Below are 72,089 nucleotides of genomic sequence, written 5' to 3' on the forward strand. Positions count from 1 at the left end.
TAGTGATTAATTTAAGTATAATAACACATGCTTTAAAAAATTTAAAATAAAAATGCATATAAATTTGAAGCCATTATTTAGGAACTAGACCAAACACATTAAATAATAAAAAAAGGATACATGAATCTAAAAATTATTTTAAAATCATAATCTCAAAAGGCTCCTTGAAGGATATATTGCCACTGAAACAACTTTGAGTATACAAAATTATGGTAATTTTTTGAAGGTAGTTCCTTGGAGTAGCTTTTCCAGGCTAGAGTGGGTGAATGGTCCAACTATTACCTGCATCCATACAAAAGATGAAGGTGAGACCACCTAATGTGTATTATAGGTGTCAATGAGAGACCTCGTTGTTATCCTGGTCTCACCTACAAAGATTCTAGAAAAACAACCCTAAGGGATTATGTTACTTTTGCTATGGAAAATAGAAATTAAGGTACCAAAACACCCTTTTAAATCATATTCTAGAATTTCTAATAAAGTGTGCTTATCCCAACTAACTAAGTTCCTATAATATGAAGATCATAGCTACTTGATATACCAAAATTTACACATGAAGCCATGTAAGAGAATATCATGAGCATGTATAGCTATCTCATAAACCTTACTCTAAGAGAGACCAACCACATAGAAATGTGGTTAAAAAATATGTAAGTTAGTACTATGTAAAGGCCAACCCAAGTACTAATTGTATGATAACTAGAAAATGTGTAAGTTGATACTATGCAAGGGTCAACCTTTCGGGACCAAAAATAGGACCTAACACTAGCTCTAGGGCTCTAGTCAAAGCCTCCTATGCTCACCAAACCACCCTCATGGCCCCACAGCAAGAGCATCTGGAGACTATATACTAATCTAGTTAAATCATATGTTTGTATTGATTTGTAGTCTAATGATTTTGCCCCTTCCCAATTCCAACAGAGGGAGTATACCACACATACATGTGACTAAAACCTCATTGCACACACATATAGAGCACCCCTCAACCCATCGTTGTGGCTCCTACAACTCTTCTACACCCTAGGGATTGGCCCCAAGATGCACCGTCTCAAACATAAAATACAAGCGTAACATTGTCCACTCTTTCCAAGTTGCATGTTCCATGAGATATTTTTGTTTCCTCACATAAGAGTCCCTAGAGAAAATCATTCTATCCTACAGCTTAGGGATCCTCATATGCTCTCATCGTTGGTAATAGTTTTAGCAATCAATTGGAATGCATCCAAGAGACTTCCTCTTTCTTAATACCATGTATAAGAATGCAAATGCAAGGTGTAATGCCATATAGTGCTCAAACAAATTAACCACAAATCAATCAATGTGTCACGTGAAAAATATTCTCTCAATATGATATCCTTTCTAACGTATCGCTTTGTCCTTAGAAACAACACCAGACTAATCCATGATATTGTCCCTTTAAACTTAAATGAAACGAGTCCTATATGCTTTATTTCAATGCACAAATATCTATGGTTCCTCACGTAAGAGTCCCCAGATATTTTAATCATTGAAATAATCATTGTCCCTTTAAACTTAAATGAAATGAGTTCTATATGCTTTATTTCAATGCACAAATAAATGATTAAAATAAATGAGATATTTCATAGATATTTATTATGCAAGGCATTCTCTATGTTTTGTGATATTTTTCTCCTAAAAACACGCTCTAAATGACCAGTTTAACACACATACGGGTGTAGACTGAGGAAAACCTCATGCTCTATAGCCATTAGATACTCATGAATCTTCCCCTAACTTTTAGTAAATTTTCTCATCCTTAATTTTTTAAAAAAAAATTAATATCCCAAAATCCCATTTTAAGGATTTTAATCATTTATTTTAATAGTGATTATTATTGTTTTAATTTTGAGATCTATGAAGCTTGTGTGGATTGTGATTCAGCATTATATTCAATATAACTCCATAAGAATGCCATTTGAACCATAAAATCCATGAAATTATCATTTTTCTACTAATCTCGCATTGTGATTTTATAGTTTTAACTACCATTACATGAATTATTGAAAATTACTCATTATTCTATGATTCTCAAATTTTGGGGATATTGTAGCATAAATCATCATTTACTTTTAGTCTCACATCTAGAACAGATCTTTCTTAACTTTACAAAATACTTTAACCACCCTTTAAGCATCCTAACGATTTAAAGTAGTTATTTCATTTAGAAATCAATCCCGTATATCTACATTATAAGTAGTGATGTAATATTTTCATGCAATAAAAGTTTATTGGTTAGTTCGAAAGTTAGTGAGTCAAATAATAAGTTAGTAAGATTACTAACTAAAGACTAACTAATGTAAAAGCTAACTAACATTAATAATTAAGGAATTTTATTTAATTAAAAATATATGTCAAAAAAAGAGATTCGTAAATCTGATATTTTTCTCGGATTGATAAGGACCGTAGCCACCCTTCATGTAAGTTACAACGTGAACGAGACTTATGAGCTATATTAATCACTAGTATTAATGTGTATAGTTTGGATGGTCCAAAAATATTAGATTTTGGGAAAAATTAGTATATTTTAGATATTTTAGATATTATCTTAAAAAAAGATATGGAGATTTCTAGAACTAGATGTCATTTAAAAGAAAAGACAAGTGATGTTTTAGTTAGTTTTGGAGATTTTATAAAAAGAAAAATAAAGAAAAGTGATTGGTGAAATCGCGCGCACCACGATCGCAGTCCACAGGCAGTAGATAGCACTTCGGACAAAGAAAAGGAGTGAACTAAGAGCTTCCTAACCAAGTGTCTAGGAGTTTTATCCTCCTTTTGGAGCCAATGGAACCATCAGATTTATGATCTGAGCATCAGATCACTGATCTTTCCAAGATCCCCCTCCACAAAGAGCTCCACTTCTCAACCACAAGCCCTCTTCTCTAATTCACTACAAAAATGAGGCATGGGGAGGCACAAGGGAGCATAAGGAGACCCCAAGAGGCTGTGAGCGAGAGGTAGAGAGAAGGATACTCATCCAATAGATTGTGAGAGAGAGCTTGAGAGAGAGAGAGAGAGAGAGAGAGAGAGAGAGAGAGAGAGAGAGAGAGAGAGAGAGAGAGAGAGAGAGAGAGAGAGAGAGAGAGAGAGAGAAGAGTTACCACAAGAGGCTGCACAATTCCCTCTATCTCAATCCTCAACTTAGCCATCTTCTCCTATACTCTCCCATCTCGAATCTATTCCACCTTCTTAATCTCTTGAGTCTACTTGCGGACAATGGCTCCCAAGCGAAGAATGTCACGTGCGGATGGCAATCCCACAACCAGCAACAAAGTTTCGGGCAAAGGCATCACTGTTAATTAAACTGCGGTTTCGGTTGTAAGTAATGTATTTCCAAATTGATAGATGCTTATTTTGATTCTCATATGAGATACGTTAGGCCACATATTATGATGCACGAGTATAGGTCATCGAAAGGGATAAATTTTATCTCGCGTATTCATAAGATCGAGCTTGCAAAGTGCATTTATTAAGGAAAGTTAATTGCTCCTAGTTGCATATGGCTTATTCGTTGATAGAGCAATTATAAGGAAGAATTAGTTAGGGGTTATGGATGGCATAATCATGACATTAAAAATTGTGCATACAAGAGTTAAGTAAATGTTACATTGAATCGTTCTTTGATCCCAAGGGGAAGAACATATATGCGATGGTAATGTTATCACGACTATTCTTGCATTGTTTAGCAAGAATACAATGGGTTTTTTTGTTGGTTGATCGAACAACATCCTAAATGCTTTTACATTCAAATGGTTTTTAATTGTTGTTTGGATGATTGTTCCAAGTGCTTGTGATTTATGGTAAATGCATGGCAAAGGTCTTTGATGACACATTGCCATGGAGATAAAGGAATGTTTTCCTAGAAAATGATATTAGGGCTGAATGACTTGTTTGTACTTGATTCTTAAAGGATTTAATTAAGGAATGATATTTTGCACGCGTGGATCACCTCCATGATCGCACCCAGGATTAACCCAAAGAGGGCACTTCTCGATTCATGGGCCGAAGGTCGAGAGGTGAAAAGGCCAACCACGGGAATGATGTTTCACTCCTAGAGAGCTTGCGGGTCAGGTGGAGCTCTGGACACTCCTTGCTAGGTCTAGAATGGGGTTGAAGACCTTCGTGGCCCCCAACGTCTCGGCATGTTGGGAGATACTATTCTAGATAAAGGATTGAATTTATGATGCCATGTGATTTGGACCAGTTACTTCTACAGGGCAGAAGGGATACTTTTGTTGGACACAAGGGATATATAATTTCTTCTGTATGGGCGGGAGACAAAGATTAACTTGAAGATAAGTTAAGGAACTTGTTTGAAGTTGTTTGTCAAATAGATTGCTTGCTCTATTTTTGTGTCTGTGCTATAAGTTATGAAAACGAACCATGTTCCCTAAAAGGCTTAATAAATGAAGCTGACTTTAAGTGTCACACATAAATGTGATAGGACCTAATTAGAAAACTAAAGCTACTGAGGGAAGCATGTGGGTGAAAACCCCGACGGGTCCGTCCTACGGTAGGGTGATCCCAGAGAACTGAGAGGCTTCTCACAATATTCTACCTTCATTCGACCTTTAGGTATTGTTAGATTAGAACCCGATTCATACCACTTTAGGGGACCAGAATGGGACTATGCCCTACAGCCAGAGAGGTTGAGCAGCACATCCCTCTCGTTTCCCATTCTCTTTGAACCAAGTGCGGCATGGGTTTGCTTCAGCTTGCGTATCTCTGCATAAAGTAGGATGTCCAAGATCCGATGCTAGAATGTTGTTAGGAGACCTCGGCCACTAAGAGCCCAAATTTCAGGTCAATCCTAGTGGGTTTGGCCGTGAACATTCCATTGCGAGGCAGATTCGAGAAACCCTAGGCGACAAAACTCAGAACATTCCATGGGAGTGCCGGGCAGTGACGCTTAGATTCGTTTCTTGATAGATCGCTAAAAGTGTGCCTGGACAGCTGATGGGGTGGGAACCTTATATTAGAGCCAAACTTTGTAATGATGTGTGATTGATTAATGTATGGTTCATAGACATATCCTAAATAGAATAACCTAAATGGTATGGCTTGATTGCTAGGCACCTCTTGCACCCACAAATGCTGACATGCAAGAGAAGAAATTTCTTCTCAAGCAAATTTAGGCACCCGAGTTTGATGGAGAAGGAATAGACGTCCAAGTTGAGGCGGAGATATGGATTGAATTGATGGATGACTGTTTCTCTGCTTCGATAACTACCTCCATGAATCAAGCAATGATAGCCAAACTTAAGCTAGTTGGTGAGGCTCGGTTATGGTGGAAGCAATGGTGCAAGGATCAAGGTACTTTCGAAGCCACTGTCACTTGGGCCCTGCTAAAAGATGTTGAACACTGACGATACCTTCCAGCAACCTACCAGACTTTGAGGATGAATGAATTTTTCAAGCACAAGCAGCTGGAATTAACCTTGGAATCTTAGTACTCAAAATTTGTGACCCTACTAAAATATGCGCCACCTATGGATATTGCGCATCAAGTATCCAAGTTTTGCCATGGACTAAACACTCCTATGAACCATCGTCTTGAAGCAATGCATCCAACAGACTTGCAAGATGCATTACTTCGAGCAAATCCAATCGTCCAAGAACTTGGATTGGGAAATTGTAGCAAAGACGACTCCCGAGATTTGGGTAAGAGATGCCATACGTGTGGAGATATAGGGCACATCCGTAGGAGATGTCTCTACGATCAATGCTTCCATTGTAATGAGCTAGGACACATCCAAGCAAACTGCCCTGATCTAAGTCCCAGAAGACATTGAGCCTCCAAGAAAATGAAGCTACACAGGTGCAGCCTTCGGATATATAGAGGAATCAGATAAAGATGAAGACCTAGAACCTAAACACCCCTTCAGGATGATTAGAAACCCTAGATATCTTTCAAAAATGTAATACATTTGGTATTGAGAATACCCAATAAATCCTACTCTTATATCTACAGCTAATTTTCATCATATGAGTTGCATCTATTTTGAGCCTAGAACTTGTAAATGATTAGAGATACACTGGCAAGGAATGACAGTTATAAATTGCAATGAATTTTTATTTAGTAATTCCTTCTCAACTAATATATATTGGGTCTTACCAGAATGTTGAAGCTTGGAAGTATTCTTTAGTATTACAAGCAAAGTAAATTGTCCAAGGAGCTCAATCCCAAACTAAGAAGAGGACAATCTGGGAACGTAGTTTCCAAGATAAAGGACCACTCCAATCTGTTAAAAGGATCCTAGGACAATTTGGTCTAAAGAAGAAACTCCTGCCAAGGACATCCAAGAACCTTGTGACTACAACTGATAAAGCTCCGTATTGTTTCTATTGCAGGGAGTTTAGGTCATTTCAAAAGGGAATGTCCAAAGCACCCTAAACACCGATGCTCCGAGTGCCACAACATTGGACATAACTACATCAATTGTCCCAACAGAACTCAAAGAGAACTTGAGCTTACAAGAAATGAAGTTGTACAAGCTCAAGTGATCCAAAATATTCCAGGTGCTTAGGGAAAATCTAGAAGATATCCATGAGATGTAACTATAATAAATTTTTTCTTATAATCAAGACTCGAATATATCAAATACAATAGGTTGTTGTTTCAAAAGACTACATGCATGTGAGTGATCAGAGTAGCGCAGCGAAAGCATGGTAGACCCATAACCCACAGGTTCCAAAATGATACCCCCGGTTTCTCTCGAGATGAGGACATCTCGATTTCTCTAAGGGGAGGAGGATGTAAGATTTCCACGCAATAAAAGTTAGTTGGTTAGTTTGAAAGTTAGTTAGTCAAATAATAAGTTAGTAAGATTACTAACTAAAGACTAACTAATGTAAAAACTAACTAATATTAATAATTAAGGATTTTTATTTAATTAAAAATATATGTTTAAAAAATCGAGAGTCATAAATCCGATATTTTTCTCGGATTAACAAGGACCGTAGCCACCCTTCACGTAAGTTACAACGTGAACGAGTCTTATTAGCTATATTAATCACTAGTATTAATGTGTATAGTTTGGATGGTCCAAAAATATTAGATTTTGGATAAAACTAGTATATTTTAGATATTTTAGATATTATCTTAAAAAAAGATATGGAGATTTCTAGAACTGGATGTCATTTAAAAGAAAAGACAAGTGATGTTTTAGTTAGTTCTAGAGATTTTATAAAAACAAAAATAAAGAAAAGTAACTGGCAAAATCGTGCGCGCCGTGATCGTAGTCTACAGGTGTAAAATATTACACAGTGCAGCGAACAGAATCTGAGAAAGAGATAGAGAGTACACAACAGATAAGAGGAGAATCTGTAAATTCTTTAACTCCAAACAACTGATATAAAGATGGCTCTATCCACCCGTGCGCTTCCACTGTGTGAAGCTTAGATGGCGATCTAGACAGAAGATAGATGAAGAGCTTAAGGCTAGCTGGAACAACAACTCTGACTGGGTGAAAGATGGATGATAGATAGCTATGAAGGGGTTTAGCTATTTATAGCTTCTGAAGGGGGTCATGATGGATGACCTTCCATATGCACTTGTGTCTGTTGACCTTCCATGTGCCCATGTGTTTCTTGACCTTCCATATGCACATGTGCTGTTGACCTTTCATATGCACATGTGTCTGTTGACCTTCCATGTGCCCATGTGTCTATTGACCTTCCATGTGCACCTCCACTAGTTGGCTAGGAAATATTCTAGGGAATATTCCCTTTACCATTGGCTAGGGCCCCTGATAACTCTCTTACCCTGCAACTCGATGCAATGTGCCTCGATTTGCTACCAGCTTAACTACTCTGTCTAACCCAAAGATTAGACCCACAACGGTCACCTTTTTGCCATCCGGTCACATAGACCTCATCTGACATACAAGTCAGGACTCAACCAATGTCCGGGCTCACATATGGCTTCTCCTCATAATGGGGGCCTTACAACTTTGAGCACCATGGATCATTGGTAGCACCTAATGAGGGTGGGGCATTGATCATATTTAACACACCCCCTCAATGTCCACCCATAGGTGAACTATCTCCTCGGCCCAATGCCGAGTCTCTGAAGATGAACTTGAAGCAGATCCTTCGTAAGTGCTTTGGTGAAGATATCTGCTCCATTCTCCTCTGTTGGACAGTAGACCAATTCCACTATCCCATCCTCCATCAAATCATGCACATAGTGATATTGGATATCTATATGTTTGGTGCGTGCATGAAACACTAGATTTTTGGCAATGGCGATGCAACTCTGATTGTCACATCTTAGCATAGTCGGTTCTTCATCCTGCACTCCCATATGCCATAGAATCCTTCTCAACCATACGGCCTCAAATGCAGCAAAACAAGCTGCCTTGTACTCTGCTTCGGTAGAAGACAATGCCATTGTTGGTTGCTTCTTACTAATCCAAGAGAAAATTCCTGAACCCAAAGAGAAACAATAACCAGAAACTAACTTCCTGGAATCAATGTCTCCTACCCAATCTGAGTCACAGTTCCCCACAAGAGAAGTTCTGAAACTGTATGTGATACCATAGTCAAGAGTTTTCTTCAAGTATCTGAGCACCCGCATCCCAACCTTCCAATGACTCTCATGAGGTTTGTTTGAGAACCTGCTCAAAATACCAACAGCAAAACTGATATCCGGTCTGGTGTTACACAAGTAGATCAGACTGCCGGCCAACCTCCTATACCTCCCAATGTCTGCTAGTGCTGATGTATCCTCGACGGATAACTTTGCATTCACCTCCATAGGTGTAGCTATCTCCTTGCACTCGGTCATGCCAAATGCCTTCAAGATCTCCCATGCATACTTCTTCTAAGAGATGAAGATCTTTCCTGGCTCTTGCGAGACTTCAATCCCCAAACAATAGTGCAGCAAGCCCAAGTCTATCATCTCAAACTCAGAACTCAAAGCCTTTCGAGTTTGGTTGATCATATCTTCATAGTCACCTGTAATAAGAAGGTCGTCCACATATAGGACAATCACTACAGACTTTTTACCATCCCTGTAAACATACAAGTTAGCATCTGAGGCACATCTTTTGAAGTTTAGGTTTAAAAAGAACCTATCTATCCGCTGGTACCATGCTCTGGGGGCTTGTTTCAGCCCATACAATGCCTTCTTCAGTTTACACACTTTGTTCTCAGAATGGGGGGCCTCAAACCCTGGTGGTTGAGCCATGTACACCTCCTCCTTGAGGTCACCATTTAAGAACGCTGACTTAACATCCATTTGGTACACTGGCCACTTCTTATGGGCAGCCACTGCAAGTACCGTGCGAATAGTGGTCAGTCTGGCAGTTGGGGCAAATGACTCTTGAAAATCAAACCCTTCAACTTGTGAAAATCCTTGGGCAACCAGTCTATCTTTGTACTTTTCTAAGGTACCATCAGCCTTGTACTTTACCTTCCAGATCCACTTGGTGCCAATAACCTTCCGCTTTGCTGGTCGATCCACTAGCTCCCAAGTGTCATTCTTCATTATCCTATCATACTCCACCTGCATAGCAGCCTTCCATGATGGAACTGCAAGTGCTTCTTCTAAATTAGTTGGCTCCTTTACTTCTCTCATAATCTCAACCATCAAGGCCATATTGACTATGTGAGCAGAAGCCCTCCGTTGCTCCTCTATTCTCTGAGACCTCCTTGGTCCGTCTGCCTTCTCCTCAACAGATGCAGGCATAGGATTATTGTGGTCATAGAGCTGCTTCACCCAGTGCGGCAATGGCTTTTCCGGTGGGGTAATGTCAGGTTGGTGAAATTTTTCCTCATCATCTGAAGATGATGCTTCCTCCTCCTTAAGGATAGGGATAGCTCTCGGGACAGGTTCATAGTGGACTACTTCTTTGCTTGATGATAAAGTGGAAGAACTTGCCTTCTCCTCCTCCACTGTATGCGGCTCCTCCTTGAAAACCACATCACGGTTCGCAATGATCTTCTTTGCCTCTTGGTCATATAATTTGTAAGCCTTCTGCTCATCACTATAACCCAAGAAGATACATTTTCTGCTTTTTGGTTGTAACTTGTTTCTCTTCTCATCTGGAACATGTGCATAACATTCACATCCAAAAATTCTAAAATGTGAGATAGATGGTTTCTTACCTGTGTAAGCCTCATGAGGTGTTTTTCCCTTGAGAGCCTTTGTATAGCTCCGATTTAGAATGTAGACTGTAGTATTAACAGCTTTAGCCCAAAAATGGTTAGGCAATCCCTTGCCCTTTAGCATGCATCTTGCCATCTCCACAATGGTGCGATTCCTGCGTTCCACAACACCGTTCTACTGAGGTGTGTGAGGCGTCGTCAATTGACGCTTGATCCCTTTGCTCTTGCAAAAGCCTTCAAACTCCTTTGAGTTGAACTCACCACCACCATCTGTTCTAAATTCCTTCACACTTTTCCATGTTTCATTCTCAACAAGTATTAGCCATTCTTTAAACTTACCAAAAGCTTGAGCCTTATCACGAAGGAAGTACACCCACATCTTCCTACTGTAGTCGTCGACAATCAACATAAAATAAGAAGATCCCCCCAAGGCCTGTGTAGGCATCTTACCACACAAGTCAACATGCACCAACTCTAGAGGAGCCTGTGCTCTATTCTTGCTTTCTTGTGGAAATGCCTTTCTGTGTTGCTTGCCCATCATACAAGCTTCACATGGTTCCTTCAATTCAGTTATTATAGGTAGGTGAGCAACCATACCTTGCTTTTGCATCTCCTTCAATACTGCAAATCCGATGTGTCCAAATCTTTCATGCCAAAGATTACTTGTGCCCATTCCAGCGGTGGCTATAAGAGCACTTAGTTCATACAGGTTGTTCCTTCTTTCTCCTTTGCCAACAATTGTGCCAGCACTATCAATAATTTCTGCACCTGTCTTCGTGAACCTCACTTCATGACCAAGATCAGTTATGGCGGCAACTGATAAGAGATTTCTCCTGATTTCGGGAACATACAACACATTTGAAAGCTTTTTGACTTCACCATTTGCAGCAACAAAAGAAATAGTACCTGTGCCCGCAGCAGGGCATTTAGCATCATTTCCAACCGTCACATTGATGGATTCTTGTAGAGGCTGCATAGAACTGTATAGACCTTTCTTGTTGGTCATGTGACGGGAGGCCCCACTATCCAACACCCATGAGTTAGTGGTAGATTCTTCTTGCGCCGAGGAGCACACTTCCTCAATAGTCGCCATGAATAATTTCAACTCTGCTTCAACTGTATTGGCTGTCTCTTTCCCTTTACTTTTAAGGGTACCATTCTTTTCATCTGCCTTCTTGACACAACAATTTGCAATTGCATGTCCTTTCTTCTTGCAATAGAAGCACTCTCCTTGAAACTTCTTCTTGCTGCCCTTCTTCTTTTTGTCACCATCATTTTTGGTGGAGGAAACACCTTTGCCTTTTGCATTGGCAGAGAATGCAACATCTCCATTGTTGCTTCCTTCTCGGGCTTTCAACCTCAACTCCTCCTCCATTAATAATGCACAAAACTCCTCAAAATTCAAAGCTTGAGGTCTCACCTGAGTATTAAGGGCAATTACTAGTCCATCAAACTTTTGTGGACAAATCCGAAGACACCTCCGAGCTAGCTCTTCGCTAGTCTTTTGTATCCCAGTGCCAGCCATCTGGTCGCGCAGATTCTTAATCCGAGTGATGAATGCTTCAACCGTCTCTCCTTTAGCAAAATTCTCCGCTGCTAGTTGATTCTCCAAGTTTTGAATCCTTGTTTGGTTTCGTGTTTCATACTAACTCCTTAGTACATTCCAAGCCTCGGACGCTTTGGTTGTATGCTGAATCAAAGTCAAAACATTGTCAGAATAGCTTGTAACTAAGGCACACAATGCATCTGCATTCCTTCGTTTCCAAGCTCGCAGAAGATCTGCATTCGGAGGAATCATCACACTAGGATTTGATGGGTCGAGGGTAGGCTGTGGTTCTGCGTCAGTCCCTAGCATAGTCTCCAGAAGCTCATAAGAATCAAGGATAGTTGTGATTTTGAACTTCCACAAGGTGTAGTTTGTACCATCTAACTTGCCTTCGCTGAAGGTTGGTGGACAAATCCTTAGTGTTTGAATAGCCGTACAGCAACACCACCTCCTATACCGCTTCCGGAAGTTGACATAGTTTCTCTTTGCTGTTGAAGCCTTTGCCTCTTGCATGCTCTCCGATCTCTAGAGCCCCCTGGGCTCTAATACCATGTAAAATATTACACGGCGCAACGAACAGAATCTGAGAAAGAGATAGAGAGTACACAACAGATAAGAGGAGAATCACTAAATTCTTTAACTCCAAACAACTGATACAAAGATGGCTCTGTCCACCCGTGCGCTTCCACTATGTGAAGCTTAGATGGCGATCTAGACAGAAGATAGATGAAGAGCTTAAGGCTAGCTGGAACAACAACTCTGACTGGGTGAAAGATGGATGATAGATAGCTATGAAGGGGTTTAGCTTTTTATAGCTTGTGAAGGGGGTCATGATGGATGACCTTCCATATGCACTTGTGTCTATTGACCTTCCATGTGCCCATGTGTCTGTTGACCTTCCATATGCACATGTGTCTGTTGACCTTTCATATGCACATGTGTATGTTGGCCTTCCATGTGCACCTCCACTAGTTGGCTAGGGAATATTCTAGGGAATATTCCCTTTACCATTGGCTAGGGCCCTTGATAACTCTCTTACCCCGCAACTCGATGCAATGTGCCTCAATTTGCTACCAGCTTAACTACTCTATCTAACCCAAAGATTAGACCCACAACGGTCACCTTTTTGCCATCCGGTCACATAGACCTCATCTGACATACAAGTCAGGACTCAACCAATGTCCGGGCTCACATATGGCTTCTCCTCATAATGGGGGCCTTACAACTTTGAGTACCATGGATCATTGGTAGCACCTAATGAGGGTGGGGCATTGATCATATCTAACAACAGGTAGTACACAACACTTCGAATAGAGAAAAGAAGGAGTGAACTAAGAGCTTTCTAATCAAGTGTCTTGAAGTTTTACCCTCCTTTCGGAGCCAATGGAACCATTAGACTTATGATCTGAGCATCAAATCATTGATCTTTCCAAGATCCCCCTCCACAAAGAGCTCCACTTCTCAGCCAACCACAAGCCCTATTCTCTAATTCACTATAAATATGAGGCATGGGGAGGCACAAGGGAGTATAAGGAGACCCCGAGAGGTTGCGAGTGAGAGGTAGAGAGAAGGATACCCCTCCAAGAGATTGTGAGAGAGAGAGAGAGAGAGAGAGAGAGAGAGAGAGAGAGAGAGAGAGAGAGAGAGAGAGAGAGAGAGAGAGAGAGAGAGAGAGAGAGAGAGAGAGAGAGAGAGAGAGAGAGAGAGAGAGAGAAGAGTTACCCCGAGAGGTTGCACAATTCCCTCTATCTCGATCCTCAACTTAGCCATCTTCTCTTATACTCTCCCATCTCGAATCTATTCCGTCTTCTTAATCTCTTGAGTCTACTTGCAAACGATGGCTTCCAAGCGAAGAATGTCACGTGCGAATGGCAATCCCACAACCAGCAATGAAGCTTTAGGCAAAGGCATCACTGTCAATCCAACTGCGGTTCCGGTCATAAGTAATGTATTTTCAAATTGATAGATGCTTGTTTTGATTCTCTATGAGATACGTTAGGCCCCATACTATGATGCACGAGTATAGGTCATCGAAAGGGATAAATTTTATCTCGCATATTCATAAGATCGAGCTTGCAAAGTGCATTTATTAAGGAAAGTTAATTGCTCCTAGTTGCATATGGCTTATTCGTTGATAGAGCAATTACAAGGAAGAATTAGTTAGGGGTTATGAATGGCATAATCATGACATTAAAAATTGTGTATACAAACAAGAGTTAAGTAAATTTTACATTGAATCGCTCTTTCATCCCAAGGGGAAGAACATATATGCGATGGTAATGTTATCATGACTATTCTTGCATTGTTTGGCAAGAATACAATGGGATTTTTTGTTGGTTGATCAAACAATATCCTAAATGCTTTTACAATCAAATGATTTTTAGTTGTTGTTTGGATGATTGTTCCAAGTGTTTGTGATTTATGGAAAATGCATGGCAAGGATCTTTGATGATACATTGCCATGGGGATAAAGGAATGTTTTCCTAGAAAATGATATTAGGGCTAAATGCCTTGTTTGTGCTTGATTCTTAAAGGATTTAATTCAGGAAGATATTTTGCACGTGTGGATCACCTCCATGATCGCACCTGGATTAACCCAAAGAGGGTACTGCTCGATTCATGGGCCGAAGGTCGAGTGGTGAAAAAGCCAACCACGGGAATGATGTTTCACTCCTAGATAGCTTGCAGGTCAGGTGGAGCTCTGGACACCCCTTGCTAGGTCTAGAATGGAGTCGAAGACCTCCGTGGCCTCCAACATCTCGGCATGTTGGGAGATCCTATTCTAGATAAAGGATTGAATTTGTGGTGCCATGTGATTTGGACCAGTTACTTCTGCAAGGTAGAAGGGATACTTATGTTGGACACAAGGGATACATAATTTCTTCGGTATGGGTGGGAGAGACAAAGATTAACTTGAAGATAAGTTAAGGAACTTGTTTGAACTTATTTGTTAAATAGATTGCTTGCTCTGTTTTCATGTCTGTGCTATAAGTTATGCGAACTAACCATGTTTCCTAAAAGGCTTAATTAATGAATTTGACTTTAAGTGTCACACATAAATTGTCAAGAATCGCGTGATGGAGGGGGTTGCTCAAGGTGCTGTGCCGAACACACACAGAATGCACAAGGAGAAGCTCACTCAAAAGACAAGAAGAGAGATGGAGGCCAAAACGTTTTCTTGCTGATTTCTTCTTTTTCTTCCACACACTTTACAATGTACACAAAGTATAGATAAGATACAACATAAAAGGAAAGTGGCCTACTAAGTCAAACAATGCATAACCGGCGCTATAACTATGCCAGCTGTAAATAGGTGTAACAACCTGAATATAATAAGTAATGAGTCAGTGGCCATGTGAGATGCATAATGACCACTGACGTGCTAAGTGTAGACGTGTGGACCCATCTAACCAGGCGGTCCATCATCAATGTCCGCATGTGTTGAGCTTGTCATCTCAACACTCCCCCTCAAGCTCAACTGCATCTCTGCAACTCCAAGTAAGCTTCGAAACTTTTGAAGCTTCTCTGTACCCAATGCCTTCGTGAAGATGTCAGCTATCTGATCCTGTGTGCTGACATACACCAAGTCAATCTCACCTGCTAGTACCTTCTCTCTCACAAAGTGGTAGTGTACCTAAATATGTTTTGTCCTGGCATGGAACACAGGGTTCCTAGCCAACTGTATATTGCTCATGTTGTCATAATAAATGACAACTGGACCTTCCACCTGGATATCCAAATCAGCCAATAGCTTTTGCAGCCATACTACCTCACATGCTGCAACAGCAGCACCTCTATACTCAGCCTCTGTACTCGACAAAGCAACTGTAGATTGGTTTTTGCTGCTCCATGCAACTGCTGCACTACCAAGAGAGAACATGTATCCACTGGTAGATCTTCTATCAAACATACTACCAGCCCAATCTGCATCTGTGTATCCAAATACCTGTACATCTGTACTTGCCTCATAGAAAAGTTCGTAATGTAATGTGGACTTCACATATCTCAATATGCGTCTGACTGCATCCAAATGTGGCTTTCTAGGTACTTGCATAAACTGACTCACAAGACCAACAGCGTAGCTCAAGTCTGGCCTTGTAATGGTCATGTAGATCAAACTCCCCACTATCCTCCTGAACATAGTAGGGTCTTCTATCTCATCCCCAACATCAGCACTCAGCTTTACATTCTGCTCCAACGGGACTGAAAGTGGTTTTCATGCAGTCATACCATACTTGGACAACATATCCAAGCCATACTGTCTTTGGGACAGCCATATACCATCATCACATCTGATCACCTCAATGCCAAGGAAGTACCTTAGCTCACCTAAATCCTTCATCTCAAACTTCATCTTTAAACAACCCTTGACTTCAACAATCCCACTATCACTATCACCTGTAATAATCAAGTCATCCACATAGATGACTATGATGACCAAACCTGCATCTCCCTTTCTCACATAGAGTGAGTGATCAGCATCAGAAATATAAAAGCCAATATTGACAAGATACTCTCTGATCTTTTCAGACCATGCTCTAGGTGCTTGCTTGAGCCCATAGAGTGCCTTCTTCAACCTGCACACATACGTGGGATGCTCTAAATCTTCATAACCTGCTGGCTGATCCATATACACTTCTTCCTGCAAATCACCATGCAAGAAGGCATTCTTTACATCCATTTGCTGCAACCTCCAACCTTTGGCTGCTGCCAAAGCAATCACACATCTGACAGTTGCCATCCTAGCAACTGGACTGAAGGTTTCATCATAATCTATGCCATATGTCTGGGCATAGCCTTTTGCAACCAGCCTAGCTTTGTACCTGCTAATAGAACCATCTGCATTGTGCTTAATCTTATAAACCCACTTACATCCAATAGCTTTCTTTCCCTTTGGCAATGATACTAGATTCCAAGTCTTATTGGCCTCTAATGCAGCCATCTCCTCATCCATTGCTGCATCCCAATGAGCATGACCAATAGCCTCCTCAAAACATGTGCTCAACTAGTTTCACCATATAAGCATAATGGTGAGCTGCATAACCTTCAAAACCAAATATTTTAACAGGGTATCTCACCCTGCTAGACCTGCGTACCACTGGATCACTCAATGGAGTCTTTGCATTAACATGTGCTCTCTGCACACCTGGAGTCCTCACTGAAGGAATGCCAAGCTCATCATCCAAGCTCTCTGAGCCACTGGAGTCTCCATCAAGAACTGCATCAATGCCTTCTGACACTTTATTCTTTCCTTTGTCTTTACCTGTAGTGCTACTAGATGCACCCGAAGATGTAGAGATACTCCTTAGTCTCCCAGATCAAGGACTACCAGATGATGTCTCTGGTCCGCTAAGAGTTTGTGATTCTTGCTTTTCAGCCTGCACATGCGTGTCATGATCATCATCATCATCCAATGCATCACCACTAGATGCATACCAACTACTCATTTCATCAAAGATGACATCCCTGCTCACTCTGAACTTACATGTGACAGGGTTGTAACAGCGATACCCTTTCTGCTCTAAAGAGTATCCAATAAAGAGACACTTTTCAGCCTTTGGATCCAGTTTCTTCCGCAACTCATCTGGCACATGAACATACGCAATGCAACCAAATACTTTCAAGTGTGAAACATCAGGCTTCTTACCTGTAAAACATTCTTCGGGGGTCATACCATGAACTGCAGCTGTGGGAGTTCTGTTCATAATATAAACAGCAGTATGAACAGCCTCAGACCAAAAATGCTTAAGCATATTCTTTTCAGCCATCAAGGCACGTGCAACTTCTGCAATATGCTTGTTTTTCCTTTCTGCAACCCCATTTTGCTGTGGGGTATACCTGCATGTGAACTATCTCTTTATCCCATGAGACCTCAGAAAATCACTGAACTCATTTGAGAGGTACTCTCCCCCTCCATCTGACCTCAAGCACTTTACTTTCAAGCCTGTTTCTCTTTCAACTGTAGCCTTGAAAGTTCTAAAGTGCTCAAAAGCTTCACTCTTTTCCTTCATAAAATATACCCACAGCTTTCTAGAACAATCATCAATGGATGTGACAAAGTATTAACTACCTCCAAGAGATACATTTTGTGTAGGCCCCCAAATGTCTGTATGCACAACATCAAGGATATTTCTGCTTACATCTCTGTCATGTGAAAAGGGTTGTCTTGCCTGCTTACCAAACTGACATGCTTCACATACCTTCTAAAATTATGCAACTCTAAATGTAGGCAAACCTGTAACCAACCCTTTGGACTGCATTAATTTCAGCCTTTGTACATTTGCATGTCCAATGCGTTTGTGCCAAATTTCAATGTCTGCAACAACACCTTTTCCTTTGGCATACATAGCAGCATTCATAGTAGGAATTCCAGCATCTAGAGTGAACATACGTCCAACTCTACTTCCCTTTGCTACCAACCTGCACTTGTCATTGAAGTCTTCTACAAAGCAACCCTTTGCATTAAATCTGACTTGCAGCCCTTGCTCTACCATTTGACTGACTGACACCAAGTTCTTTGTAATAGATGGCACATGTAATACATCTGAAAGACTCTTTGTCTTACCATCATGCAAGGACAAGGGAACTTTTCCAATGTGTGAAATTGGGTGGCATGAGTCATCACCCGTCTGCACATAACCTGCATTCTGCAAATCCTGCATCTCTCCAAACCATTCTGCATGGCTGGTCATATGATTGGATGCACTTGAATCAACATACCAAACATCTTCATGTGTTCCCTTTCCTGTAACAGCATTCAGCATATGTTGCATAACGAACAAACGTTCATTTTTGTCTTCATTCTGTCGTGAAGACGATACATAGTTTCCTTGCTGCAACTTACCACTGCGGATATCATCTCTCTTAGCATAACATTGGGCTGCAATATGACCTGTTTTGCCACAGTAGTGGCACACAATACTAGAGTTGTTAGAACCTCTGTTCTGCCATCCACCTCTTCCTCTAAAGCTCCCCCTGCCTCTAAAGTTACCACGACCTCCTGAAACCTGCATATCGCCAAATTGCTAATTCAATCTGTTTTGTTGGTTGTCACTACCACGTCTTGTACCACGGCCTCTTGAAGAGAACCTGCCACGTCCCCTATCAGAACTGGAGTAGAAAGCTTGGACCTGTTCACCACTTCTTTCAAATGTCTCACTTTGCATGTTGATCTCTTCAGTGATCATAAGGAAGACCAATTCATCGAAATCTGGAAATGGCTTTCTGACATATACGGAAGTTACAAAAGACTTCCAAGCCTTTTCATTGTTAAGTCCACCCAAGGTAGACGACACCAAATCATCATCATCGGGCATTGCATCAATCGCTGACAATGCATCTGCAATGCTTCTTACCTTCAGTGCATACTCATTGATAGACATCTTCCCTTTCTTTAATGTATTCAACTCTTGCTTGGGTTGAATCTTTCGTGCCTTTGTATTTACAGAAAACATTCTTTCAAGTATGGTCCAAGCTGCATATGAATTCTCTACATTTCTAATGTGTCCCAGCATATTATTATCAATTACTGCAGACAACCAATACATGACCTTTTTATCCTTTGCATTCCATTCTTTCCGTGCCTTTGTCTCTTCTTTAGTTGGAGGATCACTCATCTTCGGCTCCTTTTCTTCACCTGAAACGAACTCGTAGAGGCCTTTTCCAATAAGGAAGTTCGTGACACGGAACTTCCATGAAGGGTAGTTGTTCTTGTCAAGCTTCTCAATGATGGGGCTTCCACTGTTCTCTGTCATTATCACAAAATTAATACCAACAGCAAGCAATCTTCTGCAACCCTGGACCTGTAGTGCACAACAATACACCAGACAGCCTTTTTCACTGTCTGCTCAACAATACATGCAATCTGCAACCTGTTTGCAGATCAACCTTGTGTTTACTCACTGGTAAACACCTTTGAACTTATAGATCTGAAATCTGTAACCTGCGTACCCACTTTCGGTCAATACAGTCGAAGTCACAGTGTACCCTGAAATTGTTGTCCGCAACCTTGCGGCTCTAAAACGGGCCCTGAAACGGCCTCAGATGCCCAAAATAACTGCGGGAAAGCCCTAAAATCTGCACAATACATAGCACTCTTCGCGCACACCAAATCTCACTGCAATCTGAGATTTTTGCTCTGCCCTGCTTCCGGTGCCTCCACAGGCACTATCCAAGAGAAAGAGTTGAAGGATGGGAGAGTTTCTTACCCGTGGCTTGCTTTCTCGAACCTTGCTTCTTCTCCTTTGCTTCAACCTTCAAAATCAGCCTCTCTCAATGGCGCGGCTCTGATACCATGTCAAGAATCGCGTGGTGGAGGGGATTGCTCAAGATGCTGCGCCGAACACACACAGAATGCACAAGGAGAAGCTCACTCAAGAGACATGAAGAGAGATGGGGGCCAAAACGTTTTCTTGCTAATTTCTTCTTCTTCTTCCACACACTTTACAATGTACAAAGTATATATAAGATACAACATAAAAGGAAAGTGGTCTACTAAGTCAAACAATGCATAACTGACTACACTAGTCGACTGGCGTTATAACTATGCCAGCTGTAAATAGGTGTAACGACCTAAATATAATAAGTAATGAGTAAGTGGCCATGTGAGATGCATAATGACCACCGACGTGCTAAGTGTAGACGTGTGGACCCATCTAACCAGGCGGTCCATCATCAATGTCCTCATGTGTTAAGCTTGTCATCTCAACATAAATGTGATAGGACCTAATTAGAAAACTAAAGCTACTGAGGGAAGTGGGTGGGCGGAACCCCCGACGGGTCAGGGTGGTCCTAAAGAACTGGAAAGCTTCTCAAAAGATTTTACCATCGTTCGACCTTTAGGTATTGTTAAGTTAGAGAGGTTGAGCGCCGCATCCCTCTCATTTCCCATTCTCTTTGAACGCAATGCGGCATGTGTCTCCTTCAGCTTGGGTATCTCTATGTAAAGTAGGATGTCCAGGATCCGATGCTAGAATGTTGTTAGGAGACCTTGGCCATTAGGAGCCCAAATTTCAGGTCGATCCTGGTGGGTTTGGCCATGAACGTTCCGTTGCGAGGTGGTCAAGAAACCCTAGGTGACAAAACTCGAAACATTCCATGGGAGTGCCGAGCAATGACGCTTAGATTCGTTTCTCAATAGACCGCTAAAAGCGTGCCTAGAAAGCCGATGGGACGAGCACCTTACAAGTGATCTCTTGAAAAAAACCAAATCGGTTTACCATTCCAGCTAGCTATAATGCCTTAAAATGGCATGCTATAATAAAAACAATGTTAGTTATAATAGAAACAATGCCTATTTTAAATCCTTGCAAGAATCAAGATGCTTCTTCGATTGATTTACCTTTCCAAACCTAGTTACGAATCTTTTTTTTAAATTTTGAAGTTTCTTTCCCATATTGCAATGGGGATTGCCAAACCAAGTTGCCTATTTGAAAGAGAAATCAATATTTTGTAACTCCTACTTTCCTTTACTAGGAACTTTTGGTGGTTCACAGAAAGATATCCTTTCCTTCTCCTATGGGGTGTTCCTTGAATATGACACATGTAAGTTGTTTTTCCCAATCTAGAGGAAAAAAAGGACTTCAAATCAATTATGAAATCAAATAGTGAGGTAAAACAGACTTGATTTTGAAAGAAGTATCATGTTAAATGACTAGGTTTCCGAAGCTTTAGAATTTCAGTTTCATGCGAAGTGATACTTTCCACCCAATGCCACTACCTACCTCTATTAAAGCTAAACTCAATAAAAGTAATAGTGCCAGGTCCTCTTTTTCTTTGGAAAAATACCCAATCGATGGACTTTTAGCACTAAAAAAATGACCATTTTTAAGACCTCTCCTTTATCCTTCTATGCATAGAGATTATTGCTATTGTCTTTTCCATCATAAAGGTTATTGGATATCTAAAAAGTTAATTTAATCGCTTTGTGAGATGTTATTGGATTTCAAGGCCAGACAACTGAAATGAATCAATTATCACAAGAAATTGTGACTTCGGTCGTCAAAGAAGTGAACTAGAGAGAGAGAGAGAGAAGACTACAGAAGAGAGAGAAGAAGAAGTGCAAAAGAGAGAGTGACAATGAGAGAGAGAAAGACTAGAAATAGAGAGAGAAATACAGAAAGAGGTGAGAAGCCATTGAAGTTGTGAGCAAGGTAAGGAGGAAAGATACGATAATGTATTAATGTTTTAAAATATGAGAAAACTTACATGACCCTTCATTTTATACCTATGTCAATGTGACATGGTATTACTATTATTTTCACACTAAAGAACTATTCTTCCTAACCTCTTACAATCTATCCCATCCCAAAGTCTTTTGCCCTCAAAAACAAACTTACAAAAGTTGAAAAAGGGTGGATGGAATAGAGTACTACTATGTTTACAACTATACAAATAGGGAAATGAATGAAAATTTAAAGACAAATGGATTGAAATGAAGAGATGAGAGTATGACTCATCTATATACATGATCAAGAGTACTTCAAAAGTACTTGGAGCCTTAAAGTCTTCAAATGATGTACTCAAAATGAAGTAGATAGCTTGTTGTAAGAACAAACCCTTTTGAACCAAATCTGCTATAACACTTGTGGTAGAAGTATCCAAACCAAGCATGCCACATGTCAAAATGTAGCTTTTGAAGAGTACTTTGATGTATGTAGGTGGAATAATTCTAAAAATTAGGTAGAATAAAAATTGTTCTAAAACACTCTGTTGTCAAGTCCCCCTCTTTATCAAAACTGGCACCATAGTCAATATGCTTTAGCCAATCTGTCCCATAGGTAAGAAAACTCATCTAATATAGAATCAGGCCTCAAGAAGCTTCCTTAGGTATCAAACCTCTCCATTTGATCAAATATTCAATGATAGAATGAGAACAAAGCTTCTTCTCACACTGAACTATGATAGCCTCTAGGATGTGCTAAATAAGACCTTCTTTATCAATAGGTGGCACCTCATCAACTGTATCAACAAGATCACCATAGAAAATCCTGAGCTGACTAACATGGAATACATTATGAATCTTAATGGAAGAGCGTAGCTCCAATCTATATTCCAAGTCTCCAATGCACTTCAAGATCCTATAGGATCCATAAAATCTGAGAACAAGCTTGTTATTGGATCCATTCTTCAAGGTAGAATACCGAGACTTGGGCACCTTCAACAAAACTAATTCTCCTTCTTGGAACTCTAAGGGTCACCTCTTCTCATCTACATACATCTTCATTTGGTCTTGGGATTTCCTAAGATTCATCTTACATTGCTGAAGAAGGGTTTGCATTATTTTTTATTCTTCTTTCCCATGAGGATTGATTCTTTTATTGAAGATGACTATGGGTAAGGGCACCTTATAACCATACATAGCCTCAAAGAGTGAAACTCCAATGCTAGCATGAGTAGAGTTATTGTAGGAAAATTCAGCCAAGTGTAACCAAGTATCCCATGATTTTGGACATCATAACAGAAATGGTGAAGATAAGTCTCCAACCACTCATTTACCCTTTTTTTATATCCATCAATTTATGGATGATAGGTTGTAAAGGGAGCCAATTTAGTGCCCATGGATGTGAATACCGCCTACGAAAAGTTACTTCATGAACTTTGAATCTCTATCATGAACAATCACATGTGGTAATCCATGTAATCTAAAGATCTGCTCCATAGACTGACTGGCCACTTAAGCAGTAAATTGGGTCTTGGTTGGAATGAAATGGGCTACCTTGGTGAGTCTATCCACCACTACATATATACTATTCCACTCCTTTTTGGTAGTAGGCAAGCCAGTAATGAAGTCCATGGTAATGTGTGTCCATTTTCCTGTAGGAATAGGTAATGGCGACAACAAACCACCTAGCTTATGGGTGTTGTCCTTATTTTGCTGACAAGGCATGGATTTCATGACAAAATCTTTGACATTTTTCCACAGTCCCTTCCAATAAAAGCTTTTCTTGATCCTATCATAGGTTTTGAAAACTCCAAGGTGTCTAGCTAAGGCAAAGAATGCAACTCCTCCATAATTTTTTGTATAAAAGAAGAAACGGAAGGAATGACAATCTTTCAATTTAACTAGATTATGCCATTTTTAAGTTGATAATATATGAGTTATCTTCCATGAGACCTTACTTTAATTTTTGAAAAATAAGGCTGAGCTCTTCATCCAAAAGGTAGGCTTCCTATAATTCTTCAATCCAGACACTATGTAGCTCAATCATAGCTAAAACTTTACAAGCCCACATATGAGTTCGAGAATTATCCAGTACATTTTCTTTGGTCCTCATATCAGGTCGTTTTTGTTGTTTTTTACAATTTTTTATCATTTTGAACTCTAAACCATCTACCATACAAATAATGGTGCCATTTCTTTGTTGCATGTAAGATAGCCAATATCTCTTTGTCATAGACATTCATAGTCATTTTCTTATCTATAAGTCCACATTGGTCATAATTTGACAGCCCGTTTGTTCCCATTGGAGACGAAAGTTGTACCATTTATGTAGAAAAGAAGAGTCAGAGGTAGCTAGTTTTTTTAGCTCTTCTAGCTTCTGGCTTGTTGCAAAGACTTTGTTCCCTGCTATAGGATGTGATTAGCCATTGTTTGTGAGCTTGATCTCAAGAGATCTTAGTGGCAATTGATTCCTCAACTACCATGGGAATCTTAACAAACATGACTTCAAATTCCCAGATGCATGGCAAGGAGCGTACATCTGCTGTTAACTGTTTGTTTAAGATCCCTAAGTCTAGCCATTCATAGCTCCTAGCTAACATGGTGAAGGTGGCATCCAATCATCTAATGCATGTGACTAAGTCATCTCCTGTATTAGTGGATAGGTTCAAGGCCAAGGTAAGGATAGATCTATGCTTGTAGGAGGGTCTAAGTCCTGTGGGAGGTTGGGGTTTGGTTGGAATGGATAACTTAGGAACGGATGCTAACTTTGTGGATTGGTCAATCGAGCATTTAGTGGCCACTTGTGCAATGGGTTGGTCTTTGGGCTTAGGTGATGTGCTGTTTTCCGCTCGTGGAGCCATTGGGACATTGGGAGTGTTAGGTTGAGTTGGTTTAGGGATAGTTGGTTGTGGTTTTGGTTGATAGACTCATTGAGGTTCTATGGGTTTGATGCTTTTAGAATCAACTGGTTTCTCAGTCCTCGTTGGCTTACTATTTTGTGAAGATGGACTAGAGGGTCTGGATGGAGGAACATGCATGTGCTACTCATAGTCTTGGGCAACCAAATCCAATTGTTGCCTTTGTAGTAGCCTTGGGTGCACAACAAGTCTTTGGACACCCATCTTGCGACTTGATTGTTTGTCTATTTCTATAACACCAACTTTGTCTCCTAAGCCTAGGGCATGAGGTTTTGGGGCTACAAATTTGTGCAGTTTAGCTCCTAGGGGGTTGCAATTGTTGTTTTGGCAACCATTTAAGCTATTGCTCATTGGTTGTGGGTGTGGCTCCTTTGGATTGCAACTAGTTCACCTTGGAAAGGTTGGACAAGTCATGATTCCCCTCCTTAGACCTTGTACTTGGTTCCTCTACAGATGGTAGTACAAGATATAATGGAGTTGCGCTACTACCTTGCTGAAAGCTGTCACTATTTGAACATTATCAATGGTAAGGTGAATGCACTATGATTCATAGTCGACATGGCAGTGTGCTTGTTTTTTGAATGCTAGCAATGATTCCTTACTGGTGGCCTTGGTGTTAGGCATCACATAGAAGATCATAGGTAGGCTTTCAGTCTTGATAGAGACTACTATTTTGCACTTTTCCAATAGTGAGTAGTCCCTCAAATGGCTTGAGTTTAGCATTAGTAGGCTATAGTTGGGGGTAGTACGGTGATGATTTTTTATGGATGATCAAGAATATGGACAATAAATGGGCAATCACTTCATTAATAAAGTGTGCACCTTGATCACTAACTAGATCGATTAGACAATCAAATCACAAGATCACCTACTCCCAAAGGAACTTAGCTGTGGTTCTTCTTAGAGGCCCAAGCTTTGGCCCATTTTGTGAGATAATCCATCGCTACAATGATGTAGTTTGCTTTGTGAGTATTGCATTGCGAGGCTAATTGCCTAATAAAGTCTATCCCCCACTTTTCAAAGGGCCGTCGTGTGATTACCGAGGTAAACTCCATCTTGTCCTTAAGGGATGGGTGCTTTGGTCCTTTGACATTCGTCGCAATGCTTCATGAACTTAGTAGTATCGGAATAAGGTGAGCCACCATAGCTAAGATTGTAGCACCTTGCATGCTGTAGTGTCTTTGCTAAAGTGTCCTCCAAAAATTCCACCATGTGCCTTAGCAAGCGTAGGATGCACCATCCTATCCTAGTCTATAGAGCTAGCTAGTAATTAATTGATAGGGTTGAATCTTAAGGATAAGGTGCTTTAGCCTAGCCTTCTCTATAGGTCTCTTGGGCTATCCATGCTCTAGGACTTGGACTATGTCATCTTCCCAATACTACATTAGATCCGCCCTGAAAAGGTCACTCTCAACATTGGATATGCTAAGCATGTATACATTAGGCAAGTCGTCTATGATGCCTTGTCTAACATCCTCTCCCATGGGTGTGTGGGACATGTGTTCTACCATGTAATGTTGCTTACCCTTGCGTACAACCATAGAAAAGTTGAAATCTAGAAGCAGAAGTAACCATCTAGCTATGTGTCCTATAGCACAAGCTTTGTTCACTTGATAGTCAATGAAGAAGGAAAAGGGCATAGCCAAAAGATAATGATGAATCTTCTTTATAGCGAATACCATGGCGAGGCCTTCCCTCTCCATTGTGGAGTAATTCATCTTCATATCCATGAGTTTTTTGCTAGCAAAGATCATAAGATAATCAATATTATATTCACCAGGTTAGCACAAAATAGCTCCCATAATGAACTTTGAGGCATCAATGTGCACGTGGAATATTATGTTCTAATTTGGGGCTCCAAAATCAGTGTGGTCATGAGAGCCTTTTTTAGATCCTCATAGGTGTGTTGGCATTCCTCGATCCACTTGAATATGATTAGGAATTTGTAAAGGGGTCTAGTGATCAATGCATAGTTCAAAATGAATCGTTGATAGTACCCTGTGTGTCCTAGGAAGCACTAAACTCCCTTATAGTTTGTGAAAGGTAAATTGACAATGACTCCATTTTTGGAGAAGTTGTTGGCAATGCCATTCTTAAACACCATGTGCCCCAAGATACATCTGTGTTTCACCTAGAACTAGTACTTCAAGGGGTTCAAGGAGATATTATACAACCTACACTACTCAAACACCGCATGAAGTTTATCTAGGTGTTCCCTCCAATTGGAATGAACACATAGATCATCAACAAACACCTCCAATTCTTGCCTGAGCATGTCTCTGAAGTTGGTGCACATGAGACACTAAAAGGTAATTAGTGCATTCGATATCCCAAATGGCATGACTATGTAGGCAAACACACCCCATTCCATTGCAAACACTATCTTATACCTATCTTCAAGATGTACTTGTCTTGGCCTCTTCCTCACTTTCCTCATGTGTAGAGTAGCAGTCTTCATAATCTTCATCCAAATTTCTACCTTTTGACTACTCATGGTCTCCTAGGTTTCTATTCTCAACCCTCTTCTCATCCTCCGTGATCAATGCTCAATTATACATTAGGTTCAAGTCATGCACTTCGGTCCACTGCCACTTCGGCTTATCCATGAGATCCTTGAGGGGTTTGAGATTGGCAGCTCAGTTACTTGTTAGCCCTCCTGTCAAGTATTCAAGGATCTCTTGAAGCTTGAGTTTGTTAGGCGGAATGTGGAAAGGGATAGGTGTCAATTGTCTATAGAGCTCCTAGTCATCGTGCAAAGTGGTATTAATGGAAAGGTCTTACCCTTTGGAAAAGCTGAGAGATTGTGGCTTCATGGGACTCGGTGGGGTTGTCCTTGCAACTTACTTATAATAATGTTCATCATCCGAGAAAGGCATGTCAATGGTCTTTCTACCCACTGCTTGAGCACTTGCCATAAGGTTGGATTTTGCCTAAGTAGTTTCCTCAAAGGCAAAGTCACAGGGGATGATATCAATGTTGTGAGCAAGTTGCCAATTGCTTGCTTTTCATTTGGCTCTACACTCTTTTTCCAATGATCTTGGCTAATCTACCTACCCTGAGGCATCTAGACTCTGTTTATGCGGTGCTATGTGGGGGTGCAAATGCATCTCTTGATTTGAATTGAGTAGGTGAGACCAGTGTGCTCACAGTAGAGAGCTCATCAATCTCATATTCAATAATTGGTTATGTATCCTTTAGTTGTTCTTGGGCTTCTCTCACCCACTCCTTGACCTTATCAACCACTTTTAATTGGTGCCTCGGATTGGGATATTCTCCAATCTTGGCACTTCCCTTTTCTGGTATCTTAGAAGTAGATGTCTCTACTTCTATGTCTATAACTTGCTTCCCCTCTGGTAATGTGGTGGCACTATCCATCTTAAGCATAATCTTTGTCTCATCCCCCTTTTTCCTTCTTCTATGACTTTTCTTCCCTATTGAAGCTGCGTCAAGGTTGCTAGGTCTGGGTAATGAAATATCAGACTGCTTTGCTTGTGCTCAGGTCATGGCATTCAACGGAATTGGTGTAGCTTTTCCATCAAGTTTTTCAACTCTGAATAGTCCCAATGGTACTGATGGCATGATAGCTGCATTAATGGAAGGTTTTCACTTAGGACACTCGGCATACAAGTGTGTGATCCCACACTCAGGGCATCTCAGGCTAGGCCTTGTATTGATTGGCTAGCTCCCTTTTGGGGTGATCCCAAGTCCATCATGCGATGGGTTCTTGGTTCTACCCTCCTAGACCTCTATCTCTTTCCCATCCCGATGCCATCACCAAAACTAGTTTGAAATTCATTAAGATGAGGTTACCATATTTGTCGTATGAGATGTAAGGGTTCATGTATACTTCGTCCTCATTTTTCTCCTCTATGTAATGTAACCAAGCATCTCTTGATAGATGGGCCATGATGGGTCCAGGTGGTCTAGGTATCCATGTGGGGTTGATGTCCATCTTAAGGATAGCTGGCTTTGAATCATTGGGTGCTGGGAGAGCTAGTGGAGCCCCCCCTTCTAGAAGGTTGTGATCTATTCCCTAGGTAGTAAGACTAATTGTATGACTGTGAATATGGAAATTGCCTTGGTAATCTGCAATGCAATACATCTATTGAGATTTAGGCAATCACACCTAGTATAGCCTCTTTGAGAAGCAGTCTAGGTAAAGGATATGCAAGCTATCCAGAATCCCATATGCACAAATTAGGAAAATACCACCTATCCTCAAGTTATAAAGCATTGTACTTGTCTCTCATTTTCAATGCAATTTTAATAAAGCATAATTCATCTTAGTCTAGAGTAGGCTAGGGTTAAGTATAAAAGGTGGAGATGTAATATGTGAGGGATCTTTTTGCCATTTTCAACAATACATGTTTTGAGGCTCCTTCCTCCCACCAACTAAGAGGGTGCATGCTCTTAGATATGGGGTGCATACCATGTCCCACCTTGACATGAGATGAATATTCATGTTGCAGCTTACATATTTGATTCTCAACCTTCCAAGGCAATATTACTTCAAGCTTAGCTACCTTGGCTATGGCTATTTTACAAACATGGTGTATTTCTTTTATTTCTTTGTAAGAATGGTATATTTCATGAATATCCAATTAATTGATTTGCTGTGAGAACTGGTTTATTACAATGGTATCAAAGCCTTGCTTTGATCCAAGGCAGGCTTTAATTCCATCATTTTCATGATTATGATCTGGCTAAGGAGGTCATTTTCATGGAAGATCTGATTACAAGCATCAATTCTGTGTAACTGGAGTTGAAGACACAATTATGTGGTTTGGTTTCTTCTTGATGGTAACTAGACAGGTTGTACTACTTCAAACTGTGTTAAAGATGGTGGATCTTGGCAATATCTAGTGGGCAATGGCGGGCTCCCAGCCAATTTTAGCACATCGTGGCTCAATTTTGGCCCAAAAGTAAAGAGAGATGGACAAAATGTAGGCAATTTGGGTTGAGATTGAGTTTGGTGAGGGTTGCTTTTGAGAGGGAAGGGTTTACTTTTTAGACACAGTATTTCTCTCTCCTATTTCAACTCCCTTCATACTCCATAGCCAATATCTTGCTCAAATCTTCCAACCATGACTCTTCCACCCACAATGGACACCATAACTTGATTCTTTGAGTTGTAAGCTTTGTATGGAGTAGTCGTATGACTTGCTTGGGGCATTTTTTATTTCAAAGCATTTGTGTTGTGTGTGCTGCTAAAACATACTCCATTACTACGTTTTTTTTAAAAATTCAAGGTCATATGCTCATGGCAAGAGTAGCAAGCTTCACATAGAGCAGGTCAGGTCACTGAGGCTCTTACCGCTTTAATCAATCTATGGCAATCGACCTACAGCAAGCCTTCTACACTGTTGCTAGGCCAAAGGCGGATGAGATGGAAGTTAGTCAAGAGTTACACGCTGACTAAGATTTGAAGCTCAAACAGGCAACAACACCCTCCCACAATGGAACGGAGGCATTCAAGGACTTCTTTTTTGATTGAATGCTTACGAAGAGCATAAGGATTAAGGATGGAGCTCAAACAGGCAATGGATCCCTCCTAGGATGGAATGGAAGCATGAGCGAATGCTTAGAGTAAAGGAAGAGCAAAACTGCTTCATCGCATCTACTTGCTAAAGGTGTCTAATGAATATGGTTCTATTGAAGTCTCCTTAATGCAGTCCAAAATCTTTAGAAGGATTGGAGACTCCAAAAATGCTTCATCGCATCTTCTCGTTGAAGGTGTTCCAATGAATATGGTTCTATTGAAGGATCCTTAATGCACTCCAGATTCTTCAGAAGGATCAAAGACTCCAACTTGTTAGGCATTTTTTTGAAGGTAATCTCTGGCAACTTCAGCATTAAGAGTAGAAACCATTAGAGAGGACACTTTGAAGTCCAATGTTGATTGAGCCTACTCACCAACAAGGTCCTTCCATTCTCTAGTTGACAAAGTTGATGCACAAAATAGACTGCTTGCATTCGTGTTTCTTTTGAGCATTTTGGATCAGCAAACTTCATGAAAATTGCCTCAGATTCTTTTGGTTTCAAAAGGCCAATCAATCTAGTAATTTCCATAAATTGGGTCCTCCATTAGACGAAATCAATACCATCTTCATGTTTGCATTTTTACCTCCTCAGGAAGCTTCTCTTATTTCCCTATTCGCGAAGGTCTTGCTAAGCTTTATGTGCATGAAGAACAGTGGTAAAAAACATCATAGATGTTGAGTGGAATTGATATGTAATCTGACATAAAGATGATGCATGATACATACAAGCTCTCCAAATATGTGAAGATTGGCTTCATTCCTAGTAAACAACAACGAAGATGAGGGCCTGATTCTTCAATACAAGGTGGATGAAAAAGAATTGCAACAGGCACTTACAGCAGTAGTAACCTGCATCGTTCTTGCTGTGAGCTGCACCGTTCTTGAGCAACGGTGACAGAATTCAAGAGGAAATACAAAAAAAGGACATTACAGCACCAACAGAGCTGAATCAGGGATTGAAGTCCTTGAAACATGATTGGAATATTGCTATGCATCTTGCATTTCCTCCTGTTTCTCTTTGATCAGCAAAGCTTTGGTTGAGATCGAGTAGCTGCCTTATTGTACTGTTGTGGTGCCATTGGCAAAGATAGGGCAAAGGTTAGGGTTGTTGAAGAAGTTGCTGCGCAGATTCATCTACAACAGTCAAAGAAATAGAGAAGAAGTTGCTGAAGATGAGACAAGGGGTTACAAATTTCAGGTTCTTCCTTTGAGCCAGGCTCACTCCTAGGATCTACTACAGCAGTTCTCGCAAGAGAAGGACACACATGAAGGGTAGAAGCCTCATTATTTCCTTGCTAGTGAGGTAGTGGATGATGCTTCTGTTGAGCAGGGGAATACATGGTTTTCTGTCTACCCACAACTTGTTCTCTAACTTGGGCTACTAAGGTTGTATCAAGATCAGCTCCATAAAAAAATTACACAGCACAGTCGTGCAAGTAAGAGATAGAGTAGTGATTTGAATCCTCCTTTGACCATCCATGGTTGTATACAACAAAGCACACTGAAAGCAACATTCAAAATTATCCTAAAATTTATCTCATGTTTGAAAGTAAGCATGATTGCCTTATCAAAGTCAACGGTAGGTAGATCCACATCTATTGGAGTCAGTTTACAGAAATTTCTAGAATACTCTTGTGCTTAAAGGCCTGCAGTTAACCAGTTTACTAGATGAAAAATCAGTATTCCATGTTGCACAGTCCTACCTCATAACTGAATTTGAGACATCGTTTTCTTGCTCATGGCTCTCACCGTATGGATCTACCACACCTTCATAAAAGACATCACCCAAACCTTCATATTCACATCCTGAAGTTTGACTATTATCATCAGCTTTACTATCGCTATTTAACTCCTCTACCTCAGCTGTTGTTTGTGGCCAGCTTAATGAAATTTTGGAGAAGATCAATAATCCGGTCTTTGCTGAGGACATCTTCTTCAGTAGACTGCAGCTTGGAATTCTGTGGAATGAAGGCACTATGTCAGTATGTTTTGATGATCTTGAGTTTTTAAAACTAGTCAAAGTATTCGAGGGTGCATTTGCAGGCTGATTGCTGGTTTGAGTACCACCATTGACCTTGATAGTATTTACACTAACTGAGGCAACACCCACTAAGCTAGGGGCAGACACAAGCCGACCCTTCATTGTACGACCTGACTGGATAGGATTGGAATGCAAAGGGATGAGAAGTACCAAAAACACTCAAACAGGGCAAAACAGGTTGTTGTCTATTGTGAACAGGCCTAGAGAATCATTTCCAGAATGGGGTGTAGGTACAAAATAATGCAAACCATGATTCCTAATTGAAGGTAGACATTGTGGGCTTTGAGTGAAGCTATCAAAAACCTCATTTTGATCAGAATTTCTCAAGTTATGGTCAAAACAATGCAACTAGGTACTTGGGACAGGGTGCTGTCTACTTTGGACAATTTTGGAAATTCTTAAACAGAGAGAGGAATTGCTATTCCTAAATTCAAACCAAGATTTCTACTTGATGTTAGACATCCTAAGATCTAGGTCAAGCTATCATACACCTTATTTAAACTCATATTTTTCAAGATAGAGTTGATTTTGTACCAAGAGGTCACTATGGACAACATGTACCATAGGAGTGACAAACATGAAAATTTTGATGGTTGCATGGAAAATCATACATGTCTTGGGTCTTATGGACAACATGGTGCTTGTACCTTATGTAGCAATGTTGGGCACCATTAAAATCATGAATGTGCAGACTTTAATGCAAGCAGAAGTAATGTCTATGGACAACATATGTTTGGATCAGTTGCTTCTCCAATGAATGGTTATGGATTCGATTATGGTGGCATGATTAGACATGAATATGCAGCACAAGATGGAATGTATGGCATAGTTCTTATAAGCAGCATTCTTTTTATGGTTATGATCATGATGATTATGCAAATTCAGACCCTAATTCTTTTGGGTAGCAACAGCATGTTAATCATAGTCATGTTTATGATCAACCATTTGGGAAAAGCCTCCATTCAAATCAATATTGCCTTCATCCAATACGTGGGAAGCAGCTGCAATCAAATGCTCCTACCAAAATTCAGGTCCCTATGCATAGACAAGAAGTATATGAGCATGCCTATGTTATGGATACTTCTTCTTCTCAGCCACAAGTGTTTTATCATCAGCCACAAAGGATTGGAAATGCTTATGTGTAGCCTTATGCAGTAATCCATGGACAACAAGCTCATGGTTATGGTTATCATTTGATAGATGGGTAAAATGTCCGTCAATTTTCTTTCAGTGGTGTACATGGCATCTACTTGTCAAGTTGTATCTTGGACAGAATAACTTCCAAGGGCCTATGTTATAAATGCAATGAGAAGAACACTCTTGGGCATGACAACATATGCAAGGCAAAGAATATTAATGTATCAATTGTTCTTGAGTTCCATACTTCTCATGGCATTAGAAGAAAGCTTATTCCTCATCAACAGCTGATGGAAATGCAAAGGCAGTTGATATGCTCTAAGTGTAATGAGCATTGGTCACCTCATCATGAGGGTTATTGTAGGAATAAACATTTTGCTGCAGCCCTTGTCTTGGAAGACCCAATGGAAGATGTATATGTGGGGCAAGGACATGATAGTCATGGATAGCAAGAAGATGATGCCTATGCTGAAAATGAGGCTGAAGATGTGACTGTTGGGTAGTAAGGGAAAATTGCTCTAAATGCCATACATATAACACATGTAGTTGATGAGCAATCATGTATAGAAGAACAAGAAGAAGAAAATGTTTTTAGTGACCAAGATGAAGAACCAAGAGATGCAGCTGTAAATGAAGAACAAGAGCATGTATATGATCATGATCTTGGATATGAGCAACATTATGCTAGTAAACATGGACATCATGTTGATTAACCTCTATGATGATCAGCCATCCCATAGTCAATATTATAATGATGATCAATAGTTTCCTATACATCAGCATTATGTTAGTAGAAATGAATGTGGTCATGACTATGGAAAACCATTTTATCATGAGAAATATGACAATCATAGTGGCCAGCATGATGTTATTCGAGGAAAGATCTTAACCAATGGTAACATTAGAGGACTACATGCACAAGGCTTATGTTTTAGATGTACTAAACTAATATCTTCTAATCATAAAGATATATGCAAAAAAAAGAATGCTAAATCATTGCTGGTTATAGAGTTTCTAGTTAATGAAGATGAAAGGGCTGAAGAAGATTCAATCGACCAAACAAGCATTGAGGATATGGAATCATTACATGATTATTTTTAGCAGCCCATACCTCATGTGGATGATGAATTTCAGCAGCCTATTGATTATGATAATGATTCAACAGGTTTTCTTCATGATTATGGGGATGATACCTTGCATTATGGAGGTGTTGATGATAATGCTGATGATCTTCCATTCCCATATGATCCAGGGATTTACATGAATGCATCTATGGATTATGGATGGGATTTATCACATCCTTTTGATCTTGGAGGCGATAATAACTTTTATGAAAAATACCTCACTTATGAAAGCTTTGATGATGGTTTGTCATTTTATTCGGGTGAGGTTAGCAGTGCTTTGATGGATGACAACCATTTTTTTGGGATTCCTTATGATTCGGGCTGACTTTGGGATGATTTCATGTGTCTTGGAACAAGACACAACTTGCTATATAGAAATTCTATGATGAATTAAATTGCCCTGACGCAATCAAAATATGGGTTTGAGGGTATAGATTGATGCATTGGGTTATGTATTTTATATCTACACCTCAAACACTAAATTTGGACACTTCAGGCAAAAGTTATGGGCATTTTTACTTCAGCTACCCTATTCAACCCTGCTCTCTGTTTCATGACAGTTACTCCTATCCTATGAAGACCATTATTGAAGATCCACTTTTGGATTTTATCATGATTATGCAGCCTCTACTCTACCTTCTTACATGTTTTCATCCTTATATTCAATGTAATTTTAGCTTTGAGGACAAAGCTCTTTTAGGCTAGGATGGCTTGTAGTAAAGCATAAGTCACCTTAGTCTAGAGTAGGCTAGGGTTAAGTATAAAAGGTGGAGATGTAATATGTGAGGGATCTTTTTCAACAATACATGTTTTGAGGCTCCTTCCTCCCACCAACTAAGAGGGTGCATGCTCTTAGCCACCAAGATATGGGGTGCATACCATGTCCCACCTTGACATGAGGTGAATATTCATGTTGCAGCTTACATCTTTGATTCTCAGCCTTCTATGGCAATATTACTTCAAGCTTAGCTACCTTGGCTATGGCTATTTTACAAACATGGTGTATTTCTTGTATTTCTTTGTAAGAATGGTATATTTCATGAATTTCCAATTAATTTATTTGTTGTGAGAACTGGTTTATTACAGCAATATGATGGTACTTTTGTCCTTTTAGCTAAGTGCTTGATGAAGTCCAAGTCTCAATCTTGGAACCTGAGTCACTTGTGTGACATTCTACCTTCAACTCAATGTCTTTAAAATGGGCCGGCACTGGCTATAGCACTAGTTGGACCTCTGACATGCCCAAGACAACCCCACGGCCTCGCGGTCCAAGAGCATCTATAGGACACATTGCCCTGCCATCGTATGTACATTCTGCATTTGTATCGTGTTTATAGTCCAACCTGTAACGTGTCCCCTTATCCACTTTTAGGACACATCTTAGCAGCCCATCGAGAAGAGAGTCTAGAAAGTGTCACCCATCACTCACAACGAATGTCACAGGGTTTGCGATCAAGATCTTCCCGAGTCTACCACGAAGCGGAAGCATCTGACCATTCCCACTTAGGACCAACCTGAATTAGATTTTTCTAATTATCAAGTTCCTAGGAGGTAGCTAGCATCGAGCCCCAGAAACCACTTTGCACAGAAACATCAAGGTTGAAGCGGATTTATACTGCACTTGATTCAAGGAGAATGGGAAACGAGAGGGATGTGAAGCTCGACCTCTCTGCTCGTAAGGCATAGTCCCATTCCGTTCCCCTAAAACAACATAAATCGGGACTCTAACTCTATTGATTCTAGGTCATTGCTACACCGTGAATTCCTTCAAGAAAGGTTCTCGGCCAACCGAGACCACCCTTCCATAGGATGGACCCAGAGTCACGTCCATCACACTTTCCTCGAGTTGCTTAGTTATCTAATTACCTACCACATTTAGTTTAACAAGCAAAAACAACTTCCTTAATTAACCATTTTATCACTGGATCCTTCACGTAACTTAGGCACTGACACAGAAAAACAATGTCAAGCAAGTTCCTTTTTCAACATTTGATCTTTATTTATCAGTCTTTGGAATACATCAAATAACCTGCCCGAAGGCTATTCCAGCAATCCTCAAGGAGGATCACTATTCCAAGTTCCGCGTGTTGACTAGTATACGGGCCTAGAGATCCCATCTCGAGTCACATCGGCCTCTTGTGCAGGATCCGGAGGCAAGGAATTTACGGCCAGAGCCTCCCCTGGCACCCAAGCATCCTCCTGCTCCAAGTAGCATCCACAGAGAGACCTCTCGCGGCGGTTTCGGTCCATGTACCCCGTGCGGCTAACAACCCCCTTGGATAGGGTCAGACAGACAGTCGAAGGTAACTGATACTGCCTCTCCCTCCAGGCTTTTAACCTGAAGCATTAGTTGTTTTTCCTGAATTAGTTCCTTGAGCAAAGAAGTACAAACAGTGCACCTAAGTGTACAATCACGAGCATTCCAGTGGTCATTTATATGGCCAACTACTAAGGTGTGATTCCTTCTTTCCGAATACTTCCAACATTCGATCCTGGATCAATCCGACTTGGCAAGATCCCAAGGGTTTTGTAAGCTGAGTTGCTTGATTACCCTTTTTCCCTGGGTTAGGGTTTATACCCTGTTGATCCAAATTATCACTACCTTAGATTTCCTTATATTATGGTTAATAAATCGTGGACAACCTTGTTGTCCTAACTTGGTTGGTCAAATTGCTACTTGGCAACTCACCACTGCCCTAAACTTGACAAGACAGTTCCCAAGGGAAAGTGTTGTAGTAGGGCAACTACTCAATTCTCAGAGAAGCTGATTTGTAGTTAGAACTTTCCAACCTTGGTCTAAGGTGTAGCGGTACTATTTTGTTATTTAGACACAAGATCATACGACGTAGCAGCTTGTAGCACGAGATAGGTATCAGTATCTAACTTGTGGGATTATATCTTTCTTCGTATGGTCTTTCTTGATCAAGAATACCTTTGATCAAGATAAGGGCTTGGGAGTCCTCTTGACCCAATCCAAACCCTAACCCTACTAGGCCGATAAACGTTTTGGCCCTAGGGTTCCTAAATTCCTTGCGGAGCTCTAGCATTTGGTCATCTGATCCTTAGGGTGAGGACCCTAGATCATTCTTGCACGGGCGATTAGATAATACTGACATTTCTAGAATGTGGGTAGGACCTTTGAGATTGAAAATATTAAATCGGCATCCCAAGTGTGATACTAGGCAGAATTTTAACATAACTTAACCTAACCCAACACATTGAGGTGTTCGTCATACACTAACTATTCACGCCTTTATGAATCTCATGTGAATTACACAATTACATGCGGTTTACCTAATTGATCTAATTGTCTTACGATTAAAGGTGATCCTTCCCTTTAAAGATGAAAATACTTTCTTCTAAAGTTGCAAGTACTTTCCCTAAAGGATGTACGTGTCTGCAAGACGTGTGAGATGTATCATTCCATGCAATTTCATGACCATAGACCTTTTTGCCTTTATGAAACTATAGGATCTACAGTGATCTTTCTTTTCCTTGCCCTATGTAATACTGATTGATATTCAAAGTTATTCTTATAATCGCTACGTTGATGCATCGAATTCAAGCTTTAGTATTTTTAATGAAGATGCATCCTTTTTCCAATTTCGAACTATGATAAAGGAACTTTATGCATGGATGCATCATTGTTTCATGACCAGATGCCAATGAATACATAATTGATTTAATTCTTCTTCTACCACTTATCGCAACCTAAATTGTAACTAACATTGCATGCGAATTGCATAATATCAAAGTTCATAAATCTTTTCCTTTCATAGCAACAATTTAGACATCATTTAATGTCCATCTATGATTACCTTATACACGAGATACAACCAGGAATTTATAACATAAGTGCATTATGTGTTATATGCCCTATCCTTTGTGAGATGCAACAAGGGCACCTTCGCACCATTTTCATATTTTAACTTATGCATCATACGTTCGAAAATGCAACTACTCTTGACCATGGAAGTGCAAGCAAATAAAGTGCTAGTCATGCAACTGAACTTTGCAAATCGAACAAGTATGTATAAATTTTCCAATGCATTTTAAACTTCCCTACGTGAATTAAAACATGATTTATGCATCCTTTCCATGCGAAAATATTTTTTGGAACCTAGGCATTCAAAATCGGGGCGGTTTCCACTCTCGTACTTTGGGTGGAAGCTCTCGCATGCGCTCCTCTCGACTTTTGCTTAGGAGCCATCGATGAAGTAGATCTCAACTCAGTAAACTCTCCTTGGTCCCCTTTTTCGATTTCAAAAATTGCCTATTGCCCGAGATCTCCTTCCCTGCATAGAAATCGGGCCTTGCAAGACACAGTTTTAAAAAAACCGGGAGGCACGGGTGAACTAGGCCTAGAGAAGCTTCAATAGAAGCTTCCAAGCTTCTAGAAGAAACAGGGAGATGACATGGAGAAGATGATTGGAGAGGATGATGAAGATGACGATGAGGGTGATGATGAGGACGACGACGACGATGATGATGATGATGACGACGATGACGACGATGATGGTGAAGACGGCAGTAGCAGCCTGGCACGGGCAGTGGGGTGGCGGCAGCAGGACGACGGTGGGCAACTCCAAGATGATGCCCCTCCCAAGCTTGGGAGGGGAGGTTTATATAGGGTGAAGGGGGGGGGGGGGGGTAGCCACACAAGTGGTAGGTAGCATGCTTCCCCTCCCCATGCCCCTCTATAACACCTACTCCTCTCTCTCTCCCCGCCATGCAACGGGTGAAGGAGAGGGAGATAAGACAAACACACCCTCATGGCCTTGCGGACCAGGAGCATCAATCTGCTGCTAAAGGACGAATTGTCCTAAAGCCTAATCTACGTGTTTATAGTTTTGTAGTTTTGTAGTCCAATGTTTCCCTTTCTATAAACTCCATAGATGGAGAACCCATACACATTGGCAATAAACGCCACGATAATCACATACATAGGAGGCAACCTCTCGGTAGAAACACCGCAGCCTCACTGCAGCTCTCCTACATCGCAGGGATTGGCCCCTTGATGCGCTGCTTAACATATAAAACAAATGAAAAAACTCCACTCTTCCATTTCGAATCCAGGAGATATACCATGTTTCCTCACCAAATAATCCCTCAAGAAACGAACGTCTATCCTATGGCTTAGGATGCCTTTCCACCCTGAGCGTGGGTCATTGTCATTGAAAACAGGTGCTATGCATCCAGGTTTTTTATTCCGATACCATGATCATCATGCACATGCAAAAGTGAAAGATTCTAAAGTGCTCAAACATAATGTTTAAATCAGAAACCGTGCTGTGTACAACCAGGCTTTATAATGCATTTACTAACCTATTGCGGCAATGAAAGGATAGCACCGAGATCACACTCGTGCTACTATCCTCTTAATTAACATACCACGAACTCTATGATATGAAGTGCATCAAAAAATCAGCAACAATTAGTACGCAAATCACACCATTCAAACCTCCCAACCCCATTTACGTTTAGGTATTGCTTTCGTTGCATAGGTGTAGAGGTCCATTTTGTCATGTTTTGATGTATAGAAAGTGATAAATCACAAACTTTGACAAGGAGATAGGGAAAACTGAGGCTAAACCTCATGCTTTGCCACTACCACACATCCACAAACAATCATTATATTTTTTCTTATTTTCCAAGACGTATTTCTATTTTTTTCCCTTATTTTTTTAAATTTCTTGATTTATTTGGTAATAAAATATGCTATTTTTTGGTTTTTCTTATTCTAATCACTTTACATACTAACATTCAATTTATCTTCCATATTTTCCCCATGGGAACACCTTTTACCCACCCGAAACGGAAAAACTATCATTTTACCACTTAAAAACCGTATTTTGGGTTTTCGAGAATTAAATAAAGCATGTAAATCATTGCAAAATCAAGATTTTCTGATAAACAACAATTACTCATAATGCAAACAACACACACACAAATTTTAATCCAATAAGAACATAATTATCATCGTAAACTATAAAAAATCCTTCATTTTCCTCATAAAAATGGTCATACCGTGTTTTTACGTAACCCGAGACGCCTTGAATAACTTCATAACTAGCAGACGGAGCCTCCATTGCTCTCAATCCAATGCTGTACTTCAATCTTCAGCATCTCCATCCATTTCCATCACCATTTCCTTCATTCTCCTTCCCCGATTCCTCCATCAAGATGGCACACATGAACAGCCCATAGAGAAGAGAGAGAGGGAGGAGAGAGAAAGACTAGAATTTGTTCTCTTCATCCACATAGCCATTCCATGCGCGAAGACTGGCAATAGAATCAGCCCATAGGGAGAAGATGAGGGGTTATGTCTGTCAGATGGGTTGTATTTAGCCTCCATGCTTCATCCATCAAGATCATGGTACATTTTTCGGCACAGTTTCTTCACGCTTCTTCCTCACGATTTGCTCCACGTTTTCTTCTCCATGTTGCATAAATTTTTTAGGGGGAGGGGGAGGGGGGGGGTGGGTCAAGGCTCCAAAGGGCACCCCCCCCTTTTGGCCAAGGTTTGGTCCACCTCTTCATATCTTGCCCATTTTGTGGCCTTTTCCTCGTCCTGGCTCCGATTCGAGTTCTGAAAAATCCTGGGCGTCCGGCTTGACATCCCACACTGACTGGCAGCTCCTGACATCCCACACAGTAGTCGAAAAAATTATCAAAAATCCACAAGTGTTGCTCAAGCGCCTTTTAAAATCTGATTTTCACTTAGTGCTTAAAATCGTCCTAGCTGCAACCGCCACCTTTGATGTTAAATATTTTTTTCCTACATTCCAGATTTTTTGGTAAATTTTAGCCACATCCCGGGCTCAAAACTCCACTCTCAACCTTGGACTTGGCTTTTTGCATTCACCCAAGGGATAGGGAACTCTTCTTTGGGGGTACGCGAATGAAGACCATATCACCTTCAATGAAGGATCTATCTTCCCGTTTCAGGTTTGTGTAAGCTTTCTATCTATCCTTGGCGGCTTGGATGTCCTGTCTTATTGATTTGATTGGGTCATCCATGTCTTCCAGCATCTGCTTTGAAGCTTCAACCCTCAAGGTTGCATTCGAAAAGCTTAAAGGAGTACGACAATCGTGCCCATACAATACTTGAAAAGGGGTCATTTGAATGCTTTGTTGGTAAGAAGCATTATAGGCAAACTCAACCAGTGGTAAATATTGAATCCACTTTTTGGGTTCGCGATAGTAGTGCACCCTCAGCATATCCTCAATGACTTGGTTGATTCGTTCCGTTTGACCATTGGTTTGGGGATGGTAAGCTGTGCTGAAACAGAGTTGTGTCCCAATGGCCTGGAAGATAGCCCTCCAGAAGTGTGATGTGAAGAGGGAGTCACGATCACTAATGATTCTTCTGGGTAACCCATGCAGTTTGAATATTTCCTTGATGAATAACCTTGCAATGTCTGAGGCTTTATAGTTTTTCTTAACAGGGATAAGATGTGCAACCTTGGTGAGCATATCCACCACGACCATAATGGAGTTGTATCCTCCCTGAACTTGGGGTAGGCCAATAAAAAAGTCCATACTAATGAATTTCCATTTCATTTGGGGAATGTCAAGTGGTTGCAATTTCCCTGGCATTTTGACATGTTCGGTCTTAATGCATTGACAAGACAAACATTCCGTGACATATTTGAGAACGTCACCTTTGAGCCTATCCCAATAATAGCTCTTCCTGACCGCATTAAGGGTCTTGGCATAGCCAGGATGTCTTGAGAAAGAGGAGTCTTGGGCTTCCCAAAGTATATTTTGCTTGAGTGATTGGCTTGCCGGGATACATAATCTCGTCCTATAGTAGACAAGTCCACTATTGATAGAGAATTCTTGATACTTTGTTTGTAGCTTCGGGTCTTGATCTTTGATGGGGATCTCCCTTAGCATTTTCTGATAGGTTGAGTCATGGCATGCCTCTTCTCTAGCTAGCTCAAGAATTGGGTTGTTTGGCATGGATACCTTTGTGGCTAGAGATCTGGCTATTGATGGATCTTGCAAAATCAGAGAATTTAGAAATGCCTTGCGACTGAGTGCATCAGCAACTACATTCTCCTTTCCATGCCGGTATTTGATTTCAAAATTATATTCTTCCAATACTTCAATCCATTGACGTTGCCTCATATTGAGCTCATTCTGGGTGAAAATCCATTTAAGACTCTTGTGGTCCATCACTAATAGCAAGTAGTGTCTCTAAAGTTTGAGAGCATGGATGACAGCCAACAGCTCCAAATCGTGGGTAGCATAGTTCCTTTCATGGCTCTTCAGTTTCCTTGAAGAGTATGCTGCAGGGTGACCTTCTTGTATGAGCACACATCCTAAGGCAAGTGCGCTAGCATCGGTTACCACTTCAAACTTCTTACTAAGATCAGGAAGTTTCAGGATGGGTGCTGATACCAAGCTTTGCTTTAGTTTGTCAAAGCTGGTCTGCTTAGTAGATGGCTATACATTGATACTTGCTTCTTTAGTAGATTGGTCAAAGGCGCTGCAATGAAAGCATAGTTTTTTATAAAGACCATGTACTATCCTGTCAATCCAAGAAAACTTCGTATTTCTTTGATAGATGTTGGTGTTGGCCATTCCAAAATGTCTGTGACCTTGGACGTGGATCTATTAAAATTCCTTCTACTGATACAATGAATCCCAGATATTTGATCTGTCACTTGAAAAATGCACACTTCTTCTTTTTGGCATAAAGCTTGTGTGCTCTCATTCTTTCAAGAACAATGCGAAGCTAGGGTTCATGATCTTTTTCCTGCTTGGAGTAGACTAGGGTATCGTCAAAGAAGATGAGTACGAAGTCATCAAGATAGGGCCTAAAGATATCTTGCATTAGCCTATTGAAGGTAGCAGGAGCATTTGTCAGCCCAAATGACATGACTAGGAATTCAAAGTGTCCATACCTTATGCTAAATGCAGTCTTCAGGATATCTTCTTCCTTGATCCTTATCTGATAATATCTAGACCTGAGATCTATCTTAGAGAAGATCTTTATACCTTAAAGATGGTCAAGAAGTTCATCTATTCTTGGAATGGGGTATTTGTTTTTAATGGTTGATTGATTCAACCCTCTATAGTCAATGCATAGCCGAAGCATTCCATCTTTCTTCTTCTGGAACAGCACTGGAGCTCCCCATGGTGAACTGCTAGGACAGATGTAGCCTTGGTCTAACAGTTGCTTGAGTTGCTCCTTCAGCTCAATCACTTCCGGGATGGACATCCTATATGGCCTCTTTGCGAGACTGGTGCAGCTCCTGGCACCAGCTTAATTTCGTGATCGACTTCCCTTTGAGGAAGAAGTTGAGTCAGCTCTTCAGGAAATACGTCTGCGTATTCCTTTAACCATGAAGGTTCTTCCCTAGATTCCTGATTCTAATCTAGCTTATTTAGCTTAATCAAATAGACAGGTAGACCCTTCCTAACTCCTTTTATTATTCGAGTTGCTTTTGTCAGTTGAATTTTTGGCTTACCAGCCTCTCCTTCAGTTGTGACCAATTCCCCTTCAGAATTTCGAAAGGAGACTTGGCCCTTTCCACAGTGAATGTGGGCATCATTGGGTATTAGCCAGTCCATTCCAAGCAAACATTCGTAGATACCTAGGTTCATTACCCTGAATCTGACCAAAGTCGACTTTCCACCCAGTAGGAATTTCACCTTAGTAGTTTTCCTGGTACAAGAGACCTCACCACCATTTGCTAATTCCACAAATAAGGTAGGTGCATCTATTGTGGCTATTCCTAATATTTTTGCACAGATTGGTGAAATAAAGGAATGTGTACTGCCACAATCAATCAAGGTTTTGAAGCTTTTACCTTGATAACCTGATGGTGTTTGAATCACCGAGAATTGGCAATTCGGGCCTTTCTTGTGAAGAGTGGCATGAACCGTTGCCCTCTCAATGTCAGCTTCCATGGATGGATCTTCTTCATCACCTAGCTCCTTGTTGGCAACACTGGAGGTTCTCCCTCTGGCCATGACGGTGGCTCCTTGGCCATGGACGGCTCCTTGGGATGGCCCTTGGCATTATCCTCTACTAAGCTTGGGACATTTCCTTTTAAAGTGACCACGCTCGTTGCAATGGAAGCAATGGAGATTGCAGCCATTACCTTGTGTAGGAACGAAATTGTTGACAGTGTTGGCCCTAGCTTTCTTCCTTTGTCCCTGATTTTGGCCCTATGCTCTCTTTGCATTAGACCTATACATTCCCTTGTTCTGGTCCTTGTAAGACCAAGTCTTGTTATTCCTTGGCTTGGACTGCACCTCCTGTATTATCGATGCAGCTTGAATGAGCGCGTCTTGTAGGTCCGTTGGGCGCATTGACTCCAAGCGGGTGTTTATGGGTGGATTTAACCCAGCACAAAACTTTGACACCTATTGTGTCATATCCATTTGTGGTGCGTACTTTAAGAGAGAGACGAACTTTGAATAATATGCATCAAGGGATAGGCCAAGCTGCTTTAGTTTATAGAATTCGTTCATCTTCTGTGTGCGGTAGGCAGGTGGCAGATATCTCCCTTGCACAGCTTTTTTAAGCTTCTCCCAAGTAACAGACCCTTCCGAGATTCCTTGGTCTCTGCACCATTGTTTCCATCAAAGTCTTGCTTCCCCGATAAGCTTCAGTCTGGCGAGCATAGCTTGGTTAGCGGGTGCAGTATCTGCTGCGTCCATGGATTCGATCCAAACCTCGATGTCAGTTTGGAAAGTCCTTCCCTTTCTATCAAATTCAGGTGGCTTGATTTGTTTGAGAAGGAACTTCTTCTCCTGAATTACAGTTGTACTTGGTGCAGGGGTCCGACTAGGAATCTACACTTGAGATTGTGCCTGGGCAATAAGATTCTTTACATCAAAAACTTACTAAATGTTTCTCACATCAGATTAAAATGCCCAGTTTAGCTTTTAGCCAAGTGACCTAATCACTTAACTCCTTTACCAACACTTACAGCCATGACAGACAGTGATAAAAAGTATATTTCATTCATGTGGACATAGCCCTTTTGAGTACATTTATTTTGGGAAGGTAGAACAAGCTGATTGGCACATCAGCCTGGGGAAAATAAGATTGTGTTACATTCGGCTACGAGAACTGAGTAATAATATGGAGAGGGGTCATGTATTTTCAGGAATCGATAGGTCATAGGAAGCTTGGGGTATCCTTTCCTTTAAAACCCATTCTTCTCATAACGTCCCAGCACCTTGATTCTGTCAACAGGGATTATTCGAGTCACTTCCTCATACACATACTTGTTCTACTTGACCTTTCGACTTCCGACATGTAGGGTTGCGTTTGTGTGAGCCTCGACAAAGATGAACAGCTTCATGATCTTTAAGTCCTCCATCCACTTGATTCTCTTCAAGTTGGTTTGAAGATACACAAGTCGGTGGGCTGCTATGTAGTAAATCCCTGATTCTCCTATCCATCTCCGTTCCAAGTATAGAGGTGAAGGATTGTAGATGCGGTCTAGAACATTCATCATGCCTAGCCTGCATCGATAATCCGAAGCACGCATTGCAGTCATAAACATAACTTGGAACACCAAGAATTTGTTCCATGCTTCGCGACTCTGCAGCCCAACATACATAAGTAAGTAAGGAAATGTTCTTAGCAGCAACATTGCTCTACTTTCCCTCGTAAAATTCCCTTGTGAATATTAGATCCCGTTGGTTTGCTTTGATACCAATTGTAACGTGTCCCCCTGTCCACTTGTAGGACACGTCTTAGCAGTCCATCGAGAAGAGAGTCTAGAAAGCGTTGCCCGACACTCACAAGGAATGTCAGGGGGTTTGCGATCAAGGTCTTTCCGAGTCTACCCCGAAGCGGAAGCATCTAGCCGTTCCCAGTTAGGATCGACCTAAATCAGGTTTTCCTAATGGTTAAGTTCTTAGGAGGTAGCTAGCGTCGAGTCCCAGACAAACCACTTTGCGCAGAAACATCAGGGTCGAAGCGGATTTATACTACATTTGGTTTAAGGAGAATGGGAAATGAGAGGGATGCGAACCTCGACCTCTTTGCCCGTAAGGCATAGTCCCATTCCATTCCCCTAAAACAACATAAATCGCGACTCTAACTCTATTGATTCTAGGTCATTGCTACTTCGCTGTGAATTCCTTCGAGAAAAGTTCCCGACCAACAGGGACCACCCTTCCGTAGGACGGACCCAAAGTCACGTCCATCGCACTTTCCTCGGGTTGCTTAGTTATCTAATTACCTACTACATTTAGTTTGACAAGCAAAAACAGCTTCCTTAATTAACCATTTAATCACTGGTTCCTTCACCTAACTTAGGCACTAACACAGAAAAAAAATATCAAGCAAGTTCCTCTTTCAACATTTGATCTTTATTTATCACTCTTTGGAATACATCAAATAACCTACCCGAAGGCTATTCTAGCAATCCTCAGGGATCGCTATTCCAAGTTCTGCCGTTGACTAGTATACGGGCCTCGAGATCCCATCTCGAGTCACGTCGGCCTCTTGTGCAGGATCCGGAGGCAAGGAATTTATGGCCAAAGCCTCCCCTGGCACCCAAGCTTCCTCCTGCTCCAAGTAGCACCCACGGAGAGACCTCTCGTGGCATGTGCGGTCCACGTACTCAGCGCGACTAACAACCCCCTTGGATAGGGTCATATAGACAGTCTCAGAGGTAACTGATACTGCCTCTTCCTCTAGGCTTTTATCCTAAAGAATTAGTTGTTTTTCTTGAATTAGTTCCTTGAGCAAAGAAGTACAAACAGTGCACCTAAGTGTACAATCACGAGCATTCTAGTGGTCATTTGTATGGCCAACTACTAAGGTGTGATTCCTTCTTTCCCAATACTTCCAACATTCGATCCTGGATCAATCCGACTTGGCAAGATTACAAGGGTTTTGTAAGCTGAGTTGCTTGATTACCCTTTTTCCCTGGGTTAGGGTTTATACCCTGTTGATCCAAATTATCACTACCTTAGATTTCCTTATATTATGGTTAATAAATCGTGGACAACCTTGTCGTCCTAACTTGGTTGGTCAAATTGCTACTTGGCAACTCACCACTGCCCTAAACTTGACAAGACAGTTCCCAAGGGAAAGTGTTGTAGTAGGGCAACTACTCAATTCTCAGAGAAGCTGATTTGTAGTTAGAACTTTCCAACCTTGGTCTAAGGTGTAGCGGTACTATTTTGTGATTTAGACACAAGATCATACAACATAGCAGCTTGTAGCATGAGATATGTGTCAGTATTTGACTTGTGGGATTATATCTTTCTTTGTATAGTCTTTCTTGATCAAGATAAGGGCTTGGGAGTCCTCTTGACCGAATCCAAACCCTAACCCTACTAGGCCGATAAACATTTTGGCCCTAGGGTTCCTAAATTCCTTGTGGAGGTCTAGCATTTGGTCATCTGATCCTTAGGGTGAGAACCCTAGATCATTCTTGCACGGGCAATTAGATAATCCTGACATTTTGAGAATGTGGGTTGGACCTTTGAGATCGGAAATATTAAATCGACTTCCCAAGTGCGATACTAGGCAGAATTTTAACATAACTTAACCTAACCCAGCACATTGAGGTGTTCGTCGTACACTAACTATTCACACCTTTATGAATCTCATGGGAGTTACACAATTACATGTGATTCACCTAATTAATCTAATTGTCTTATGATTAAAGGTGATCCTTCCCTTTAAATATGAAAATACTTTCTTCTAAACTTGTAAGTACTTTCCCTAAAGGATGTATGTGTCCACAAGACGGGTGAGATGTATCATTCCATGCAATTTCATGACCATAGACCTTTTTTCCTTTATGCAGTTGTAGGATCTACAGTGATCTTTCTTTTCCTTACCCTATGCGATACTGATTGACATTCAAAGTTATTCTTATAATCGCTACGTTGATGCATCGAATTCAAGCTTTAGTATTTTTAATGAAGATGCATCCTTTTCCCAATTTCGAACTATGATAAAGGAACTTTATGCATGGATGCATCATTCTTTCATGACCAGATGCCAATGAATACATCATTGATTTAATCCTTCTTCTACCGCTTATCGCAACCTAAATTATAACTAACATTGCATGCGAATTGCATAATATCAAAGTTCGTAAATCTTTTCCTTTCATTGCAACAATTTAGACTTCATTTAATGTCCGTCTACGATTACCTTATACACGAGATACAACCTAGAATTTATTACATAAGTGCGTTATGTGTTATATGCCCAATCCTTTGCGAGATGCAACAAGGACGCCTTCGCACAATTTCCATCTTTTAACTTATGCATCATACGTTCAAAAATGCAACTACCCTTGACCATGGAAGTGCAAGCAAATGCAAGTGCTAGTCATGCAACTAAACTTTGTAAATCGAACAAGTATATATAGATTTTCCAATGCATTTTAAACTTCCCTATGTGAATTAAAACATGCTTTATGCATCCTTTCCATGTGGAAATATTTTTCGGAACCTAGGCATTTAAAATCGGGGCGTTGTCCACTCTCCTACTTTGGGTAGAAGCTCCCATGTGCGCTCCTCTCAACTTTTGCTTATGAGCCATCGATGACGTAGATCTCGACTCAGCAAACTCTCCTTGGTCCCCTTTTCTGATTTCAAAAATTTCCTACTGCCCGATATCTCCTTCCCTGCGCAGAAATCGGGCCTTGCAAGACACGGTTTTAAAAAAACCGGGAGGCACTGGTGAACTAGGCCTAGAGAAGCTTCCAAGCTTCTGGAAGAAATAGGGAGATGACGTGGAGAAGATGATTGGAGAGGATGATGAAGACGATGATGAGGGTGATGATGATGATGACGATTGTTGAGATTTAGCAATCACACTTACTAAACAGCCTCTTTGTATGGAGCTTCAGGGCCAAGGACATACAGGCTAACCTATCCCATATGCACAATGGTGCCTACTGCAGTTTCCTACTTTCCTATAAAGCATTGTACTTGCTTCCTTTTCTTAATGCAATGATAGTACTCTTTTCTTTTAAGTAAAGTGTCAATGTCATTGTCCACATACACAAGATTGTGTTTATGAGTCCAAGTCTCAATCTTGGAACCTAATTCACTTGTGTAACAAATAGTGTCTTTATCTTCTTCATCATGAGTCCACACTTCTCCTTTCATCCACCATAACTCACTGCCATGCTCTAGATCCCGCATTTCTCACATGGTATCAGAGCACAGTCGGGCATGGCTCAGCTTGGCTTAGCTCTCCTCTGCTCTCTCTTAGCTCATGATAATCTCTGGTCAGCTTAGTTCCATCCCATGGCTTCATCTCCCAACTCTACCCTCACTGAAGCTTCCATGGCAGCCATAACCAGCAGCATCCTATCAGATTGAGCTGCTTATATCTCACTCCACAGGTCAAATCTCTTGGAGCTTCCTTCTGGAAAAGTATTCCCCAACTCACAAAGCTTCCCTGTATCACATCAATCCATGACATTTGGCTATCTAAAGCTCAACATTGTGAAAATCCTCAATCTCTGCTCTGTGTCTGCCATAGCCAAACAGGACCTACCTCACTTGGAGCTTCCATAACTTCTCAATCAGGCCACTTCAGCTCCTGACTCCTTCTAGGGGATTGTTCTCCTACTCAAGGCACTTCACGTTGGCACATCAATCGACCACATTGCTATGCCCTGACCCTGGCATTACGGAAATTCGTCATCGTTGTCCTGAATCGCGCCATGTCTGATCGAGCTGTCTGCGTGCGCCGTACTGCCTGCAATCTAATCGATTATCATGGGGCTTTGATAGCCCATGAAGTAAGCTTCCTAGACATGTAAATTTTTTTGAAAATGATCAAGTATAGCTCCTGCAATCAGAGAAAAACCAGGCCCCTGTCTTAGAAACCCTAATTCCACCATAGCCAAAATCTCCCAAAACTCATTTTTCTTTCATTTTTTCTCTCCTGACACTCAACCCAAGCCTCTGTCACTCTAATCCATTGACCCAGCATCAAATCAAGGAGGGGAAGGACCTGAGAAGATTGAAGAAGGACCAAACGATCCCGAACAAGAAGAATCAAGCTCAACATCAACACTGACATAGTGTGTTTTCACACTGTCATTAACTATGTCTCTTGACACACTGCATTCTGCTCTTCTGTCGATAAAATCTCAGAATTCTGGTGTTGATTTGCTGTTGATCTTGCAACCTCAACATGGTAAAAGACTCTCCAAATGCTCGATTCAAAGGAGTCGGGTTTCACACCTGGCAAACCCGCATCAAGCTCATCTTGATGAAAAAGGGTCTCTGGGCCATCACAAATGGCAAAGAGAAGAAACCTCGGGACGCGGACCTTGCAACTACTTGGCAAAATAATGATGATAGAGCCCATGCCATTATCAAACTGGAGCTAGACGACAGTTATATCCACCATGTGGATAACTGTGAGACCTCACAGGATACATGGAAAAGACTTGACACCTTGTTCGGTGCACAATCTAAATCATCAAAGTATGGTCTCCTGATTGAGTTCTTCAGGCTTGAAATGAATTCTAGCACATCACTTGCCACACATCTCAATTACATGGAAGGACTCCTAACCCAACTTGCAGGAATCAACATTAAAATGGATGAAGATGTTTGCATCAATGTTCTACTTAAGAGTTTGCCTCCTGAATATAATAATGTATCAACAACTTTAATCAACATGCCAAATCCTGAACTTGTTGATATCCAGGCATCACTGTTAGAAGAGGAAAAGAAGCTAAAAACTAAGGAAGAACCAAGTACCTCTAGAGATGAGCATGCATTATATGTTGGCAACAGGTACAAAGGCAAGAAGGATCAGCTCTTCTGTGACTTCTGCAAAAGGACCGGACACACCGAGAAGTTCTGCCACGCAAGAAAGAGATCCCAAAAGGCCTATCTAGTTGCAGTCAAAGAAGAAGAAGAAAATGGAGCAAAGGAAGAAGAAGATGAAGATGAAGACCACCAGGATCAGAAGGACAAGACTCATCAGTCCTTCTACTCTCATAACTCTGATAGACTGTTTTAAAAGCCTTGTACTTCCTTGCCCTAATGCTTCCTGCCATAAGCTTTGTAAACTCCTCATGTAACTTGGCATTACAGTCCCTGTACACTTTGTGAGGCCCCTGTTACAGCCTCTGGATGTCCATCATGTTTTGGTGCCCACACTTAGCCTTTTCTGCAACAGCCTCTGGTGTCTACCATGTTTGTGGTGTGCCCACACTTTGCAGGTGGTTCTCATTACAACCTCTACAAACTTTGTGCCTTTCTAGTTGTGATTGAGGAGGGGTGTTGAGATTCACCAATCACACTCACTAAACAGCCTCTTTGTATGGAGCTTCAGGGCCAAGGACATGCAGGCTAACCTATCCCATATGCACAATGGTGCCTACTGCAGTTTCCTACTTTCCTATAAAGCATTGTACTTGCTTCCTTTTCTTAATGCAATGAAAGTACTCTTTTCTTTTAAGTCAAGTGTCAATGTCATTGTCCACATACACAAGATTGTGTTTATGAGTCCAAATCTCAATCTTGGAACCTAATTCACTTGTGTAACAAATAGTGTCTTTATCTTCTTCATCATGAGTCCACACTTCTCCTTTCATCCACCATAACTCACTGCCATGCTCTAGATCCCGCATTTCTCACAATGATGATGATGATGACGACGATGATTGTGAAGACGGCAACAGCAACCTGGTGGCACGGGTAGTAGGGTGGTAGTGGGGCGGCGGCAGTAGGATGACGGCGGGTAGCTCCATGATGATGCCCCTTCCAAGCTTGGGAGGGGGGGTTTATATGGGGTGAAGGGGGGTAGCCACATAAGTGGCAGGTAGCATGCTTCTCCTCCCCATGCCCCTCCATAACACTTACTCCTCTCTCTCCCTGCCTTGCAATGGGTGAAGGAGAGGGAGTGAATACATAAAGAAATTTGCAAAATTATCCCTTTTTTTCTCGTGAAGGGGTGTTCCTACGGTGGCTTGTGGTTTCGAGCCACGGATTCATATGCACCATGCGGGAATGGTATTGTTAATGCACAAGGCTGGAGCACTTAGGCCAGAGTTTTGTTGTTGCAGAAGATTGCTCGAAATTTCTTTTGCACGGGATCAAGAGTCGTTAATATTTCGTTGCGAAAATATTACACAACCCTTAACCTTCTCAGACTCCTCACAGGGAGACCCTACATATTTTGGTGTAATTCACCACGTAGAACAACATAGGAGGCACCCCTTGGCCGATTGCCACAGCCCCACTACGACCCTCCTACACCTTGGGGATTGGCCCCTCGATGCATCGCTAACACATATAACACATATGAAATAGACTCTGCTCTTGGTACCAATATTATATCATTCCAGGAATGTACCAGTCCTCACTTACTTGTCCCCTTGGACCCACCATCTAGACCTATAGCTTGGGTGCCTCACTCTCTCCAGTGTGGGTCATTTATACTTCAACCAATTGCTATGCATACCGGGAATAGATACCATGTGTATGATTCATGCAATGGTGAATGCCTTATTGAGCACAAACAATTATGGTTTGAAATCAGCCTATGTGTCATGCAAAAACAGTCCTTTTAATAAATTTTTGCTAATACGCAATGCTCCATTATAGGAACCTAGCACCAAGGCGAACCTCGTGCTACTAGATCCATTATTTTAAAATAAACCGCATCCTAAATGTTATACATAAAGAGAAAAATTAGACTTTGTATTATTTCAATGCTTAAACTGTTGTATAACATCATCCTCCCCCTCACCGTTTAAATTTTGCTACATTGCATAGGTGTAGAGGTTCTTTTATGTCCTTTTTTGTATGTAAAAGCAATAAATATGCACATTAACACAAAGGAAGAGGGCCAAACTGAGGCTTAACCTCATGCTTCAGCCCCATCAGACATTCACATACATAGATCTCAATTTTCCATTTTTTTCGAATGCAAGACACCCATTTTTCCCTATTTTTCCTATTTATTTTTAATAAAAAATAGGTATTGTTTGTTTTTTTTTTTAATGACTGATCATTGGAATTGAAACTCAGCATTTTCACTTATTTTACCCCATGTTGACTTATTTTTTTCCACTCAAAATCAAAGAAACTATCAATTTTCATCAAAATTAGTGTTTTTTTGGGTTTTGAAAATTTATAATTGTTGTAAATCAATATGGATTCTGCATAACAGTGATTGCAACCCTCAAACATAATGCAAGGAACATTCAAATCAAAGTTCAGCCCATGTGCACACCATTTAGACCATGAACGATAAAAAACAAGCAAAATTATTTCATAAAATAGAGCATACCACCTTTTTGCGTGTTTCAGGTTTTTTGAATATTTAATTGGGACTGTGTATCGACCAATCAGCCATGGGTTTTAGCATAGATCTTCAGCCTTCATCCTCCTCAGCCTCTTGGAACAATTCAGTGCCTCCTGGACAAGCATCCATCTCCCGATTCTCTTCTTGATTCTTGCCACATGAAGTGCCTCTATGTAGGAGAGAGAAAGAGGAGAGAGAATGATTAAATTCTAATCTTCACAATTGGATAGCCATCTTTGAAGCTGAAGGCAGCGATGGAGAGCAAATATAGAGTGTAGTTCATTCATCAGATCAGTTGGGGGGTTGTATTGAAGTGCCATAGCCCCTCCTCTTCATCGAATGGATTCATGGCGCCTCCTCTCAATCTGCGCTGAAAAAAAATGGACGCCCCCCCATGATTTTTATTTTATTAGGGGCTTCCAAAGGAAGCTCCCAAAAGGCACATCTTTTGGGCTCTCTTAAGTCTTTTCCCACTTGCCCTTTTCGGTCTTGTCCTCCCGGGCACTCCCATTTCTACGTTCGGCATCCGAATTGAAGTCTGAAAAATCCTAGGTGTCCGTCTTGAAGTCCTCCACTGTGAGCATCTCCCAGAGTCTCGTCTAACATGCCAAAAATTTATGAAAATTCACTAACTGTCATCGAGTGGGTCTTTTAAGCACTTTCAGGCATTGCCTCTTAAAATCGTACTGATTGCAACTGCCATCTCCAACGAAGTCTATTTTTCCCATGAAATTCAAAATTGTTGGCTATTTTTAAGCACCTCTCAGCATCAAAAATCATATGTTAAAATAAATTTTGAAAAAAAAGAAAAATAAGTTTTTAGAAAAATCAAACAATTTGTTATTGGAGAAAATGAAGAAATTCAATGTCATAATATGCCTCACTTCAAGAAGAGTAGTAACACCCTTGGAGGAGAAGTTGGTTGCGAAAAAGATAGTAACACCCCGCAATCTAGATCAGTTGACTCATTAGTCCAACTCTCTAGGATGTAATCCCGAGGCCACCTCCCTTGGTGGGCTATGTCATGTCACTTTGTAAAGCATATTACTTCTCCAATAGACAAAAGTGCCTACATCCAAACCAAGTTCTTGATATATTGGCTACCTCCCTAAGTATGCCCCTTTATCAACAAACATTGTTCACCTTATCAACAAGATGAACTTTCTCATCAAAAACCCTTCAAGTAACGTGAGCATTCATCCTAGTTGGATGGGGATATGTGTAGGGGTTTCCCTGTATATTCATCACTAGAGTGTGAAACAAGGGGTGGAGTGAGTGACCAATCCTTTTTCCCTTCAATTCAAATGCAAAGTGATATGTGTGAATGGAGCATTGCACGCATGGATTTGGACCTCTAAATGCACAAATTTTGATATGTTCCGGCACTATAAGGCTACCTAGCCTTCCTTCCCACATTGTATACCAACAAATGTCAAGAAGCACGATTGTATCATTAACTGCACACAAGGCATACAAACCTTTGCACGAGTGGTAGAGAGGATTACATCAATGGGTATGAAGAACTAGGTTACCCTCCTATGTCTATCAACATAGGATTAGACAGAGAGGAGGTTGAGAATGAGTAATTTCTTCTTCCATCAATTGAGTGGGTGAGGATTAAATAACATTACAACAACTAGCAATCAAGTACGTTCTTGTTTCCCTATGCACACACAAGAGGGACCTCAATCACCACATCAGGACACATCACTCTATTCTATGCATGGAACTAAAAGGCCCCCTGCCCTTCTCCTTCTTGTACCTATGCCATATGGGTTGGGATGCACTGATGCACCATCAATTATGCACACTTGCATACTCCCTTTGAGCCATCCCTCTTGTCAATTTCTAAACCGGGTGTGAGATATGGATTTCCTTCATTCCTCTCTGAGTGAAGTGAGCTATGGGATGCGAGACTTATCTATCATTCTAGCATGAGTAGCTATTGAGCCGAGTGTTGTATCCTTTATCATCAATAATTTAACCGTTCTTCATCAACAACGCTACCTCCTTGGGGGCTACTGCATGGTCCTTTCCATGATTGAAGCATGTTGTGGCTAGCTATGGTACCTCCTATAGTTGACTTTGACACTTACCACATCAACGACTATTGGCATTGACCATTTTCTTAATAGGCCAAGTGTTTTTAACTCTACCTCTTGTGTTTATATGTGTATGTCCTATATTAAGTGTGGGGATGCAAGGATTCGGTTGATTGTTAAGTCTTAGGTCCCTATTGATTAGTAATACCGATCCAATAAGGTCTCAAGTGTGGGGATGCATCCTTGCATATCTATTTTGTATACAATCATGAATACACCTCTTTGTCTCATCTGGACATGTTGCAATGTTCTTTTTATGTTTTATCCGAGGTCCCTCCCCACCCACTAACATGTTACACTCGTACATGACCTCTTCTCTCCCATTTTGCCATTTTCTCTCTTTTTTAAATCTTTCCATGTGAATGCATTCTTTCTTTACTAAAATTGCACTTCAATGTCATAGTCCTATTTGTCCTCCCTTTGAACTAGATATTTTTCATTTTTTTAGTCCCCTAATCCAACTTATGGTTCATCCTTTATTCATTTTTTACCACTGTTATGCTCTTTAAAACGTATTTCTATGGGCACATCCCCTATCATCTCAGAAATGAAAATTTACCTTATAGCAATGTTTCTCCCTTTGAATTGGACACTTTTACCTTTTACAGCCTCCTATTCTAACTAACAGTTGGTCTCTAATGACTTTTTGAAAATTTTTATGCCAGTCAGACGTGTTTCCATGTGACTGCTCTTTTCTTGCATTGAAACTATGATGTAACCTTCCAACCCTAATCATCCCATCATATTGCACATTTTTTCTTTTTATAGCCTATCATTTTGATGTACTGCTTAATAAATATTAATTTTTAAGGGTTTCGAGTATTTTAATATTCATTTTTTACGTCTTTTCCATATGAACATGCCTATTTTTCACTAGAACTCTGTTCTCACTTAATGGCCCTGTTTGTCACCTCAAATTAGACATTTTCCCTTTTTATTTCCTTCTATTCTAGTAAACAAATTTATTATTATTAATTTTTTATTGTATTTTTGTGTGTATTTTTTATCTTTTTTCATGTGAATGTCCCTTTGTACCACCAAAAGCGTCAATTGAGTTGTCTACCTTGTTTCTCCCATTGTCTTGCCCACTTTTCCTTTTTCTTACCTCTTCATCTGACATACGGATGGTCCACATTTAAATTTTCCACATTTTTTCACATGTCAAATTTTTTGTGTCACATGAATGTTCAATTTTTGTCTCATGATGCATGCCATTAGGTCCAATTTTTGCCTCCAACCTCTCCATGCTCTCCCCACTCCCATCTGATCCTGGCAATTCAAATTGTTTTGCCCCACCCTACTCTTGTGCATGGGACAAGGGGCGATACAACAACAAAAACAAAAAAACACCTCCCCCATCCACCTATTCTTCTTCTTCTTCTTCTTCTTCTGCCACCGCCTCCATCTTCACCATCTCCTCCCCATCCATCTCATGTATCTCCTCCTTCTCCTACCCTCCTCCTCCTCTCCATGCTAGCCATGCTACCTGTGATATCCCTTGAACATGCCACCCTACCGCCCTACCTATGGCTCCTTGTACAGGCCTCCGCTACCCCACCTACGGCCTCTCTCCTACCTCTTGCCTCCTCCCTCCACCCACCTACCCCTACCCCCAACTTCCCACCCTACATCAACCCCCCATTCCCCCCCAACTCCTTCCCTCCTTCCCCAGCCCCCCTATCCCCCATTTCCACCACCCACCCACATTTCCCCCTACCCCCTAGTTTCCCCCCCAGGATCCCCTCCCTAACCTCCTTTCCCATCCCCCCACCACGCATCCCCTCCCACACCCTTATTTTTACCCTTCCCTTGTCAACCTTGCAAATAAAACACACAACAAAAAGGATACCACAACCATGACCTTTCCTCCTGAGGAGACACCCCCTCAATCTCTATTCGCACGTGAACCTAAACTTAAGTTTTTGTGTATCCTTGGTACGTACTATTCGTGCATGTTTTTCATGGTCAGTGAGTGTGTGGCTTGTTCTTGATCATTCATGCGGCAATGCGAGGACATGTATGGGGTTTCCTTCATGCCATGGAGATGATTGTTGTTCACGTGCTGAGTAGTGTTAGCTTGACAGACTGTGGTATGTAGCTTCTTGCCAATTTAAATTTGCTGAAAATCTTTAAGAACAAAAATAAATTTACATTTTTGAAAAAAACACAAATAAACTCAAATAAATTAAAATATAAAAATATAAAAATATAACCATAAATTTTGGATAGCAAATATCATTTAATAATTGAAAATTTTTAAAAAACCTACTAAAAACATGAAATTTTCATTAAAAATCTTTCAAAATTCAAAAAAATAACAAAAATAGCTCAAAAATATGAAAATTTTTACAAAAATCCCAAAAAAGTTAAAAATATTTTACTGTTAATTGTCGTTCTAATTGGTTTATTTTTACGCAATAAAAATTGAAAAAACATAAATTTCTACAAATCTAGAAAAACAATAATAAACTTTTATGAAAAATACATGATATGTTTTTGTTTTCGCCCTTATGTTGTCAACTTTTAGATTGTATGGATTGCATTTTGGTTTCTGTTATGGACATGGTCATTACTTTTTAGTGTGCGCATTCAAATTAGGGTGCATACACACACCCTACATCATTTTTTTCATGCACGATCGACCACATTTAATTCCTAAAATAAACCCAGCTAATCACATTTTCCACGTGTATTCTCTCTCAACACACAGTTTAAAAAATAGTAAAATAAACCATCATTCTCATTGCATGAGCTTCGTGTACTACATATGCACATTTTTTATTTGTAATAAAAGGAAACAATCCTCACTTATGCACACACTAGCAAAAGCACTCCACACACAATAACTTTTAAGTATGAATTTTCATTTAGAGACCCTATGAGTCAGGATCGCAATCATGGGTTGCACTTAATGCATCAATCAATTTAATAAATGTTGTAATGGTGGGCAATTAAGAAACCTTCATTTTTTAAAAGATTTATTATTTAATAAAAATTTCACCCATTGGTAATAAAAAAAATTTAAATTAAACTAAAAATTAAAGTTGAATCCACTCACTTTTCATTGATCACTGATTCAATGAATGTACTTCATGGGATGTGGATGATGCAATCTACTAGTCAATCATTGTCAACATGATCAATTCAGTCTTGGGTCATTAGTATCCATATGTTGTAGTTTGTCTTGTTTTCTGTACTTTGTTAGTCACGATGTTGCAATCAAGGCTACGATATGTATGCTTTGTTTTTTTTAATACTTGATATAGGGATCAGGGTGCTTGTGTGTTGCATATCATGAAGCTTTCAATTGCATGAGCGGGTAGATCATGTAAAAAATTTATAGGATGTGGTTCATTTGGGGTGGTTAGTGGTCCTATGTATGAGTTGATACTTTTTTAATCACATGTATTTTTGTTCTACTATTTTACAAGCATTCTTTTTGTATGTGTGGTCTGTGTGTGTCTTGTTATCATTTGAATGGCACCTCAACCCATCCAATATGTTTCTCCGGTCTATAGAGACTATTCTCCATTAGTGAAATTGGGACCTTATTATTGAAGCCAGACTTTCCAATTTTGTGGCTCTTTCATTGCCATTGATTCCAAATGATCCTACTCTATGTAATGAGTTCTTATCCGCTTATAGCAAGTGGGCTAGTTTTGTTCGAGATACCATTGTTACGATGACACTTAGAGATTTGGGAAAAACTTTGTCTCTTCCTTACTGTGGAGATATTTTTCCAATAGCCCATCAACTCTTAGCTAATGAGGATATTATCAAGGTGTTGCAGAAACAAACATGTTGGATCCTAAGAAAGTTCTTACCACCTTAGTGTTGAGAGATAGACATGTGAACCCTATGTATGCAAGGGTGGATAAAGGTAGGTGGGTGTGAATGAACTGGAGGATAGGGGGAAACCCTAACCCTAGCCATCTAGAGGCTATTTAGATAGCCTAAAGGTCACTCTCAATGATGAGGAGAGTATACTAGTTGTACTTGTGAACAAATCATTAAGCAAGTTCTTCTTCTTGTACTTGAGCTCTCTCTCTCCCTCTTGTGCACACTCTCTTGCTCTCACTTTGATATTTCAACTATGAGTTTTCATCTTCTTCATCAAATTCTTCACTTCCATAACTGCCTACCATACCCACCTCTATTGGAGGACCTAGGGAGAGCAAAAAGAGAGCATTTCAACTCAATACCTCTTCTAAATATCTAGTATTTAGCTCAAGATGTAGCATCATGGCACCTAAAATCTTGACATTTGGTAACCAAGAAGGCAGCATTGCAAAAAACACAAATTTGGTGCAAATTTGGCAGCAACCTATTTAGCCCGATGGTGCAAAACCAGCAAAGGGCATGATTCCCTAGGCCACCATAGGGCTTTGTTAGCCCCCAAGTGAGCTATCTCCACCTAAGAGGGTTGGCAAATTTTCATCCTTACTGCTCACATAGAGCAAAACCCAAGCTGGGTATCCTGTTGGCAACCGTAGCCACAAGCCTAGAAGCTTAACTTTCTTGCTTTTTTTCACCTAATAGTGTTTTTAATCACTAAGTCACTACCTCTAGAGTCAATTAATGTTTTGTGGTCTTCATTTCAATTATGATACTTCATTTGCTGGGGCATCACTAAGCTTGCCAAGATGGATACTTATCATATCAAGTGGTCTCAACCTTGAGATGAGTGCTTCTTAGCACTAAAATGCATTTGGTTGTCATTATTTTCTATTATTTTATGATTTTTTAAAAAGTATGAATGTAATTGAAATCTCCTCAAACTCTTCTACAAGTATTGAAGTTCTCGATCAACCTTATTCAACCAAATACTCATCCACTAGACCACAAGATTGGGGGGGCCAGAAGTTCAATCCAAGTTCACTTCATTAAAGCCTAGGAAGACAATCAAACCTAAACAAAGAGTTATCCGAAGGAAAGGACCACCAAAGTCTCATTTTGAAATACTCCACATATATAACTTTCAACCTTTCTCATCCTTGCAATTTTAAGTCTACATAGTTGTGAGGCTATGTGGCATCTTTGAACACATAGATCATTTCCTTCATTTGGTTTGCACTTATTGACCATTGTGTAAAGGACTAGACACTGCCATTGCCTAGAGCAATCAATAAAACCTTCCTACCATGACCCACCCTAGCTTATGCGAATGTTAGACCTCAAATCCATACGTTTGATGGAAAATACTTTCATTCATGGCAAGTACTAGTGAAGTGTAAAATGATGGAATGGGGCTATTGGCCCTTCATCAAAGGGACCAAGGTTATTGATCCATCAAACCCACTTGATGTAGAAGATGATGAAATAACTTAAGCCATAATAATGCTTCATCTAGATGAATCACTAATCCATCATATTGACCACCTCACCTCACTACCAAAGGAGAAATGGGACAATGATAGATGATTTTTGACGCCGAGAAGTGCTTAAAAATAGCCAAAAATTGTGAATTTCAGGGAAAAATAGACTTCGTCGAAGGCGGCAGCTGCAATCAATATGATTTTAAGCGGCAATGCCCAAAACTGCTTTAAAGACCCACCGAGTGATGGTTGGGAAATTTTCATAATTTTTTTGATAGTCAGATGGGACTTCTGGAGATGCTCAGTAGTGGGGGACTTCGAGATGAATACCTAGAAATTTTCAGTGCAAATCCGAGGTCGGACGAGAGGCCAAGGACCAAGAACCAAGTGGGAATGGACTTTAGAAAGTCCCAAAGGGTGTGCCTTTTGGGGGCTCCCTTTTGGGGGGCCCCAAATTTGATTTTCGTGGGGGGGGTTTCAATGGCTACTACAACGCCATGGATCACGATTTCTTGGAGAGGGGCTATGCCACTTCAATACACCCCTACCAACTGATTACATCGGCCTGAAGCTTACTGCCTATGCTTCCTATCACCAGTCTCCACCCATGAAATGGCTGCCTAAAGATGGAGAACAAAAATCAATCTTTCTCTCTCCTCCCTCTCTCTCAAGAGGCAATTTATGTGGGGAGAATCAGGAAGAGAATCGGTTGAAGGATGCTTGTCCCGGCATGGTACCGGATAACTCCCGGATCGATGGAGGGCTAGAGTTGGCTGTTTGGAGGTGGACTGAGCCTTGAATGAGGGCTGATCTACAGTCCTGCATCAGATTTTAAAACCCACAAAGAAGGAAAAACCCGGTAATTCTATTGTACAAAGGAAAATTGCTTGTTTTTTACATTTGATTGAGCCAATGTTGTTCTTATGGAATGAAAATTGGTAGACATGTTGTTTACTATTTGTTCTATGCTTGCATGATGAAAAATTTGGAAAATATAAAGTCAAAATGTTGGAAATAATTTTTAGAAACCCGTAAAACACGATTTTTATGAGAAAAATGAGGTTTTTGGTGTTTTCGGGTGGGATAAACCAATACACATGGGATAAAATACCAATAAAATCTATATTTTTGCTATTTTAAGAATCAAGAGACACAGCTCTAAAAATATATCATTATTTTTACTAGATAAACAAAAAAATGGGGAAAATAATAGAAAAATAGGAATATGTCTTTAAAAAATAGGAAAAAATATAATAAGTGGTTGTGAACGTATGATATTGGCAAAGCATGAGGTTTGTCCTGTCTTTTTGTCATAGTGTGTGATTTATTACTTTTTATATATTAAACCATGACAAAACAACCTCTATACACCTATGCAACGAAACAAAACTTAAACAGTGAGGGGGAGGAGGATTTTGTGCAACTTTTTGAGGGCTAAAATAATACAAATTTTGATTGTTTTCTATGCATGACATTTAGGAAATAGCCTATTTGGAAATAAAGGATCAAGTAGCACAAGGTTCGTCATCTTGGTGCTAGATTCTTACAACAAAGCATATACGTATTAGTTGGAATTCATGGAAAGATTGTTTGCATACTAGCACATAGGTTGATTTCGAAACATGACTGTTTGTGCACAATGAGACATCCACTATTGCATTGATCATACATGTGGTATCAACTCCTGGAAATCCATAGCAATTTCTTGAATTATAGTTGACCCACGCTGAGAGGGGTGAGATTCCCCTTGCTGTAGGTTAGCCGTTCGTTTCTTGGGGGAAATTATTGGTGAGGAAACATGGTATCTCCTAGATCTCGCTGAAAGAGAGATGAGTCTTGTGCGAATGTGTTTATATGTAAAAGCAACGCATCGAGGGGACAATCCCCAAGATGTAGGAGAGCTACAGTGAGGCCACAACAATCAGCCGATGGGATGCCTCCTATGTCTGTGATACATGGCATTTATTGCCAATATGTGTAGGATACCCCCTTTGAGGGGTTTTGGGGAAGGTGCCGTTTGACTCTTATCCAGCTAAAAACGCAATATTAGATGTATTTAGTGTGCATTTAGTTATTACAGATGCTCCTGGCCCATGAGGCCGTGTAGTGGTGGAGGTGTTTGTTGTATGCATGAGGTCCAGCTAGTGCCATAGCTAGTGCCGACCCATTTTTCGGTCCCATCAATGGTGTATTTTCCAGGAGCTGACTCAAAGTGGTGGTTTTCGAATCTAGGATATCTTGGGACCTACTTATTAGTTGATGTCCTTTGAAGAGATTCGTCAAGCGGAACTCCAAAAAAAGGAGAGAGCCGAGAGGGCTAGACGAAGGGCTTAAATCAATAGGCGTTATTATCCTAAAAGGAGTATTCTTGAACCTATTCAAGGGAGGGGTCTTAGTAACCCTAGCCTGAAAGTCCATCAAGAGGTGGAAGTTCTAGTACTTTCCCCCTCCCAATTAATTTGCCCACTTCAAGTGGTGTGATAGCTTTGCATGTCCCGGTCCCATTAGCAAATCCGATCATTGCCATGGTGCAACCTATTGCAATCCCTGCATGAAGGGCAGATTTGCTAGCCTTACGTTTCCCCCTACCCATTTTTAATGGGTTAGTGGAAGAGGATGCGGAGCTTCATATAAGGGAGTTCCAAAAGTCATGTTTAACGGCCGCATCCAAGAGCAAGGGCATCTAATGATGTTCTTCAACATGACCCTGAAGGGAAGAGCAGCTATATAGTATCATGGCCTTGAGGTCGGAACCATAACCACAATGGACTTATTTTATGAAGCCTTCCGAAGGGAGTTCCCCCCTGAGAGGAGTGGCCAATATTGGCTGTGCGTGTTGAATTTGACATGCCAAGAACCGCATGAAGATATACGATCATATGCCAAGAAGATCAAAGAGGTTTTTCGTAAATTGGATGCCTCTATCCCTATTTGTGCCTTAGAGGGTGGGATTCTTCTCTCTTTCCTTCAGCCACTGTTGGCTTAGCCGGCTTTTGACGTTGATCACCTCGTCCACTATTTTATTGGAAAGGACTTTGCGTAGGGCATTGGGGATGAGGAAACTGAAGATGAAGGGCTGCTTCTCCTTTTCTTGTCTCTCCCAGATTATGAGGTCCACATGAAAACTGGGAGGCATGTCATTTGGGCATGGCGGGAGGGGTACAGACAGCTGGGCCATAGGGTTAGCCCTGAATCTTTTTCTAGCTTCTTCCACTAGCTTCCTCCTCTTCTCCCTCAGGGTGGTTTTTCTCTCTGCAAATGCGTCTGTTGGCTGCCCTTGCCCTTCAAGATGGGGTGAAGGGGATTGTGGAACCACTTCTTCTTCAAATCTGCCTAGGTTGATGTGCAGTTCTGTCTCACTCCCTGGGCACTCTTGATGTTGTACCTCTTCTACAAAACCAAGAGCATCAATCTCCTGGGGGTTTAGGCCGACCGATAGCAGATACCTACGTTGTTCCTCCGGGCTTAACCCCACTGTAATGGGTTGGGAGGGCATGTGTAGCCCTCCTCACAGGACTCTACAAGCTATGCTCAGTTTCTTTTTTACTACCTCCAAGGACTCCCCTTCCTCCTCATGAGTGGTATCCATCAAGGTATTCAGGAAGATTCGTTGTTGAGTACGGAAGGCCACTTGGGCTACCTCTACTTTGCCTTCTACTAGAATTTTCTCTTTCTCCACAAAAGCTAGGTGATGTGCCAAGGTCTTCACTCTTTGCTCATTCTGGCCTACCCACTCTTTAGCTCTCTTTTTCATTTCTTCCATGCCTTCTCCTTGTCTTTGCACCAAGATCGTGAGCCTCCACTGCTGAACTCCAATTCCCTGCTCTTCTCTTTCGATGCTCAATCTTTTGGTCATAGTTTCCATTTCTCGGTGGTGTTGCTCCTCTTCTTGTTTGCTTCCTTCCTCCCTTGTGATAAAGTCCTTCATGCCCTGTTCGATCCGACCTATTTTTGCTACTAGATCCTCATGTTGCATGATGAGAACCTGATATTCTGTTTGCATCTTCTCGAGCTCTTGATTTTCATCTATGAGCTATCGTCGCTAGCTTTGCTCCTTTTCTTCTTTGGTTTTTAGTTCCCTTTTTAGGTCGAGAATTTCCTTTTGTTGCGTAGCCATTTTCTTTGTCTCTTTCAGCTAGAAGACCGCTATCGCTTGCCTTTCCACGGCCACCGCAATCCTCCTTTCCTTCCTTGCCCTCTCTAATTACGAGAGCAATTCATCAACGTACTCGTCATGATTTGCGAGTCGCATCATAGTGGTGGAGATTGGGGTGGTCGAGGCTTCCATTTTTTGGCGTTTCGGCTCTTGCCTAGACTCAGCATCTGTAGTTGGCTTTTTGTGCCTGGTGGTTGTGGCCTCCCCGCCCCTTCCTTGTGCTAGTTCCTTATTGATAAAGTATTGCATCCACATCACAAAACTATTCACATGGGTGTTGGCCAGGATGCTTGGGTTGACAGTGGTGGCCTTTGCTAGCGGGCACCAAGGGGGGCGGGATGGGATGGATGGGACCCTTACCCTTGCCTTTGATGACCATGGACGGCATGGCTTCGGGTACTTGAACGCTTGAGCCGGGTCTATCTTCCCTAGGCGGACTTAAAGCCCCTAGGCCATTGATTCGGCTCTATTGTTCTATGGACCAGCGAATTGCTTCGGCCATGTCTTCCTCCTCTTGTCTCCTCAACTCTGCCTCTTCCTCCATAACTCTTCTTTCTCTCTCTTCTTCTATTTTCCTTGCTTCCTCTGCCAACTTTTTTGCTTCTTCCTTCTCCTTCTTTTTCCACTCCATCGCCTCTCTCAAGGATTCCTTTTTTGCTCTTTTCAGATCTTCTTCCTCCTTTTTCCTGTCCGCCTTCTGTTTCTTCTTCTGAGTTTCCTTCCCAGTGAACTCCTTTGTTTTTCTTCCTTTGGATTGAGCCTCTTGCTCCTCCTTCTCCGTCCCAATTTTTGTCATGTCGCTCGATTGCTCGTCCTTTTGATGGGTCAGCGACCTGTATGGGGTCTCATTTGCTCCTTTGCTTCCTTGTTGGGCCTCTTTCATAGCCTCCTGGATAATGGCCATCAATATGCTTCCATACCCGATGAAGGAGGCTTTTGAGGAAGGTTTCTTCCTCTCTATATTCTTAGATGTGGGGGGATTCTCCGCCTGCCTATTTGTTGCCCAGGGCTAGTGCTTTGGCTGCTTGGTCTATTGTCTTGCGCATGTAGCCATTCCAATCCACCTCATCCAAGGTGCGGGTTACCACATTCTCCAGCACAAGTACATTGATCCGATGCATGAGGGAATTGTAGTGTTGGCTAGAGAAAAGGGCATGCACCAACTTTGCCTACACACAGATCTCAGCATCAGGGATATCTTGTGTGCTATGCCATCATTTGTCAAAACTTCTTCCCTCTTCATCTTCAGTAGAGCATACACATCCCTCTTATGTTTTTTCTCCACCTTAAGTTCCAGCCCCAGTGCTTTCTCCACCAAGGCCTGGTTTAGTGGTACCCACACTTGTCGGGCATTGTCCCCCCTTCCCACCATCACCATTCCACATTCTCAGTCTCGGGGTTGTACATTCTCAAAAACTCTACACACTTTATGTGGTCATGTTCTTGTGCAAACTTCTCTAGGTACTTGTGGAGGTTGCATTGTTCCACTATTCTCCTTGCAGCCTGCTCCTTGGCCACCATCTTCTCAAGAATGCTACAAAATTTTAGCTAACTATAAGCCCGATTTTCCAAGCTGATGCCATACTGCACTCTCTCTTCCTCCGTGAAGAGGAGTCGGTGGGCATGGTCTTGTTGCGACATCTTTCATTCCTGTCACGAACCATAATTCCCATTGGTATTTTTTTAATTATAAATAATTAATATGTACAACCATTTACTGAAAAGAAAGACTTTATGTTTGTTGAATGAAAGCATTAAGATCCAATACAGATTCTTCCCTTCAGACTTTCCGTGTTTTATTTCAAAGTTTTTGTGACATTCCCCCTACATCACCGATTTCTTATGTGTTTATTGTGTTCGCTTGATCTTGATTGGTTTTAATTTGATTCACCTTCACCTTACCCTCTCCCCTTCCACATTGAAAAGAATCCTTGCTAGGATTGAAGGTTAGGAGATCAAGGGCATTCAGCATTCAGATATAAGGGTTACTTGAGCCAAGTATAGAATTTTGGGTTATATTCCAATTGAGCCTTGTGGTCCCGATCGAAGGGTCGGGTACTTACATGTGTGATGTAAGTGAGGACATCCATTAGGAAATCGCCGGAATCGATGCAGCTAGCGATGTGGAGCTCTTCTTTGGTCAGGAGACGATCAAGATATGGGTGTCCTTTGACGTGCTCTTCCATGGGTCGGCCACAAAGAGTGGTTAACACTCTATATGAGGTGGGTGCGACATAGGTTGGGTCATAATCCGATGTCTTGATTGCATGGTGATGCTCAGCATTGGTTATGATTTGACATCCTTGGAGTTCCCACTGCAATCACAGAGTGTAAAAGTTTCATAAAAATGGGGAGTCGGTGTGTTAGCTAATGCTTTCAACTCCTCGACTTCGTTGTCAGTGATGGAAGAAGTCACACACTTATGGTAGAACGTAACGAGGTGATGTTTGATGGCTTGTTCTCTTGAAATCTCAGTGCATAGCAACTCGGCAGCAGCTAAGTGGGATGTTTTGACAAATGCGAATTCAAATGTTTCTCAGGAACAAGGCATCGTGTGAACTTCAGTCGCTAAAATCTCTTGCAATAGGCCTAAGTCCAAGCGGTCATAGCTTAGAGCGAGTGACATGAATGTGGCATCTAAGCATCTAAGACAAGCAATAATGTCATCCCCTGTGTCTTTGGCTAGGTCTGCGACAAAAGTTAAGAATAATTTTCGCTCGTAAGAGGGTTTAAGGCCCGCAAGTGGCTGGGGTTTGATGGGGCTAGAAGGCTCGGTGGTAGATGGTGGCAGTTGCCTATGACGCGGTGTTTGAGCCTCGTGGATAAGCGTCGAAGTATAGTTGCCATGGATGGGTTGCTACACTTGGATTGGGTTGGGAAAGTCTTATGGGCACTAGCAAGGGTTGAAGGGGGGTAACGGCATTTGAGGTTTGGGCTGATAGGCTTGCTCAACTCTTCTGGGCTTATGCGTGGGTGAGTTGGTAGGCGGTGGGTTTCGAGAAGCACTGTGGCTTCTAGTTATGAGGTTATATGGGAATCAGGGTGATCAAGCTTGAGGGTGGCATGTGAGTAGTGCCTTGGGCCATTCGGGCCTTAGGGATCCATATCCAGGTATTTCCCTCACAGTAGCATTGCACGTACAAGAGGGCTTTAGGAACCCATCTTGGCTTGATCATTTGATTTCTGTAATTGCGTCTTGGCCTCCTGGGTTTAGAGTTTATTGTGTTACGAGGACGTGGGCGTCTACTCCTAGGCGACGATTGCGGTTGTTTAGGCCTCCATTGAAACTCAGGCTATTGGGCCTTAGCTTTTGCTGCTGTGAGTGGCGGCTCATGGGATTCAGTGGATGTGACCGAGCACTACCCCCTTGGTAGACTTGGCTGCGAGTATTAGTGGACTAATTACTTTTGGCAGTTGAAGATGATTACTTTTTTGGATCCTTTGACTAATGGAAAGGAGTGTTGATCTTGGAAATTTTAGGTGCAACCTCATTAACACTCTTTGAGGGAGGTCAGTGGACCATGGAGGTATCCTTAGATATCCCTTGTGGATCCATGTCTTTAAGTCAAGTAGTTGCTCTAGATTACTACTACCAAATTTCTTGCTTCTACTTGGGTATAGAAGGTCAATTAGATTTGAGAGACCTAAAAATCTTAGGCATACTAGTAACTGATGCATCCTCGAGAGGAATACCAAGAAAATGGGAAATCTATTGCAAGAAAATTTATATTGTATCATCAACAAACATCTTTTTCATATTTGATATGTCCACAATAAGGAAAAGAACACCAAGATCTAGAAATCTTCACACAACTTCTGAGAGCGGAATTTTGATGCCGAGAAGTGCTTAAAAATAGCTAAAAATTACGAATATCAAGGGAAAAATATTCAACGTCGAAGGCAGCGGCTCGATCTAGGACGATTTTAAGCATCAAAGTGCTCTAAGGACGCCCGTGCAACACTTGTGGATTTTTAGTAATTTTTCCGTGCACCCATGCAAGTGACGGAAGTTGCCGGTCAATTCGTGGTCTCAAGACGGTCGCGCAAGATTTTTTCGGGCTTGAATCGGACGCCGGACATGGGAGATATGGGAAAACCCAAGAGGGTGCCCAAAAAAGGGCCAAGAATGAAGGGGTGGCCAAGTAGGGGGCCAAAGGGGGTGCCTCGGTGTACCCCCCACCCCCAAAAAAAAAGTGAAAGGAGGAGGGCGGTGTGCTCATCAGCGCACGCAAAAAAAACGCCCCCTCCCCCATGGATGGAATTTTCTGCTGCAAGTAAGCCATATCAATGGTAAGGCAAGGCTGATCTACTTCTTCTCCGCTCCGCATAGCCTCCTCTCGCGTGAAGAATGGTGGACTGTAGAGAGAGAGAGAAAATCAGTCTTTCTCTCTCCTCTAAGGGCACATTCATGTGGTGAAGAAGAAGAAGAAGAATGGATGACGGATGCTTGTCCAATGAAGACCGGATTGCTCCGTGGTTCAAAGAGGAATGAAGATTGCTGATTCCGGACTGTCATGAGCATTAATGGCTGCTGGAAATCAGTCCCGAGACATGGCAAATAAAAACCCGCAACCCGCAAAGAATGGTAATTTCATTTTTACAAAGGAAATTGATGTTTTATGCAATTTGCTTCATGAATATTTGTTCCCATGGGATGATTATGCATTACGATGTTGCTTGCTATGAGTTTGATCAGTTTATGCTCAGAAAATCAGAAAATCATAAGTGTTGTGTGACTGAAATTAATAGTGTAAAACCCGTAAAACATGCAAAATATGGGGGAAGTGGGTGTTTTTTATTTATAAATGGAAAATATAATAAGACACACCAAATAAATTTATGTTTTTGCTGCAAATGAACCTAAGGGCCATATCCCACAACCCATTTTGTTTTTTCAATCATTTAATATTGCCAAATATTAAGGAAAAATAGGGGAAAATAGAACAAATGAAAAAAAAATAGGGGAAAAATGGATTTTAAGTGCCGAATATTAAGGAAAAATAAGAACCATGGTTGTGTATGCATGGGGGGTCTGAAGTAGGAGGTTTAGCCTCAGTTCAGCCTTATCTTTATGTTTTAGTGAGTTTTTATTGCTTTTTATACAATAAAAACATGGAAATGAACCCTAAATCGATCAATAATGCACAACTTAAACGGGTGAGGGGGTAGAGTGCATAAAAGGTGTTTAAATGCTAAATGAAATGATAAAAAGCTTGTTGGTTTTTATGCATACCATTTAGGTTGGTCGATAATCAAAAAATTAAGAACCTAGTAGCACGAGGATTTCTCGGTGCTAGGCTCATGCAACGCCGCATACGAGCAATAGAGAAATTCATTGAAAGAATGTTTTTGCACTAAGCACAATGCTGATTTTTCTTTGTTTGAGCACATGGACATTCACAATTTGCATGAAGCATAAAATGATAAAAGGTATCAGACAATACCTCCTGGATGCATAGCACATGTATTCTCTAGATCGTGACCAACGTTGAGTGAGTGAGGTTGTCCCAAGCTGTAGGCTAGGCGTGGGGTCTGAGGAAAAGTAAAGTGAGGAAAATGGTACAACCTGGAACAAAATAATTGGTACCTTGAGTGGAAATATGTGCGAAGTGTTATATATGTTTAGCAACTCATCGAGGGGCTAATCCCCAAGGTGTAGGAGAGTCGCAGTGAGGTAGCGGCAATCAGCCGTGGGAGGACCTCCTATGTTTGTACTTCGTGCTATTTGGCAATGTGTTGGGACTCCCTCTGAGAAGTGTTAATTGGGTGAGAGTTGGACTACGATACATGATACAAACGCAAGATGTTTAGGAAGATGATGTATGTGTCATCGACGCTCCTGGTCCGCGAGGCCATGGGGTTGTTGAGCGCATGATAGAGGTCTGGCTAGTGCATGAGCCAGTGCCGGCCCGTTTTAGGTCCTATTAGTGGTGCGTCTGCCGGGAGCCACTTATAAGTCGTGGTTTTCGGATTTAGGGTTTCTAGGGACCAAAAGGAAGTTGGTTTATGTCCTCTGACAAGGACCGTCAAGCCGAAATCTAGAAAGCCGAACGTGCTGAGAGGGCTAGAGAGCGGTTAGAGATCGTAAGCCGTTATTCTCCTCAAAGGAGTAGTCCAGTACATATACGAAGTAGTGGTCTTAGTCATTTAACTGCTCCACCTATTCCATTAGGTGCAGGAGGAAGCATAAGTTCTTCCTCTTCTCCATCAAGTCTACCCACTTTAACTGGGGGTGTGAATCCGTCATTTCAAGCTCCTATTGCTAATCCGATTGTCACCATGGCACAACCTATTGCGATTCCTACAGGGACACTGGATTTCCAGCCTTAGGAGTTCCCTTGCCCATTTTTAATGGGTTAGCGGAAGAGGATGCAGAATTTCACATTTGTGAATTTCAGATATTAATGTTTAATTATTGCATCCAGGACAAGGGACATCTCATGATGTTCTTCAATATGACGTTAAAAGGAAGGGCTACGGTTTGGTATCACAGCATAGAGTCTAGAACCATAAACACCATTGATCAATTCTATGCAGCTTTCCGAGTGGAATATGTCCCTGAAAGAGGTGGCCAATATTGGTTGCGGGTCTTGAATGTAACACGTCAAGATCCTCATGAGAATGTGAAAGCATAT

Source organism: Lygodium microphyllum, chromosome 15 (assembly GCF_053477565.2).
Source record: "Lygodium microphyllum isolate KBCC chromosome 15, Lygodium_microphyllum_v1.1.10, whole genome shotgun sequence".
NCBI lineage: Eukaryota > Viridiplantae > Streptophyta > Polypodiopsida > Schizaeales > Lygodiaceae > Lygodium > Lygodium microphyllum.